At 40.9% G+C, this 72,089-nt stretch overlaps 1 long non-coding RNA gene across 1 annotated transcript; it reads left to right on the top strand.

Annotated features, from left to right (window-relative positions):
• Positions 1-61,863: 61,863 nt before the first annotated feature.
• Positions 61,864-71,652, top strand: LOC121147442. Its single transcript, XR_005882385.1, has 3 exons — positions 61,864-61,925; positions 70,643-70,646; positions 71,639-71,652. It is a non-coding gene; the product is annotated as an uncharacterized LOC121147442 (long non-coding RNA).
• Positions 71,653-72,089: the final 437 nt, after the last annotated feature.

The raw sequence follows: 72,089 nt of genomic DNA, 5'->3' as shown, positions 1-72,089 counted from the left end.
AGGTGGAGAGGTGTAACCCCTGTATCTGTAAAACTGTATCATGGAGAACAATATAAATACATAACAAAAAAGAAAATGTTAATTCAAAACAGATTATGGTAATCACACTGTTAGTTAAAAATGGTAATAATAAGAAAGCATCTGTTTTATAATGATAAACATTTAGGTTAATTGTTTAAATATAGAAACAATTTTTAAATATATTAAATCTTAACCAGTAATACAGATGTTAGCTTTAATTATATTACCAATAGTACCTATCTGATAGAATTGTAACAGAAAGGTAAGAACCCTTGTCTTTTGTATGAAAATCTTTGTTCCCCCAGAAAGTTTCTATAGAGTATTTGCTATTGAGTAACATTGTGGGGCTTTCTTGCCTGTTTACTGTGAATGGATTTACTTTGAGCTATTTTTTACAAGCAATGGAAAATTCATTTGCCCTAATATTTTGCATAGAAAATTTCTCAGTGATGTGCAAGAATGGGCACAGATGCATGGAGATGGTGATGCCCTCAGCCCTCCAGGAGAAAGGTTGTGCTTTGGAGATGGCTTGGTACTGTTGGGCTATGACGTCAGCTGGGAACATCCTCTTCCATTATCCCAGTACAGGCTAATAGCATTGTCTCTGTGTGAGCCAAGATTTGGTAAAGTTTGGAAACTTGTAGTAAATCCATAGCTCACTTCACTTTTTTAAAGGGTTGGGGCTCAGCACAATAGCCTAGTGGCTAAAGTCCTCACCTTGCCTCTTGCATGTCCCGGGATCCGATTTGAGTGACATTTAGGGTTTCAGCTGCTCCACTTCCCTTCCAGTTCCTTGCTTGTGGCCAGGGAATGCATTAGAGAATGACCCAAAGGTCTTGGGAACCTGCACCTACGTGGAAAACCCAAAAGAAGCTCCTGACTTCAGATCAGCTCAGCTTGGCCATTGCGGCCACCTGAGGGGTAATCCAGCAGATGGAAGATCTTTCTCTCTATCTCTTTCTCTCTGTAAATCTGACTTTCCAATAAAAATAAATAAATCTTTTTAAAAAATCATCCACTGGAACAAAGTGGCACTTATCCCAGATTCAACATATACAAATGAATGTGATATATCTCATTCATAAATTGATTAATAAAAAAATTATTATCTCAACAGATACAACATGAGGTAAGCTAACATATTGTTAAAATTACTTTTACTTAGATTTTTCTGTTTATTTTTAAAACAAAGAGAGATAGAGATCTCCTATCTACAGGTTCATGCACCAAATATTCACAACAACCAGGGCTGGGAGAAGTGAAAGCCATGATCTGGGACCCAGTTTGTGTCTGCAGAGGCTGGCAGGGACTACTCGAGGCATCACCTGTGACCCCCAGGGTGTGCATTCACATACCCTGGAATTAGAGGCAGAACCAGGAGTCAAATCCAGGCATTCAAATGAGATGTGGGTGTCCCTAACGGCATCTTAACCACTATCCCAAATGCCCATCCCACCTACTTAATTTTCAATGTGGCTCCTAGGAACACAAAATTATATGTATAACTCATCTCTGTAGCTCATATGTTCTCATCTTTGTGCTAATCTTGTGCTATTCAGTGCAGTGCAGGATGGCAGGAAAATATGAATGAGAACATGCTTTGAAACTAGATCAGGAAAGAAACATTTATGAGGCACACCTAGCATGTTTATTAATACCACTGCGAAAAGCAATTATAAATGAAGAACTCTGTGTGTTTTTAATTTATTCTCATGGTTCACTCTCTATTAAACAAATTTAATACCACTTAGTGAAACCCTAGTTATTACTTTTGTAAATTCCTCCTCTGAGGACTATTGCTGACAGATGGACATTTCTATTCCAAGGAGCCAACAATTGCAAAAAAAAAAAAAAAAAAAAAAAAAAAGGATTCTGAAGAAAACATGATGACATTACAAATACATATTTTACTTAGAAGTCCCAAAGTATAGAAGATATTTAAAGGCTGACTTGTTCAAATCCTTATTTTCAGGGAAACTGAATAACTCATTAGTCAAGACAGATGATTAAGCTTCCTATTTTAAAGATCTCTAAACATTTTTTTGGAAAGGAAAGAACTAATGTTCAGCATCTTTATTTCATCTAAAGACATCAGAAACTCCCCAGAGTGCTTATCTTCCTTCTCCTGGGTGCCTCGCTGTGTGATAGCATTTTTCTCCACTCACAGATTCAACCCACAATTTCCTCCGTGGGCAATCTCTTGTTCTTGCACCTGTTTCCCGACCTTTACTCCGCTCCATTTAAATCACTAAGTGACCAATTACTGTTTAGTTGACCCTCAGCCTTTGAACTCAATTATAACCCATTCAAATTTATTCTGAATACCAGTGATACCCCTCCCCCCCCCCAAAAAAAGGTAGAATCGGTGTTTTGTGGCTTCAATTTTCCAAAAGGATTTGTCAGGCAGTTAAGTAAGCTCTGAATGTGCTATGCCAAAATAAATACATGCGTAGCCTTTTCATGTTCCCATCCACTACTCTCATGTAGACAACATGATTCTTTTTCCAGAAAGGGGCATAGTGAACTAGTAACATAGGATGCCCTGAAACCTCTAAACTATCTACTTTCCACTCTTGATGTATAGTCCACCTATCACCAGTCCCACGAATAGTTACCAAGTTTATCACTGCAAATGAGAAAGTGGATAGATGAAGAGAGAAAGAGTAGACAGATGGAGAAAGAGAGAAAGAGATGAGAGGACATAGGGGCAGAGGGAGATGGGGAGGGAGGAAAGCAGTAAAGAAGGGAAGGAAGGCCAACGAAACTTTTACTCAACAGGTAATAAACACCAAAAAAATAATTTTTGGAAGAAAATGGTAAAGACTCATCACAAATACTAAAAAAAATATGTAGCTAATTTTGACTATTTATTGCATGCCAGATGCTGTTCCTACTGCTCAAAAGGTACTCATTTAAATTCCTAACAACTCTGCATCAGAGATAGTATTATTAACCCCACTGCCCTCAGTAAGAAGAAAAATCCAAAACTGAATTAGCAAAATCACCTTCCTGTGGTCAGGATACTGGTAAAAAGCTGAACTAAGACCAAACTCAAATATGTCTGCAGAGACTAGGTGCTATCCTGCAGCTCTTAAGGATGAATTCCAGAGTGTACTGGAAGTGTCTTCTTCAGCACATATTTTTTCTTAGAGTGTTAATAAGTCATTCCCTTGTTATTAATGAGGAAAATGGAATCTCTACTTTTGTGTGATGAGTAGTTTAAGAACAAGAATCCCAGCTATAACCTGCTCTGTGTGGGTTTATCAATCAGGTTATTCAAATTCAGAATTGAGCATTGCCTATGTAACAGGCACCAGGAGTGTAAATTGAGCAAGACAATCCCTGACATTAACACCTTACAGTTTGAAGTGGCTCATGTTGTCAGTGCTATGAACCTTGCACAATAAGAACACCCAGGAGGGGAAAATAAAACATGTGATATTAGAAAAGAAATGAAAATTTGATAATGACTAAAGATGGCTTTTTCAATTTTCAAAGTGTATATAAAATAATATACTGCCTACAAAATAATTCACTTAACTGGAGATATAAATAAGCTTGAGAACCACAACACTGAAAACACAACACAGCTAACGCACTCTTTTGAAGCACAGATGGCTAATGCATATACATATAACACATTTACTCATAGAGATACATAAATATATTCACATTGTACAGTCACTTCACATACAAAATTTCTGTTAAATTATCATCATGTTACTGAGTTGGAACTTCCAGTGGTATTTCTTAGAGTTAGAGTTTAGAGAATCCTATCTTAGTAGGAAACATGAAAATAACAATGGGAGTGTAAGGACAGGCATTGGGTACAGCAGCTAAGTCCCCATTGGCAACACCCTATCCCATGTCAGAGTGCTTGGCTCAAGCCTGGCTGCTCTGCTTCCTAGACGGCTTCCTGCTGATGTACCTGGGAGGCAGCAGATGGTGGCTCGTCACCCACGTGCAATACTTGGACTGAATTCTGGTTCCTTTCTTTCACTTGGCCTGCTTCTGGCTGTTGCGGGCTTCGAGAAATCAATCAGAAAATGGTTCATTCAATTCTCTTTCTCTCTATCTCTCTCTCAAAATAAAAATAAATACATATTCAAATTAAAAAGACTGATTACCAAAAAAAAAATTTTTTTTGACAAACTTTTTATAACAAACAAGAAGAGCCAGCTGCAGGGTCGCAGGTAAAGCAGCTACCTATAACACCAGCGTCCCAGATGGTGACCACTTCCTGTCCTCACTGTTCCACTTCTGATCCAGCTCCTGGGCCTGAGAAAAGCAGCAGAAGACAGGCCAAGGGTTCAGGCCCCTGACACGCACATGAGAGACTCAGGAGAAAATCCTAGCTCTTGACTTCAGTCGGTTTAGTCCTGGCCACAGTGACCATATGGGAAACCAGTAGACAGAGGCTCTCTCACTGCCTCTAATGCTCCTTCTGTAACTCTGACTTTCAAATAAAAAGGAAAAAAAAAGCAATGGATAGTAATAATTTTTCCTTTTCCTCTTTTTTCTCTTTGTTTAGTTAATGAGGAGTTTTGGGGTTCCTGGCCATAAGTTGCCAAGGAAACATGACAGCAGTAGAGACAACATCATTTGGCCCCTAGCTCATCTCACTACACAGAAGCCAGAACACTGTTCACATCTGATTGGTTTTCTACAGTGGATCTGCCTGGATCAATTTATATTTTCTATTAAAAATGAGACATTTGTATATGTTCTCTACTTGTATCAGTTACTCAACATGTAATAGATGTTGTCTGGGAAAAAAAGTTTGGTTCAGCCATTTGTACTCTTAACCATTTTTTGGGAAGTCAGTTAACTTCTAATACAGTGATAATCTATCAGTAAAAGTTCAAAGGTTTAACTCTAAGACGAAGTTAAACAATGTTAATTCTTCCCATGAACAACAATTATGTCATTATTTATTTCTTTTTAAAGAATTCTATCAGACTCAAAAATACAACATGATTTAACAGTGTGCTTCTATAAACATGGATAAAGGGTCCAGCATGATAGCCTAGTGGCTAAATCCTTGCCTTGCATGCACTGGGATGTGATATGGGTATTGGTTCTAATCCTGGCTGCTCCACTTCCCATCCAGCTCCTTGCTTGTGGCCTGAGAAAGCAGTAAAGGACAGCCCAAAGCCCTTGGGCTTTAACCTGTGTGGGAGATCTGGAAGAGACTCCTGGCTCCTGGCTTCGGATAGGCTTAGCTCCAACCATTGTGACTGCTTAGGCAGTGAAGCAGCAGATGGAAGATATTTCTCTCTGTCTCCCTCTCTATAAATCTGCCTTTCCAATAAAATAAATAAATAAATTCTTTAAGAAAAGAAAATTTATGTGGCTTAGTCATTAAATTTTCTCAGATAATCATTGTAATTTACAAAAGTCCAAGTTATCTTTTAAAACAATCATACAAGTTAACACACTTTGTATATCTGACATACATTAGGAAATGGAACTTTCATTTTATATTTTCCTGTTCCTTTAATGGGATTTAAAATATAGTTGGAATGATGTACTTAGGAAGAGGATCTAAATTTTGAATCACAATAAAATTTGATGGAGAACAAATCCTAAAGTATCCAGTTTATCATTGGACTCTAACTTAATACAACAGAAATATAATACAAGATGTATTTTCCTATATCATCAATGCCTGTGACTACAAGACTTACTATCAGCAGAAAGAAAACATCATTGAAATCTGTATCCCAGTGTTGGAGAGGTGCTACTGTGGTCCAGTATCTTTAACCTTTCTTTCGGGAAGCTATCCTTCATCCTCTGTACAGTTCAGCTCTGCAGTGAACCCACAGTTCAGGCCAGGCTAAAAGAATATTTCATGCTCCCATCCACAGTCATAAATTCCAACAGACACATGACCCAAGTTGAAACTAACAAAATCATATCATTTAACTGGTGATTTCATTTTACAGAAATTGCCCATAATGCAAAAATCTAAGTCTTTTCAAGCTGATAAATGGACACATTTTTATCCTCCTAGGGAGAAATTGCTTTAGAAAGCAACTAAAGCAACACAAAGGAGAACAATATTGAGACAGACAAAAATGGTATTCTACTAACCAAACTGGAGTACCTTCATCCACTCATGTCTGAAGCCCCCTGCACCACAAACTCATCATCATAGGCTCCATAATTCATATTTTCATTCAGGTAAATACAGAGCAGGAGAAACATACTTGATCCTCCTATAGCACACAATTCAAGAGAACTCATGAGCTGAAAGCCTCCTCTTAACATTCCTGGGAGACAGCACGTAATGGTCCAAGTACTTGAGTTCTTCATATCCACATGGGACACCCAGATAGAGTTCTTACTCATGTCTTTATAACTGGCCCAGCTGCACCTGTCATGGACATTTGAGAAGTAGCCAATGGATGAAATATTCTTCTCTCTTTCTCTAGCTTCCCCCCCCCCACCCTTTTTCTCCCTCTCTTTGTCACTTTGCCTTTCAAATAAATAAGTCAGTTGACAAAACTATTGGGGAAAAAAATGTTTGGGGTTTTGAGGGAGAAAATCACATGCAGTATATATTCTAGGTTTTCCTGGAAGCAGATGCTATGAAAGGTTAAGACATTCAAAAATCCCACTAGAAGAAACTAGTAGGTGAAAATGGCTTGGGCGCTGAACTTCTCTCTGAATGTGGAGTTCTTAGCTCCTTGAGTGAGAATCTACATCCTTGTTTGTGTGCGATGATCAACATGCTTGATTTCATTACTGTAGCCTCAATGGGCATAGGACGAGTAGGGACAAAACAGGGTTTTCGGGATAGCTGTTAATAAAGCTGATGATATGTGAAGTGCTGGTACTGTGGCAGACAGGTAAAGCCGCAGCCTGCAATGCTGACATCCTATGCAGGCTCTGGTTGGTGTCCCAGCTGTTCTACTTCCAATCCAGTTCCCTGCTAACGCATGGGAAAAGTGCTGAAATACAGCCAAAATATTTGGACCCCTTTCACCCACATGGGAGATCCAGATGAAGCTCCTGGCTTCAGTCTGATCCAGTCTTGGTCATGGCAGCCATCTGGGCGGCGAGCCAGTAGATGGTATTCTGACATCCAAATAAATAAACAATTGAAACTCCTGTGTGAGAGAAGATGGGAAGGGAGGCAAGCAAAGCCTGGCCTGTGATGTGATGTAAGTTGACCGTAAGAAATGGAGAAAGGGAAGGAAAATTAGAAGGAAGCATCTTAGATTACTAAGAGGTGTAAGTAAGTTTCATTAGGACCAATGGGAGACCCCAAATCCCAAGCTGATCCGAATCTCCTAGAAACAGCCCTGCCTTAGTTAGCATCCCTGCCACAATCAGTCATAAGCTGGAGGCAGCTCGTGGAAAGCATGGTCTGGGCTCAAATGCAATTTGAATTTCAAAAGGCAGCAGCTGCGGCCTTTGGTCAATTACATGCCCCCATAGTTGGAGATCTTGCAAGCATGCTGTAGTGGTTGACAGTGATATTGAGATCCTTTGACAAAGAAGGTACAATTAAGGTGACAGAAACAGCTGAATTGGGTGTGAAGTAATTAACATTGAAGCAGACTCAGCATGGCAGGAACTAAGCCAACTTTTTTCAGTAATTCCAAAAACAATAAACTTAATTTCAAATGTGTTCTTAGTCCTGGATACTATTAGGGTAATGTGTTGCAAAATTTAGAGGCTTTGCTCAAATTTCTAAAATAAAATCTGAGTAGTTATCTTCCCCTCACCTTTCCATTACTCTGGATTGTGCTTGTTTATCTTTCCAGAGTAAACTTTATCACAGAAACATAGGAAACCAGGCTAATAATTATGTTGCCATGATCCCAGGTTCAAACTTGTATATCATCTACGATCTATTTTGAATTCCCCAATATCAAAGTACAAATTAGCTATTTCTTCTTCTATGTGGCATTTTCATTCACGGACAAATTTTAAGATTCAAGATCTGGATTGGGTGCCTAATAAACCTAACAGTATGTATCTAAATGACAAAAAATAAAACAGTACAACATTTGAGAAAGAACAGCGAAGGAACTGGTATCATTGGATGTTCTCCAATTTCTTACAATTAATAACTCCTGTAAAAATTATACCCTACAGCCAAGTACACAGACTCTTAACACGATTTCCTTGAACTCTAGACTTTCATCACTCTTTATGCTTTACTCACTTTATCCTAATGGACTCACCAGTGCTTACTATTTCATGCCACCGTCAGACCATCTAATAGGTGTGGTGCTTTCTCAGCTGTATGCGCTATTGAGAAGGCAGTTTATCACTGTCTCTTTAAATTCAGCTTTAAAGTTGAGTTCCAGCAATTTGATTCTGCCACTTTAAGACCATTTTTAAAATGAAAAGAAGTAAAAATAGCTCAGAGAAACATAGTCTGTAAGCAGGAAAGAGAAAAGCCACAGAAATCATGTTTCTTAGCATGGGAAACTATCTTTAAAGGCTAGCAACCACATGGTCCAGATGTTGAGATTTGGCTTTAAATTTTCAGTAGCTAGACATTATGAGCTAGACAACAGTTAAAGGGCCCTGCTTTGCAAACAGGAAGCTTGGTTCAAATCTCCATGCATGTATCTGCTAATCTTGAATACAGAAATGAGAATGGTGGTATTATCCATTTCATGAAAAGGTTCATGAAGAGTGAGTGAGAAAATCTCCTGATTTCAGGAACTTGGCATGATTTTTGGCACATAATGAATAATCCTTAAATATTAGTAAGCAGTAGCTTACTCAATTGCCAGTTCTACCACTACTATTTCCAAACAATGAGTTCCATGTCTCTGATTGAATTATTAATCCCCTAGATTATTCCTACTTGAACCAATCTGGCTAGCATCTCTGATGACTTGGTCTTACTTATTCAACTACAAGTTCAATCATAATAGTAGTGAGTTAAGGCTATCTTGTATATTCCATCTATCTTTAATATTACCACAGACTACGATATAAAGGTATTCACCATTTAATATGACATCATGATACAGTGATCTATACCAAATGTCAATATACATCAAATCACAATTTGAGACAAACTTGACTAAATTCTTTAGATACATTCATATCTCTATATTCTTTCAATTACACATTTCAGTCCAAAAAAAGGATCAACATAATTTGGTTTTAAAAACTCAAAGTCCCAGAACTCTTATCAGTCTTTTTTAAAGATTTATTTATTTTTATTAGAAAAACAGATGTACAAAGAGAAGGGAAGACAGAGAGAATGATCTTCCATCCAATGTTTCACTCCCCAAGTGGCTGCAACAGCCAGACCTAAGCCTGTTCCAAGTCAGGAGCCAGGAGCTTCTTCCAAGTCTCCCATGCAGGTGCAGAGTCCCAAGACTTTTGGTTACCCTCTACTGCTTTCCCAGGCCACAAGGAAGTTGAATGGGAAGTGAAGCAGCCAATATTAGCACAGGAACCCACCTATATGACATCCCAGTGCATGCAAGGTGAAGATTTAGCCACTTAGGCTATCATGCCGGACCCAATTCTTACCAGTCTTTAAGGAATAAGAAGCATATTTGCAAATTGATATAACATGCCACAAATATTATTTTTCCAAAATATTTAATATGAGATAAATCCTGCACACAAATATTTAAGCAATCAAATAATTTTGACATGTATCATCATAGATACATACAGAATGTATAAACATTTTTTTTATCATCTTTTCCACTATTGCCTGGTTCTATATCAGAGTCTTTAGCCAGTGGAGATCTAGACTTACCAACTCTGTGATCTAAAGCAAGGGTGAGTTTCCTCATTTACAGCAAGGAAATAACAGACTCTCTATTCATAGGTATCTTACCAGAATGGAGTAAATTAATATTCTCAGCAAAATACCTGAGAAGGAAACATGTTAGCATCCATCATCATCTTCCAAATACCATAATAACTCACATCTATATAACATATTAGCATGGTCTAGGATCTTAGGATCTTTTTAACAGGTGAGACAGAAGAAATAAGTTTAAAAAAACTTCACCTGTTAAAATTTCATAAAAGTCTCAATCAATATAAGACTCTTCTCTGTGAGGTATGAAAGGACACTGGAATCTTAGATCTTTCAAAGACTAAGAGTGAACTGGAGGGATGCATGTTCACTATTGTTTTGCAGACAACAACAAGGCAGCAAGCACATTCCGCTGTTTTTCACTGTAGTGATCTCAGTTGAATCAGGCTTATACCTGAGAGCGGTGTTTCTCAAAGTGTGGTTTCTGGAGCAGCTTCAGCATGTAAGAAATACAATTCTCAGAACTCAACCCCAGACCTACTGGATTAGAAATTCTGTGATTGAGTCTACTCACTCTGCTTCAAGCTAAAGTCTAGGAATTTCTGGCTTACAATATAGTCATAAAGATAGAGAAATGAACAAGAAAATACAACCCTCTGTGATAAATACCCTGTACAATGGGGCTAGTTCTAAGAAGTTTCAATATAGTTGAGGGACACTTTAACCCAAGCCATTGTCAGAGGTGAGTCAGACAAATCTTCAAGTATGAGGAGGGCTCAATCAGACAAAAGATGAATAAAGGACTGAGTCATATTCTGGCCCTGCACCAAATACAGAACACAGTGAAAGCTCTACCGAAAATAATTATAGCTAACATTTCTTCAGAATCTATTTGTACTAAATCTCCTGTCTGCGTTATTACATTTAATACTCACAATACCCATATAATAAAAGCACTGCTAACCTCCCAAATTTGTTGCAAGGAAGCTGAGGTTCTGAAAGTGAATACTTAGGGTAGGATGACAGAGAAAATATGATTAAGAGAGCACAAAGAGGGGTTGGCGTCAATAAATGGGAAAACAACTCCCCTTGCCTCCAGGAGAGAAGAAACTAAATTCAGAGTGTAAAGATTCATAGATTTTTGTCAATGTCATCCATTGAGTAATATGCACTAGAGATGTCCAGTCTGTAAGAATTCATTAGATGAACTATTAGATTATACTGTCAAATTACATTTGGAATATTGAAACATAATTACCTCCTTATCTGTCTGTGTTCCCCAATAGATATTGGAATTCCCTCACCTCTAGATCTTAGTCATGGTCTAAACATGTAACAGTGGCTCAATTATTGTTTATGAAGTTTGTTAATAAGTGAATGAATGATTCATGGAACTAATTTGTGTGGTTTATTTATAGGAATAGAGGAGAGAAATTATGTAACCAGTTGTGCATGTTTCTAACTTTTAAGAAAAATCTTACTATATTTCAGGGCCTTGTGAGCATCATTTATTCTTTTTTTAAAGATTTATTTTTATTATTTTTTCATTGGAAAGGTGATATACAGAGAGGACAGACAGAGAGGAAGATCTTCCGTCCAATGATTCACTCCCCAAGTGAGCGCAACAGCCGATGCTATGCCGATCCGAAGCCAGGAGCCTCTTCCGGGTCTCCCACGCGGGTGCAGGGTCCCAAAGCTTTGGGCCGTCCTCGACTGCTTTCCCAGGCCACAGGCAGGGAGCTGGAAGGGAAGCGGGGCTGCCGGGATTAGAACCGGCGCCCATATGGGATCCCGGGCGTGCAAGGCGAGGACCTTAACCACTTGCGCCACCACACCGGGCCCAGAGCATCATTTATTCTTAAGGAATCCCCTTTTAGTGCTGGTTCAGATCCCCGAAAAAGAAAGTTAGTATGTGAATACAACTATGCTTATCATTCTAATAGCCATTCTACCTCTCAGCCATGTTGGACACTCAACAGGTTCTAGAATAGCTGGTTACTTTATCCCCAGAACCAGGAATGCAGGCCGTAACCTAGGCAAGACCACCCTCACAGCACTACAATGGGTTCACCTGTGAGCATGTGCTCTATTTAGAAACTGCATTCTAATGGAGTTGAACAATGTCTTCTGTTTCCTATCCACTTACAAGTGGTTTCTAAGACTTTTTTTAAAGATTTATTTTACTTTTATTGGAAAAGTCAGATATACAGAGAGGAGAAGAGACAGAGCAGAAGATCTTCCATCTGATAATTCACTCCTGAAGCAGCCACAATGGCCAGAACTGAGCCAATCCAAAGCCTGGAGCCTGGAGCCTCCTCCGGGTCTCCCAAATGGGTGCAGGGTCCCAGAGCTTTGGGCCATCCTCAACAGCTTTCCCAGGCCACAAACAGGAAGCAGGATGGGAAGCAGGGTTTCTGGGGCACAAATCAGTGCCTATATGAGATCCCGGCACATGCAAGGTGAGGACTTTAGCCACTAGGATACCGTGCTGGACCCTCTAAGATTTTTTAAACTAGTGATCTTTCATGAGGCTCTACTTACCATTTGTGAATTCACCCTTGGTTTCCAGTACACTCAAGACAGGACTTGCTAGTCTACCCCAGTGGCTTCTAGTCACTGGCCTTTTCCAAACCCCACATCTCTATAGCCAAGACTTTTTGTCTGGAGTTTTATCCTATAACATTCCCCTCTTCCTGGGAAAAATGACAAAAAGTTATTCACACAACACAGTGATGTACTGGCTCATTTTCCATTGCTTTAAAACAAAATTCTTGAGACTGGATAATGTGTAAAGAGATTTGTTTGGTTCCCAATTTTTAAGCTCGAAAGTCCAGAATATGGCAGTTCCATTGGTTGTCATCCCTCTTCAAGGACTTTGTGGTAGACGGTGTCATGATAGGAACATATGAACCAAGAGATTTCAAGAGAGACAGGAAGCCAGAGATAGGGGAGAGGCTGGTCCTGCTGCTTTACAACAATCCCTCTTTCAGGAATCCATGGGTGTCCCATGTGAACCATGTTAATTCCTTCCAAGGACAGCATTGCCAGTGATCTACTTACCCTATACAAAACCACACCTCTTAAAGATTCCACCATTTCCTGACATTGCAACACTGAGGACCAAGCTTCCAACACATGAATTCTTGGAGTACATACTATGTGGGGTTCACACTGTATGCAAGCCATGGTGGATGCAAATGATCCCAAGTGGGATATGTAATACACGCACTTGGTATATAAATGCCACATTTTATTAGTCTTTTATCTATGCAATGGTCATGCATATGACCCACAATAGATACTCAATAGGCATAGCCAAATATAAGATTTTTTAAAAACTTGTCTTAAAACATAGAAAAATTTCAGATGGCCTTATCATTTCTAGAACCAATCCTTTTCTCTGAATATACTATAGCTTTTATGCCAGTAAACCATCACAAACCCCAAACTTAAACTGCACAGCCTGACTCCATTGCATATAAACAGACTATTAATCATTTCAAACCACTAACTCCCTGTAGCACCATATTATACACACAGGGCACATTCAATAAATGTTGCTAGAGTTTATGATTAATAGCATGAACACTAAAGGCACATAGTAGTCAATAAATACTTGTTAAATAACTTGATTTAACACCAAATTGAGAGCACATACCAAACAAAACACAACTGAGGAATATTTTTTAATCTAGAGTTATTTCCTCAATGTATGTGTTGGCATTTCTAAATCACTATCTAAGAGGTTGTTTCCTTTTCCGACCATGCAGAATAAAAAAAGAAAGAAAGAAAATGCCTACTGGAACTGGTTTTGTGGTACAGTGGGTTAAGCCACCACTTCTGACTCCTGCATCCCATATCAGAATGCTGCCTCAAGTCCTAGCTACTTTATTACCAATCTAGCTCCCTGCCGATGCCCCTGAGAGGCAGCAGATAATGGCTTAAGTCCTTGAGTCCCTGCCATACGTGACAGTCCCGGATGGCAGTTGAAAGTCCTGGCTTCTATCTGGCACAGGTCTAGCTGTTGTGACTATTTGGGGAGTAAACTAATGAATGAAGGTTCTCTCTGTTGCATATACCTTTTTCTCTCTTTCTCTCTCTCTCTCTCTCTCTCTCTCTCTCTCTCTCTCTCTCTTCCTTTCAAGTAAATACAATAAATCTCAAATACTTTTGTATCTTTTCTAGTGCTTGTAGCCATCATTTAGCAAAACAAGATCAGTCTGTATCTTCAATGCTAGCATCCTAAATGAATAATGGTTCAAGTCCTGGCTGCTCCAATTCCAACCCAGCTCCCTGCTAATGAGTCTGATAAAGCAGTAGAGATGACCCAAGTACCTCCTGCCAACAATGTGGGAGAGAGAGTTCCAGTTTCCTGGCTTCCGGCTAGGCCTTTAGTCTCAGCCATCGGATCATCAGATTTGGCAGATACAAAATAAACTCATTTCCATCATTTAACCTACTCATAAATTGAATTACCTTGATAACCACTTGGTATTTAGTTTTTTGTATGCTTGATGTGAATTTCAAGCTTATCAATCCTGATAAACAGTCTTTTAATGAAAATGAAATAATGTCTTATAAGAAAGTAGTCCTTGATATCAGAGGAAAATCCACAAAATTTCAAATCATCTCTAGGTGTCCCGTTTTCTGATTTATTTTCTCTCATACCCATTCTTAGGGCCTCTCTTGTTCAGTGGTGTCAACTTACATCCATGATAATAAATAAGGCAACATTTCTCTTTTAAAAAGACTAAGGAACCAATCAAGAACTTACAACTGTTCTGCTGTCAGTCATTTTTGTAGGTCTGTATCTCCTAACCTACTGCTTTCAATACAGGTGTTTTAAATCACTAAAACATTCTGAATGTTTGTACATTTGTGCCAAGTACTGCACTAGCTACTGGAATAAAGGTCTGAGAGACTATCAGAGGATATGAATGATAAAAGACTATTACAATAACCATATAATAAATGATTGGCAGGAGGCTGCATTTCACGTGAGAGACAGTGAATCAGGGAAGCCTTGAGCAATAACTTTCTACAGTGTAGTAACTTGGATCACTTACATGTAAAGTTAATTTTTCATCTTTAGCATGTTTTTCCAAGCATTATTTCTTTTTTTTTTAAAAAGATTTATTTTTTATTTGAAAGGCGGATATACAGAGAGGAGGAGAGACAGAGAGGAAGATCTTCCGTCCAATGATTCACTCCCCAAGTGAGTGCAACGGCCAATACTATGCCAATCCAAAGCCAGGAGCCTGGAGACTCTTCCGGGTCTCCCATGCAGGTGCAGGGTCCCAAAGCTTTGGGCCGTCCTAGACTGCTTTCCCAGGCCACAAGCAGGGAGCTGGAAGGGAAGAGGGGCCGCCGGGATTAGAACTGGCGCCCATATGGGATCCCGGGTGTGCAAGATGAGGACCTTAACCACTGCGCCACCGCGCCGGGCCCCATTATTTCTTTTATAGATTTATTTACTTACTTGAAAGGCAGTTACATAGAAAGAGGAAAGACATAAACACACAGTGAGAGAGAGTGTATGTCTTCCATCCACTGTTAATTCCCCAAATGGCCACAACAGCCACAACTGGACCAGGAACCAGGAAATCCATGCTAGTCTCCTACACGAGTGGCAGGAGTCCAAGTACCTGGGGCATCGTCTGCTGCTGCTTCTGACATAAGCAGGGAGCTGAATCACGAGTGAGGCAACCAGAACTCGAATCAGCACCAGGTGCAATGCTAGCATCACAGGTAGCTTAACCAGCTGTGGCACAATGTTGGCTGGCCTCTATTTTTGCAGATATTATAATACAGTATCAAACAATAGCTTATTCAGAACCAGGTGGTAAACATGTATTTTGGATTACAAGGGACTAGTTCTCCTGCTGTTAAAATTTGCAGATTAACCCCAGGAACGTCTTCTGATGACCCTACATTAACCTACCAAGCCAGGGAATGATGGGACCCACAAATAACTGATAAAAACTACACTAAAGTAGCATTTTAAAATCTAACTGGTAAGTATTCGAAGTCTACTGCTGGATCAAATCATTCTATGTGTGTGCATTTAATTAAATTGTTCAAAGAATTTCCAGTTTTCAGCGTCACTTCACCAGTTCCAAATGTCCTTTTTAAATTTATTTCTCGGTAGCAACATTACCAAGTACATAGCTCATTCTCTCATTGCTTTGGGTGTATGCTTGTATTCACATTTATTTCCTTATGCTTATTAGCATTGAATTACATATTTTCTACAAGGTATTTTGTTTTCTTTAAAGGGTTATTTTATTCTTATTGGAAAGTATTTCTAATTATTCAAATTTAAAGGGAAATATAACAAGGCAAGCCTTTGTAACTCACTTACCTCAACCTATCAAAATAACTATTAATAATTTTTATAATTTGATAGTTAAATATTATACTGATTTTCTATATTTTTATTTTTAGTTCTGTGCATGATTAAAATTGTAAGTTTTTAAACAGTACAGAACTAAGCAAAAACGAAAGTTGGCTTTAGTTTTATCTTTAAAAAATTAACATTCCTATGTAATAATTGAATGAACAATTGTATTTGTTTCAAATTTTGACAAACTCCTCTAAATACTTCCATCTTTTAGGTATAGTTATCTTCTATTCATTATTACCAATGATCAACTCAGGAACCTTAATATAACATGCAGAAAATAGAAAGAGTAGAATTTGGATTTGTTCTTTCTATGATTTAAGATAAACAGATAAATTGTCTCCTTTCATATGTAAAAAGTGAAGTGGAAGAATAAAAACAATGGGCTTTAGTTTGCCTTTCATCTTTTCTATAATTACAATCATTTATTCTTAGAATTCATTGTCTATTAGACCTTGGACTAGGATATGAAAGTGAATAAATTATACATGATCCCTCCTCTCAGGAATTCCTAGTCCAGTAGAAGAGAAAAACCCATACAGATAATTATTGTCATTTTGATAAGGATAAAAGCTGCTATTTAATGAATGTCAAGCACATGCCAGGTTCTGTGCTAAGTGTTCTGCGTATATTACTGCATGTTTTCCCACAATATCAAAAATATATATAACTAAAAGAAACACTATTCTTACCTAGATGTAACAAATGAGGGTATGAAACCCAGACAGTCTGAGTTCCTTGACCACAATCACAAGCTCAGCAGGCACAAAGAAAGAAGCTGAGATTCTAAACCTTCGTGGAGGACATCAACGCCAGTGACCTGAACAACTAAGTTAACTGCTTTCAAAGGGACGATTACCAGTTCAGGGAGCTGTGAGCCATGAATGAAAACAATGAGGGAGCAGAGGAGGTCACACCTCCTTGTCTGCTTGGGACAGTCTTGTGCACACATTAATCTAGCCACGATTTTAATAGTACACCTTCCACCCTCCCAAGGTGTCAGCAGGAATGACCTCTTCATGGAGAGGGTCTTGACTGATGTTACAACTTGAAAGTAAGAGTCTGCCAATCAGAGCACTGATGGTTCAGGGAGGCTGATGACTGCTCCACACAGAGTCGAAGTGCAAATGCAGTGAGATATGGAGTCAAGTGCAGCAAGAAAGGAAAGTCCTCGCCTTGCACTGGTTAAGATCCCACATGGGCACCTAGCACCAGCCGTTGCAGCGGCCTGGGGAGTAAATGGAACCAGTAAATGGAAGATCTTCCTCTCTGCCTCTCCTCCTCTCTGGATATCCAACTTTCCAATAAAATAAATAAATAAACAAATCTTGAAAGGGTCCTGCAGCAGAATGCCCATGGGCAGAGCTCATCCCATCACTAACTGGCTAAAGATATTCCCCTCACCATAGCCAGAGTGAGCTTGCTAAAACACACATGAGATCATGGCTCCTCAGATGAAATCTCTTCAGAAGCTTTCTAGCACTCAGGGAGTTAACTGAATCCTCAGTTGTGGCTCACAAGGGGACCTGGTTTTGCTCACCCCTCTGTCCATGTCATGTGCCACCATCAGCAACACCCACCCTCATGAACACTGCACTGCAGCCTCACTCTTTCCTCTCGGGCCAATCACGCATGATTTCCTGGGAGAGACTTTCTTGCCTAAGCAGCCCTCACAACCCTGGCACAACTATGTTAATCATCACATGACCCTGATTGCTTCCCTCGCAACTTCAACCTGTCAGTGAACTTTTTTTTAACACCATTAGTGTATTTATCAGGCATTTGCTCTGACATTAAAATGCCAGCCTCCGCCCTGCCCAAATCATCTTGCAGGAGGAAGAATTTGGGCAGTGTTCAGCCATGGGGTTGGGGCAAAGGCAGCTCCCAGCAGTATAGCAGCTGAGGGGGATGCCCCAGCCAGGCTGGACCCAATGCTGAGGAATCAGACCAAAGTCACTGCTGCTAGGCAGTGACCGAGTCCTAGGCTTTGGGCGGCTCTGCCTGCTGGCCGCCTAGCAGCAAGCTCTGGGGTTTTCACGATATGTAATTGCTGCCTAGGGACATCCATAGATAAGGTCAGTGTGAGTGTAGGTGGGGGATGAATTCTGTGTGATTCCCAGCAATGGGGTCACAAAACTTTCTGGCAAGTGTGGGGACTGAGACCTAGTGGTTTGGAGGGGAGAGCCCATAAGCTCTGTTTGGGCCAGACTGATCACCCCCACATGGGAATCCTGAGACAGGTTGTTAGCGTAGAGCATCACTGACTGCCACACACCAGTCCACACAAAAGCTATTGCTGGGAGCTTGTTTGGCAGGGCTAGGAACTAGTACATGACTAAAAGGTGGAACAGTGGACGGGTCACACCTGGCAGGGTCAAGACACTAACCAGCACACAAGAGAACCAGGTCCTGGGGTAGATTCTGTGGAGGAAGTGTGAGCCAAACCCTGTGTAAATGTAAGTACACTGGTTAGCTTGCAAGCTGGGGTGCTGATGGGCTGAACTAGGTGTGACCATGGAACCTGCCATCACTTATGGGTAAAGGAACCGACAACAGTGTGGGTCGGTCAAGGCAGCAGCACCTGAATGTGCATCCTAAAATAGGATGTGGGGTGGGCTGAGCTGTAACTGGAAGGGGACAGACCAGGCAGGGCCGAGCAAACCTCAACTCACAAGGAAGAACAGAAATCAGGATAGAGCACAGGTTACGCTGAACTAGGCTCTTATACCAACTGGTCTGCATGAACCAGAGATACTAGGCCACAGCATCGAAGGCAAAGGTTGAGACAGGTGAGGGGCTAAGCAAACTGGGTCAGAGCACCCACTGGCATATGCGTAATCTAGGTCTGGGAATAGGCCCGGTTGGGGAGCTATGAGAGTACACCCTTGCTGGGTTGGGATTCCCACAGGAAAGTGCAGAGGCTAGAGTGGGGACTGTGTTCTGGCCTGGATATGGCTTCAATCTCCCTTGGCACTAGTGTGAACTGGGGCTATGTACACCAAGCCAGGCTAGATGCCAGCACCATCTGGTGCTCTGAAGAGCCTGAGTAGATGCAGGATGAACTAGGCTAGGTCTCTGCCCCTACTAAGCCATGTGTGAGCAGTGTCTGGGTATGGACAAGCCTTGGCTGGGCTGAAACATCCAACAGTAAGGACTGGAATGGATTGAAGGCCAGCAAGGAAAGGCCACACTTCCTACCAGGACAGGAGGTGTACTAAGTAGGGCTGGCCCAAGGACCCACCACTATGTGCAAGGGAGAGGTTCTGATGGAGAAGCCTGGGCAACTTTAGCCACTGGGCCCTCTTTAGACACAGTTCCTGCAGGTGAGCACAAGAACCACAATAGGGAACAAAGCAAAGCAGGCCAGAGAAAGATACCCACCAGCATACATTTGGCATAGGTTGGGACAGGCCAGGCTGAACCAGTTCATTTCACCTGCTGGCGAATCCGAGCACCAGAACAGAGTGTGGGTTGGGCCAGGTTCGGTCGCAACACAAACCAGTGCACATTACAGAAAGCCTGTACTGGCCAGCACACACCAGAATGAAGTCTGGGATCACCTCAGATAAAGTTTCTTTGGAGATCCCTCCAACTGAACTGCTGATCTCAATAACCCAACCATGAAGAGACTATGTCAGCCAGTGGATTCTGAATAGATTTCATCGTGCTTGGAACGGCAAGAATGGCAGCAATTCAGAACTGTTGAACTATCAAAACTGCTTGAACAGGGCCCTCAGAGCATGCCCCACATCGGAGACCTGGGATGAGTGGGAGTCTGGATGGGGCTTCTCCCTTTGTTTCTCCTCTGGCCCCCAGATACAGGGGGGGGGAAATGATGATATTAGTGTGAAAACAATGGTCTTATCCATTTTCTTGTAGCCGTTGGCCCTTTGTACCCTAATCAACTAATAAATAAATACATAAATACATAACACCAGCCTTTGAGGACAAGCACTTGGTCTGTCAAAGCCACAGCTAAATTGCTTCCACCAGCAAAGAAATCTACAGCATATAGGCATTCTATAGATTTTAATTGAATGAATGAAGTATTAGAGCTCATACTAAATGCATCACATCTCTAAAATAACTTGCATTTTTAAAGATAAAAGCAGAGGGCGAGCCTTAACTCATGGGAATGATTGTCTACTGTTACATGAGCAGGCAGTGGATGAGCAAGGCAAATTTGCTTTTGAGTGACAGGACATTTCTTATACTTTCACTCCTTTGACATCAACTAAGGATCTAATTATAGAAATAAGAAAAAAAAAAAAACCACCAGGAATAAGTAAGTTGTCACAGTGCCTATATCCTTCACTGGGGTGCCTGGTTCAAGTCCCAGCTACTCTGCTTTTGATCCAGCTTCCTACTGATCCACACCCTAACAAGGAAACAGATGCTACCTCAAGTGCTTGGATCTCTGCCTTCCCCATGGAAAACTCAGACTGGAGGCTGGCTCCAGCCTGGCCCAGCCCTCACTCTCGCAAGTAATTGGAGAGTGAGCTGAAGAACACGCTCTTTTCCTCCTTTTCAAATATAATGAAAAATATCTTTCAAAAAATTTAAAAATGGAGACCCGGCATGGTAGCCTAGCAGCTAAAGTTCTCACCTAGCACACAGCAGGATCCCGTATAGGCACCAGTTCGTGTCCCAGCAGCCCTGCTTCCCATCCAGCTCCCTGCTTGTGGCCTGGGAAGGCAGTCAAGGACGGCCCAAAGCCTTGGGACCCTGCGCCTGCGTGGGAGACCTGGAAGAACTTCCTAGCTCCTGGTTCCTGACTTCAGATCGGCTCAGCTCCGGCCATTGCAATCACTATGGGACTGAATCAGTGGATGGAAGATCATCCTCTCTGTCTCTCCTCCTCTCTGTATATCTGACTTTTCAATAAAATAAATACATGAATCTTTTTAAAAAGTTTTAAAATGGCTACATCTGAGACTTCTATGAAAGTAATACAAAAACTCAAACTAACTTGTTTCCATTTTACATTATAAACTATAATGCTTTGTTAACATCATTGGGTCTGCTGAGTTAAATCATAAAGGACATAATTATATGTAATGTATTATAAAGTGCAATATTTTAAACACTCACCAAATAATTTTTCAAGCCCTACTGGCAGATGTGCAGACCAAAAGGTGTAAAGTTTTAAGAGTATATGATACACAAGAGGGTATATGAACTGCAACTGGGAGCCTTAACAAGTGAGAACAGCCTGCTAAGATAATGAAAACTGGAAAATCTGGGCAAACAGGAATTACACTAGAAGGCAAAACGCATTAAGAAAAGCATAAGATTTTGCTTTAATGAATGTTAATTCTTTCCCCAGGCTTTGTTGTTATTTGCTAATGTACCTTATGACAATTTAAAACTAAAGTTTATTTTCTCATTAGCTTCGCTTGTTTCCACTGGCAGGCATCAATTTCCTTCTTTCCGTGGTGGTCTCTTTAGAAATATGAAGGAATAAATGAACATGGTAGTTACATTCCCCCTTATGGTACTTACATATACATTAACAACACAATAAAAGTCAAAATACCTTAGGGTACAGTATATATGATCTGCAGAAGCAATTATGGGAAAAAAGACATTCTGAGATGATGACATTCTGAGAATTTTCTGCATATTATACATTGCTATGAAAAAAAAATAGGTGGGACAAGTTAAAACAAAATAATTTAAAGAGCTAACTTGAATGGCCTTCCTATTCTTGAAATATGGGATCATAAATCTAAATAGCAGAAAATCATGACTGAGTGTCTGTCATGACACTGCGTTTAGTATCTAAGGATACAAAGAATTTAGTATTTACATTAAGGAAAAAGAAAGGAATTAAATGCAGGTATGTGAAAGCGCCACATGTATAAAACTCAGCGAATGGAGGCAGTGGCTGCTGCAGCTATAATGTGCGTCCTAAGGCAGCCTGGAGTGAAGCATCAGGGGGAAGTGCAGAAAGTGCTTCATATAAACTAGATACTCTGGAGACCTTCCAAAAAAAAAGTAAGGCTGTTATTCATTGCAAATGTGGCATGCTACAGAGGAGTGGGAACAATGTGAGGCTGCCTATAATTCTTGGTGAGTACTGAGTACAGTAGCCTCAATCCCTGGGAAGGAAGGTTCCAGATAATTCATTAGCGGGCAGTATCAGAGGATTCCATTGGCAGGCAAAGGATTTCATCCCATGGGGAAAAGACAACCTAATTTCTGTCAGAGAATGGATAAATGAACCATTTCAAGGAAATTACCTAAAAGTAGAATAGAAGATACACTGGAAAAGTAAAAAAAAAAAAAAAAAAAAAAAAAAAAAAAAAAAAAAACCTGAGAGAACCACAAAGCAGTTATGAGGCTGTTGTAACAGTCATAGAAAGGAAGTGCCTCTAAGAGTCTGAAGATGTCTTAGAACAGCCCCTCAGGTGACACTCAGCTCCTGGGATGACATCGGACTTACAGTCCCACCCTCCTCTCCAGGCACATTTCTTCAAGTTGTAGGTCCTTCATTTTGCCTTGGCTTAGTTCCTCACACTCTGTCCTATTCCCTACTATGAAAGACTCCTCTCCTCGGGCTGGCAGCAGGCTCTCAACTGGGACCACCCCGTGGGAAGCTACTTCGCATACCCTACCCGGCCTCCTTCACCACTCCATGTGATCCTCATATTTAGGAAATCAGTCCCGGGCCAGAACATCTGAGAGGATGAATCAGGAAAGAAGAATGATAACTAATCTGAAACAAAGGCAACGGAGAGATAGAGAGAAGCTTGAAGAGAGTCTCAAGGAACCTCTTGTGAAGAAACAGCAGACTAAGCCCATGTTCAGGGTCAGGAGGAGGAAGTATAAACAGTTACAGAGACAGGAAGGTGTTCACGGGAAAAAAAAATCAACACTTAGAGATGCACTAGGAGCAGCAAAGTGCTCAAAAAGAATCAGCACTAAAGATCTTCTTTTTCTTTTTTTTCCCAAATAGGGCTTAATTTCCCAAAACATCACTTGTTAGTTTAACATCCTAGGTAGAGTTTAAATTGCTCCCCAACAGATAAAAGTCTGTTTTCCCTTTAAAATGTTTGTGCAGCCTCAGACAGTCATGAAGTGAGAACAAGTCAAATTCTGCCTTTTGTTTAGGTGTGTAACAAGAATTTAGCACCATATTTTAGTGGCCACTACATACCTGGGAGTTAGCTAAGGTTTTACAATGATCTACTTCCCTGCTTCATAATAGAATGGGTGATATTTTGTTTTGTTTTGTTTTGTTTTGTTTTGTTTTGTTTTGTTTTGTTTTGTTTTGCTTTTTTAACAGAAAAGATAGCTCAAAGATATTTAAAATGTCCCCAGTCACATCACTGGAAATTGGTGGACTCTTCATTTCTATCCAGCTCTGCCTGCATGCAAAGGCCACCCTGTCCCTGTAACTGTTTGCCTTTCCCTAAAAACCATCCCCTCTGCTCCCAAAATTTGAAAAATTTGTAAATATCCAATTTAAATATGTTTGAATGGTGTTACGTTTGTTAAGATTTATTTATCTGAAAGCCAAGGCTTCAGAAACAGAGAGACACAGAGACAAAGTAAAGAGAGCTCACTGCAAACTGTCACTCTAAATTGTCCCCAACAGCTAGGGCTGAACCAAGCCAAATCCAGGAGTGGCAGGGATTCAAGTACTTAAAGGATTATCTGTTGCTTCACAGGTACATGAGCAGGCAGCTAGACTTGAAGGAGCCCCAGACTTCCAAGCAGTAGTGTAACCTGCTTGCCACTATACCAAGCCCTCATTGTGGTTTTAAAGTACCAAATTAAAATGGTGGATGATGCTACAATGGCAACTATTTTATTAGCCTGAATTCACCTGTTGCAAATGATTCTAAATATATTGTATTAAAATTACATAGTTTACTAGACTTTCAGAGATACAGTTTAAATATTTGAACTAGTTTATCAAAATTTTTATGAACAATAAAATGTTGCTTTACCATTCAATTTAGTACATATTTTATTATATCTGCTATAAATTATTCTCTCAATAAAATGAGAGTACAGGGGCAGGGGCAGGTATCTAGCCTGGCAATTAGGAAGCCCTCTCAGAGTACCTGGGTTTGATATCTGCTTCTCAAAAAAAAAAATCCAGAAGTCAATTTTATCATTTTAAAGTATCTTTGCTTGGCCTGCATTCCAGCCCCAGTGGCTCACAGGGCCCAGGGGGATGCAGGAAGCCCATGGGCGCCTGTGGGGAGGAGTGCTGTGGCTATAGTACCTGTGGGGATGTGGGGTCCTGGGTAGGGAGAGGGGAGATCCCCAGGTCAGCACACTGCCCTGTTGTGCTGGTGAACCAGACCTGCAGAACCTCAGTGAGCCAGGATCTTGGGTGTGGAGGAATAAGGCACCAGGCCAGCCCATGCACCAGGAGCTTGGGATTCTGGTGGGTGAGGAGAGCTTTGGATCAGCATACCATTCACTGGGCTTCCAAAGACTGGGCAAATAACCCATACACTCCTGGGCACAAGGACTGTGGACTGAATAGGGAAAGGAGCATGGGAATATGGGGTAGGGAGGACCACCATGGGAGTATTTTGCAAGTGAGCAATAACTCCCGAGGGACTCCCAACGACAAGGCCACTGTACTTGCAGGTAAGCAAGGGAACTGAGACCTGGGGGTTTAAAGAGGAGAGACAGGAAAACCTTTATGGGTCAGACCAATGTACCAGCCCACAGGGGAGACCTAAGCAGGGCTTGTTAGCATGGAACACTGCTGACCACCACACTCCAGCCCACATGAAAGCTAGGGCTGGAGGCCTGTCTGGCAGGGCTAGATCCCAGTACCTGATGGTGAAGATCAGAACAGGGGATGGGTCACAGTAGGCTGGGCCATGACACTAAGCAGTGCACAAAAGAATCAGGTCCAGGGATAGATTCTGTGGGGGATATGTGGGCCTAATTCTGTGGAATTAAGAGTCCTGCTGGTTATCTTACGAGTTGGGGGTGGCAATGGGTTGAATTAAGCAAAACAGTAGAACCCATTGACACTCATGGGTGCTAGGGTTGGGAACAGGCTGGGCAGGTCCAGGCTGAAGCACTTGCATGGGCATCCTCAAACAGGGTGTGGAACGGGCCAACCACAACACCCACCAGCCCATACAAACACCAGGATGGAGGGAGCAGCCTAAGCCGGGTAAGGACCTTGCACCTAATTGCATAAGTGAGATCTAAGTCTGGGAGTGGGAGTGGGCCTAATAGTGGAACTTGGGAAGCTGTCCTGGTGGGCCACAGCTTGCTGTGAGCACATGGTCAAGACATGGGTGTTGGTCAGGCTGGGCAAGGGAGTTCCATCCACTGGCAAGTGTATGGGTTGGTTTTGGAATGGGGCAGACTAGGCAGAGCCAAGCAAACTTTATCACATCAACAAGTGCAGAAACCAGGTTGGAGTGCAGGTTACGCCAGCCAGATTATCACACCTACTAGTTTACAGGTGCTAGGGATGGGATCAGACAGAGCAGGGCCAGATAGTAGCACCCACCAGTGAGAGTTGGCACTGAAGGGTTCAGTCAAAGTTAGGCCAGGCTGCAGCATCTAAAGATGAAGGCCAAGACAAGTGAAGGGCCATGCCAAGCCGGGACAGAACAACCACTGGCACATTTGAGATCTGTAGGTGGGAATAGGCCTGGTTCGGGAGCTAATGGGATGCCCTGGCTGGATGCTAAGTCCCATTGGTGAGTGCAAGGCCAGAGTTGGGGCTGCTATCTGGTCTGGACATGTTTGCAGTGTCCTTCGGCATAAGTGTGGACTGGGTCTGGGATGTGCCAAACTGGGCTGGACTCCAGCAACCACTGGTGCTCATAAGAACCAGAATGGGTTTAGCAAGCACTAGGCTAGGTCTCTGATCTGGCAGAGCCATGCATGAGCTGTGCCTGGGCATGGATCAGGCTTGGCTAGGCTGTAGCACCCAACAACAAGAGCTGGAACGGGTGACAGCCAGTCAGAAAAAGCCACTGTTCCTGATAGGACAGGAGCTGTACTATATAGGGCTGGCCTATAGACCCACAGGTGCGCACGACAGCTGGCATGGAGAGAGGTTCTGATGGAGGAGCTTGGGGAACTCCTCTGTCAGGACACAGTCCTTGCAGGTGAGCACAAGAACCAAGACAGGGAGCAGCATTGACCAGGCTAGGATACAGTATCCACAGGCATACATTTGGCTCAGGTCTGGATCAAGCGAGGTTTGACCAGTTTATACCATCCACTGGCAAATCTGAGAACCAGAATGGAGTATGGGTCTTGCCAGGTCAGGCCTCAATACCAGCCGGTCCACATTAGGGCCTGGACTGGGTGTTGGCTGGGCTAGGCTAGTCTGTAGCCCCATCCAGCATGAGCTGGAATTGGGGGCAGGCCGGGATGGGCTAGGATACAGCACCCACTGGCAAATGTAAAGGTGAGGCAGGCCACGCCAGACTGGGCCTCTGTGCCCTACCAACATGGGAGAGGTGGGAGTGAGCCCAGTGGGGGGGAGGGATGGCACTGTGAAGGCACCACTGCTGGGCCACTACTCCCACTGGTGAGTGTGAAAGCTGGGATTGGGGGCAGAACAGCCGGACAGGGCTACAATACCTGGTGACCTACATGTTAACTGGATCAAGGAAAAGCCAGGCTATTTTGACTGCATGCATAAGCCAAAGTTGGTACGGATAGGCAGGGCTTTGCAGCAGCACCAGCTGGCAGAGTCTGGCATGGGGAGCAAATTCTATAAGGTTAAACAGCAGAACAACCAGGAGAGTATAAGATCCGGGAGTGGGAGTGGGGCCATCAGGGAAATCTGGGTCCCTCCCTCTTGGGTTGCCCCTCCCACAGATGAGCAAGAGAACCAGGACTAGGAGCAGGCATGGCTAGACAGGTGGCGACACCCAGTGGTACCAATGTGGACTGGATAGTGGGGCTGGTTGGGCTGAACCCTATAGGCTTCAACATCCATTGACACGTATGAGAGCTGAATAGGATGTGGGACAGACTGGACCAGTCTGTTGCACATACTGACTGGCAAGCATGGGAACCAGGGCAGGGGGTGGGCCTTGCGGGGGATTACCGCAGGTTGCTCTGACTAGGTTGCAGCTCCCACAAACTTGCATGAGGCCAAATGTGTGGTGGGCATGGTTGGGCTAGATTCCAACACCCATTGGTTTGCATGGAAGACAAGGCTGGAGACAGAACTGACCCAGCAATTGCAACTACCAGTGTATGTGTAAGCTGATTTGGGCGACAGACTGTGCCAGGCCCTGTATTGACAAACACAAGAATCAGTTCTGGGATGGCCTCAGATGAGGATTCTTTAGTGATTTTCTACCAACTGAACTGCTGGACTCTGAACCCCAACCATGGAAGAAATTGCAGGTTCCATGTCTGACCATGGAATGCATGTGTCAGAGCTGGGCCTTTTCATATGTGGGGGATGCTGGATGTGTGAATTCCCAAGTGCAAGGGTCTGGCGGGGCCCATGCCACCTGGCCTGGTTCCTTAGACCTGCTTGCATGGAGGGTGACAGGTTCGTGAGGCCCGGAGGCAGAGGGTCAAGTGGGGCCTAGATCGCCTAGCCTGGCTCTTTAGACTCACCTGTGTTGTGGGTGCCACGTCATTGAGTCCCAGGCAGGGAGGGGTCCAGTGGGGTCCAGGTCAGGGCTTTGGGCTTGCAGGAGGCTTTGGGATGAGCATAGGTGGGGAATGCAGGGATCTGAGGTCTCACATCCAGGACTGGTTGCCTGACCACGGAGTACATATGTCAGAACTGGGCCTTCTCAGTGGAAAACACAGAGCAGTGGACAGTGAGCAATGATGCACACGGATGCTATGTTAGCCCATTGGAGCCTGAAAAGAACATCTTGTACCATAACAGAGGAAGCAGGGCAGAGCAAATTGGACAACATCTCCCATCCCAGTGGTAACAGCAAGTATCTGGGTAAATGGAGACTCTAAGATCAACTATGTCAGCCAATGAACATTGGAAGGATTTCTTTATCCTTGGATCAGTGAGATCAACAGGATTTCAGAGCTATAAAAACCACTCTAGCAGATCCCTCAGAACATGCTTCACATCAGCGACCCTGTGTTGACATCAGGTGGCTGTTTCACACCCCTGGATATTGGTGTGGTTGGGAGGCTAGGTGTGGCATCTCCCCTTATCCCTCTTCTACCCCCAGATACAGGACGAAGAAAAAAATTTTTGGAAACAATGGTCTTACCCACTTTTCCCTAACTGTGAATCCCTCCCACCCTGTCAACTATGTAAACGTCACCAATATTTTTTAAAATATGGCACATTGAGAACAGACATACAATAGTCAGCAACCAAAACGACTCCTAATGATTCCCTGATGTTCACAGCTTTGTGCAGTCACCACCTACGTGGTACCAGCCCTGGTCTTGTGACCAATAGAATACTGGCAGAAGTGGTCATATATATCACTCTCCAGATTTATTACTAAAGACACTGTTGCTTTTTCTTGCTGTCCCACTCTCTCATCACTAACTTTGGGAGAAGTCAGCTGCTATGTTATGAATGATCCCATGGATAGCTCACATAGAAAGGAACTTTTGTTGACAGTCAGAGAAAAACTGGAGCCTCTTGCCAGCAAGTAAGCCATCTTGGGAGCAGATTGTCCCATCCCCATCAAAACATCAGGTGACTGCAGCTGGTCAACGGCTTGTTCATCAATTCATGAAAGTCCCTGAGCTAAATGCACATTATTGTCACTACAAGATCCTGATCCTCAGAAGCTGGGCATGATGGTATTTGTTTTCAATCACTAATTTGGGAGTGATGTGTTACACAGTAATAGATAACTAGCATGTGAGATGATCTTTTAAATTCAATGAAATAGAATAAAGGAGAATTTATTTAATGAGACGTTTTAAAGTACTTTTCCATCCCTGTCAACACTGGAGAGAAATACTCATCATCTCAACTCTAAGAAAGGTACTTTAATGGGATAATCAGAAAGTGTAACATAGGACCAATTTAGCTGGGCATGTAAAGTGAACTTAAAGATGACCGTAGTATGGATGCCACGATGATCAGTGCTCCTACTTCCAAGGATTGAGGAGCAACAAGTGGTAGGGGGATTGAAACCAACCTCTAAGCAGTGGTTTAAAAGCAAGTGTCAGATACATCAAGTTCCACTTAACTAGCCTTTTCCCCTTAGCTTAATGTGTTCTTGACTTTGCCTAGATTGAGGGGATGGTACAACGAGGCCTACAAGACTCTAATCACCAGACTCATAAAGTAATTTGCTTCTCCACGAGAAAACACCTCCACTAGATCTCACTTCAGAGGAATTCCAAGATTGGAGCAGAATGTAATTATCACCTACACGTAAGACCCAAGACCAACCAAAGTCCATCTGGCCATTACACAGTTCCCTTAAGAATATGATATCATGGATCAATCAAAGGTAATCTAGAATAATAAAGCTGATTGGATCTGTACTCTTTGACACTGAATGAGAAATGAACACTTAACAGATATCTAGATTATGTTGAAGTTTTCCAACTAGAGCTGTTTTAAGTTCTGTATATGTGACCTTTATTTGTTATATCAAAGCAATCCAATACAAAGTAATTGAAATATAATTTAAATAATGATTCAGAAAAATTATATTAATCCAAATGTCTATTGGCTCACATATGTAAACAAAGTTGCTATGGACAGCTGCTTTAAATTTGTTCTTGAAAAATCAGATAAAGATTTTTTCATAACTGCTAACATATATTTGTGCCTGGATTTGCTGGCCAAGAAAGCAAGAAATTCAGATAAAGGTATAATATTCATTATGTTCTGTGTGTACTTTTACCAGAAACATTTTCTTTTAATTCAGTGATCTTAAAGTATTGCTTCAAAAGGTAAGAAATAAGTAAATAGAAAAGAAAAATAAAGAGCTATAGGGAATAAAACATTATTGATAAACAAAATTAAGGAAAATAACTTTTGACTAAAAATGATACTGTGTATGAACTTTTTGTTCTAATGTTGAATGACTGGATTACTCTGAATTGGAAAAGAAAACCTAGGAGAAATCGCTGAGGAAATACTGTAGAAAGTTTGTGGATGTTGAATGGTGTGCGAGATTAGGCTGATGGAGATTAGAAGGAAACCAGAGTCGGCAGCCTTTAGTTCTCATTTCCCCAGGTGGAGAGCATGGCTTCTGTTTTCTGTCCTACCCCGTGATTCCTCCAACACCTATCCTCCTCACACAAACCCTTGATTTTAACAAATCAATCTGATTTATCTGAGCCAGAATACAACAAATCCGTTCCCAAATAATGCAACTCCTTCCACATTAAATTCCCCAGACAAGCCCACCTGTGGTCCTCCGGAAAATGCAAGACCTTTCAAGAATATATCAAACCAGGCCCAGCAGCGTGGCCTAGCAGCTAAAGTCCTCGCCTTGAACGCCCAGGATCCCATATAGGCACTGGTTCTAATCCTGGCAGCTCCACTTCCTATCCAGCTCCCTGCTTGTGGTCTGGGAAAGCAGTCAAGGATGGCCCAAAGCCTTGGGACCCTGCACCCACGTGGGATACTAGGAAGAAGTTCCTGGATCCTGGCTTCGGATCAGCATAGCATTGGTTGTTGTGGTCACTTGGGGAATGAATCATCAGACGGAAGATCTTCCTCTCTGTCTCTCCTCCTCTCTGTATATCTGACTTTCCAATAAATAAATAAACCTTTTTTTTTTTTTTAAAAAAGGACATATCAAACCTCTTCTCTGAGGCTTCACCACCTGCTAGATCCCTAAACCAGGACCCCAGGGCACCCTAAACCACTGGTATGTTGAAAAATCTAAGCCAGAGCCAATGCTATATCCTTGTCCAGCACCAAGCAGCTAGGAAAGATGAAACCTATACTCACCCAAATGTCAAAGTTTTGTCATTGTTGATCTCTCAGAGGAAAATGTGGAGGTCACCTGGGTACCTTGGAAAGCCCCCTAGGCAGCTTCCGTCTGCCTTAGATACATCTTTCCCAGGTTGCAATCCACTGCAGCAGTTGTCAGCCTCTAGCTGTCCTGACTGTTGTGGAAGGAGTTGTTGCTGCTTAAGTGAAATCCCATCAAGTTTTAGAAAGGACACATTGTCAAGAAGGAAGGAAGGAAGGAAGGAAGGAAGGAAGGAAGGAAGGAAGGAAGGAAGGAAGGAAAGGAAAGGAAGAAGGGAAGAAGGGAAGAAGGAAGGGAGGAAGGGAGGAAGGGAGGGAGGAAGGAAGGAAGGGATGAAGGGATGAAGGAAAGGAAGGAGAGAGGGAAGGAAAGAGGGAGGGAGGGAGAAAGAAAGAAAATAAGCTTCCTCATGCTTTCACTGTCGTGACTCTTTTCTCTACCATGAAAAAAGAGAGAGGGAAAATTGCTGTGCTTGTTAAGAGAAACAGCTCATTCCTCAGAGTCCTTCCACACTGTAAGACTAAGGAATCACATTTTATTAATATCTACAATATTCTTACACAAATCCTCTTCACACAAACTATCTTTATACAGAAAGCATATTCATAGTCCATGGAATATAGCCCAATACTAGAATCTATGATTTAAACAATGAGGAAGTGGCTGTGCGTCATCACTATTTGTAAAGACCACGGCTTCTGTCTCATGTGTCAAGATGCAGATTCCATCATCCCACCGTATTTCTTCTATGTGTTAAATAGCATTGACTAAGGTTGTCTGGGCATTTTTGTTTTTGTTTTTAGCATTGAAAGACTTCTGAAGAGAGAATCTCCATACATGAATAATAATATTCAATACAGATTTTTTTAAATGCTTTCCTTCTTCCTATTTGGTACATTACAGTATTTTTCTTTTTTTTTTTTTTATGGAAGATTATCTGAGCCTGCCACTTGCTTCCTCAGCACAATTGAACACATAATTACTATGTAAATGTAGGCTTCCACATGCTTCCAGAGGAACACAGACTACTTGGTATTGGAGATTTTCAAAGCATTAATCATTTGGAATATAGTACACTTGGCATAATCTGCAAAATAAAGATAATTCTTATCTCCCTTACAGGGTTTAGTGTAAGGATTAATTGCTTAATTTTGGTTAAGCAATGTGAACATAAAAAGCATTACATAAATGAAGGTGAGTTCTAATATTATTAAAGCAGAAATTATTGAACCATATTTCAGAGAAACACAAAGAAATCTTTTCTGTTTATTATTATTCCATTATCATTATTACATGTTCATTGTTATCCCATTATCTAGTAATTTCTAGATTAAAAAATGTAAGACAATAAGTAAACTTTTTTGTCAAAGCCTCATATTACATGTGTCTTCTGTCACAAAGTAGTACTGAGCATATTACTATCACTAAAATCTGTGATTTCTGGGACAGATACTTGGTCTGCCCCCAAAATTATTGGAGCATCCATGTCCCACGTCCCAGTACCTGGGATGAAAATCCAGCCCCACTCCTGACTCAAGGAACTGGGCTTCTGCGTTCCCCACTTAAATTTATAGCTCCAGCTCCAGGCTGTCCTTATGGCCAATTACAGCCAAAGCCAGTATGTGGGAGCTCTCCTGCTTACTTTCTTTTTGCCTCTCAAATTTTTAAAAAGAAATATTTGTTTAAACTAAAGTAAAACTCACATATAATATTGGTACTTTTAAGTCAAGTCCTAAGAGAAATGGAAGGGTGTAAGTGTCCCATTTTAATTAAGGAATCAAGTGCCACAGCCTGTACCCATATACATTCCTGGCTATATAAAACAAACAAACATTATTTATTGATGAAAAGTCAAAATTCTGCAAGAAGAGAAGAAAGAACAAACATAAAAACAGGTCCTACTTATTAAATATTTCAGTGAGACTCCATTTTCTACAGCACATAGATTCACTGACATAATACAAAGCCTTCATCATATGCCTATTGCCTAACAGTCAATACTCAATCTTAACGCAATAACTTATAAATAATTATTTATTGTATATCTACTTCACATCAGTTTGTTAAGTCTAGAGGAAGACAAAAGGAGAGAGAACTGAGTAAAATAATAATATATATTGTCTTGTTGGTATAGGCAAATTGCTCTGCTGTTTTTGGAGTCCCAGAAGTCATTAGTGCCTTTAGTCATTGGTGGGGATATTTGTGCAGCTAAGCACCAAGATTTTTATGCCACATATTAGTAACCTCCAGAGAACACATGCTACAGAAAAAATACTAAAAAACCACATAGCCGGGATAATTCTGCTGATAATTGTCCTTTTATTTGCTTGTAATTATAATAATGTAAAATGTATAAAAACATAATTATAATTATTAAAAAAAATTGTGCTGGGTTCAACAGGATGATTCTTTTGCTGGTCTCACAAGGAATTAGTCTATGGCTATAGGAATAAACAGGCTTAACTAGGCTGGGTGGACTAAGATGGCCTCCATTTTGCAACAGGTGTTTGCATTTTCAAGAGACCTTTACATGGATTCTAAAGGATTCCAAGAGGACAAGAACAAAAGCTTCAGGCCTCTTGAGGCCTAAATATGGAAACACCATAAAATCATTTAAACCACATTCCAGTGGATGAGGTTCATAAATGTATCCAGATTTAAATGGGAATTGGTGGGATGGATGGGCGAGAACAGACTCTATCGCATGTGAGAATAGGATTGGGAGAAACTGTTTTTGCTGTCTTTACAAATGGCCATCCATCCTAAGCTCCATGCAGCTATTTTACCTATGTTCAGTGCATTATTTATCTTTATACCAAAAAAATATGATGAGAATCTTCAGTTATTCTGCACAAATGCAGAAAGTCTGAATCATTTTTTCCATTTTGCATTATTTTACTATATTCTAACACACCAAGATACTTCAATCAAATTCACTGTTTCGTATTAATCACTTTAAAATTAGAAACTAGGCTAATAAATAGAGCTTTGTAAAAAAAAAAAGAAATGTAATGCTAATTACATATCATTTAATTTTCCCATCTGTAGTCCAGAATCAAAATACTCTCAGAGCCTGGGTCTACTTCTACTGGGATAAAAGGCTAATATTCATGGTTATTATTGGCTGCTAGACCTTGACTGACTGAACTGATTGAGGCTTCAGTGTCAAGACCCCAGGTCAAGGAAACATAAAAAGAAAATGGTTGGTCCTTCTTGTGATCTAAATAAACTTTTTTTTCCAGTCAAATCTCTTCACACATTAATAGGCAATGAATCCAATTTAAGCAGCTAGCAACTGGCTTTCTTAAATGAAAGGTTACAATTAAAATAAAAGCTATTGGTAGGTGTGACCTGGAGTAAAGCTAGCATTTTCTACTTTTAGTTTAACTATGCATTTGCATACTTGGTATGTATATGAAATGAGTCATGATTTCAATGTATTTTTGACAATAGGTTGCAACAAAACTTATTGCCACTACTCTAAAAAGGTGTGATGCCAGCAAAGTAGCCACAGCTCAATTATTTCATAAGGTAGCCCCACTGGCTCCTAACACTAAAAAAGACCAGCTCTTCACAAGACCATCTTGCTTTTGCTGCTACCTTAGCAATAGAGAGGCAAAGCTCATTGGACTGCATCCTTCCAAAATCCAATTTGGAAAGCGAGGTTCCCAATAGTGAGTAGCTTAGTTAATAGTATTTATTTGGCTATAATCCTACTGAGCTGAGCCAATTCAACTCGTATTAGAAAGAAAAGCTTCTTAAAATCAGTAGCAATTAGCCAATGCAACATTATCTAATAATCATTTTGCGTTTTCTATCATGTCAGAAAATCGCCAAACTTGGTGATTAGATTTATACCAATTGCTTGCCCAGAGGTGGTAATCATAATATCTTGCATAAAGTTCATTTAGAAAAAGAAAACTGAAATCTATTTTCCTTTTTTAAACCTTTAAAGATGAAGTAACCCCATAGAAAACTGTAAGGAATGTTCTATTCAGGTAGCATACTTGAAGAATTCATCACTATTGGGTCATCTAAAAAGAAACTGGGTTTTATACTTCTGACAAATTTGGTCACTTCAAGCAAAATGAGACCCCCAGTATAAATCTAAAGGGCTCCAGGGGCTGGAGTACCACAGGTAAGATGTCGCCTGAAATGACCATACTAAAGTCCTTGGGTTAAAGTCCTTGCTGTACCTCTGGTTCCAACTTTTCTGGCAAGCACCAGATAATGATGGCTCAACTAGCTGGAGTCCTGTCACCCACATCAGAGACCTACCTGGTCATGGCTTCAGTCTAATACCAAAATCCTTTCCATTTTATTAATTTAACTTTTACCAGTTTTATGTCTTTACTAAATGCAGCAGGAGGATTTAAGTCAGAGTCATAGAGGAAAAAAAGAAATCTTCCATCTGCTGGTTCACTCCTCAAACGGTCACAATGGCCAGGGCTGGGTAAGATAAAAGCCAGGAACCAGGAACTCCATCCAGGTCTCCCGTGTAAGTGCGGGGGTCCAAGCAGTTGGGCCATCTTTTGCTGCCTTCCCAGATGCATTAGCAGTGAGCTGGATAGGAAGTCAGCAAACAGGTCTCAAACTGAAATGCAGGCAGCCACCTAACATGTCATGCCACAATACCAGACATTTTTTTAATCCTAACACAATTGAGACAGAAAATTATTTTAAAAGTTACAGTTAGAGGTAAGAACTGTAACATCAATAGAAATAATAGGTGTAAGCCTAGAGAATCAAGAGATAAGAAAACTGTCAAAATTTTGACAGCATAGCAAATATCCAAAAGCTTTGTGTAGTGTAAGTGCCAGTTTAGCTTTTACTGGTGGCATTTTTAGTTGCATTTATAAAAGAGCACAGTGGAACACATACTATCACTGATTATCTTCACAAACACAATATTCACCAAAAGGCGCGCACTAAAATAAAAGTATATGTTGAATTATGCCACTGATATATTGTCTGAAATCATGCAGAACAGATGCACAATGTCAGGCATCGCTGATATCAGCACCTTAGAAAGGAAATTAGTCATTCAAATGAGTATACAAGGGTGTGATGCTTCTAAATTACTAATAATGTGTAATCTTTGATCTGGGTGACAATTTGACATGGTGAAAATTCATCATAAAGCTGTGCACTTCTATTTACTTGTTTTTGTTTATGTATGCTATAATTCAATAAATGCTTGTCCAGAAGACACGTCTGAATAATAGCAATCTAATTAGACATTTTATCTCTGTGGTCACCTCATTATAGAGTATAAAATTGTAATTTGTATAAGATTGTAATTTGTGTTACATTAGGTCCTCCAAGCTGTCGAGACTAGATAAAACAAACAAGAAATTTATTTGGGGGGGATGGAGCAAGCATTGTGGTGCTGCCTACTTGTCATCCGTGGGGGCTTGGTTCATTCTCCAGCTGCTCCACTTTTGAGTCAGCTCCCTGCTAATAGACCTGGGTAAGCAGCAGAAGATGACCCAAGTGCTTGGGCCCCTGAACTCACGTAGAACAGAAGGAAGATCTCTCTGCGTTTGCCTCTCCCACTCTGTTAATTTTGCCTTTTAAATAGATAAATATTTTTGTAATAAACTGTATTGGGGAAAATGCCTATGTGAAAGCAATTTAGGAAGAGACAAGTGAAATAGAGAGCCATCAGTCCAAGCCTGGCTTGCAGGGCAGAGGAAAGCAAGGCTGCGTGGATGCATGCTACACTCCAGTGAAGTCTAAGGAAGGTTTCTGTCGTGCCACTGGAGTGCCTCGTGCCTCTGAGGAGTGGCCTGTCTTGGCACCCACACCCACTCAGCTCTTGGCAAATGAGGCAAAGGATTTCAAACAGGGCATCTTGTTTCTTGGGTCAGTCATGTTCCCCGTGTTTGGGAGCTAGCAAGGCACAGTTCTATAACTGCCAAGGTGTATCAACATAGTATTTCCTTTTTGCTGTTAAAGCAGAATGTCCTAGATGCTCCCCAGTTTTCTCCAAGTGTTGGGGGGCTTAGCACTCCAGGCCATGCTTCTGCTGTTGTTCCCCAGGACCCTGACCCTGCAGACCCTGCATGACTGCTATCACCAGAGCCAAGCCTTGGGTGCACAGCTGCCACGTGGGGACACCCAGGTGCTTCCTTTGCTGTATGACGGATGCTAACTGCATCATTCTGAACCGGGACCTATCTGTGCTTCTGGACTATGGCCAGTGGCTCAGAGCCCCGAGCATCCATCACAGGTGACCAGAAAGGTGGAGCTCACAAGGCCGGCCTGGAGGGAGCATGTGTGGATTGACTGAGCATATACCTGCAGCGTGTAGACCAAAACAAATATGTGACCCACACCCTCTCTCCCACTGCGAGTCCATCCTGAGGAGCTAGACCCTTGGCTTATATCCTGTGTGAACAGGATGGATCCAAGACCCAAGGCACAGAGCTTGTGGAGACCAGATCCTGCAGGGATAGAACCTTTAAGAATTGGGTGTTTGTGGGCCCAGCGGCATGGCCTAGCAGCTAAAGTCCTCGCCTTGAACGCACCGGGATCCCATATGGGCACCAGTTCTAATCCTGGCAGTTCCACTTCCCATCAAGCTCCCTGCTTGTGGCCTGGGAAAGCAATCGAGGATGGCCCAAGGCCTTGGGACCCTGCACCCACGTGGGAGACCAGGGAGAGGTTCCTGGTTCCCGGCTTCGGATCGGCATAGCACTGGCCATTGCACTCACTTGGGGAATGAATCATTGGACGGAAGACCTTCCTCTCTGTCTCTCCTCCTCTCTGTATATCTGACTTCGTAATGAAAAATAAATAAATCTTTAAAAAAAAAAGAATTGGGTGTTTGTGATGGTGCCTTCTGAAGAGGACCAGAGGGATAATGTACCAGGAAAGGCATGGGGAGCTATCCAAAGTCCTCACCTTGAGGTGGGGAAGAAAAAGGAGCTATGCCCGGGCTGACGCAGTGCCAGCTCTGATGTGACTCTCTCATGCACAGAATGGCTACCAAATTAGCTAAATGTCCACAGAGTGTGTGTGGACCCAGGCCTGAGAGGGAATCCTGAGACCCGCAAAGGAAGAAGAAATTCAAAATAAGAATTAAAATCTAGTAAGGCAGTTTAACATACAGATTCCTGAGTGGGATAGATGGGTGCTCTGGACACCTACCTGCATGCACACATATACGCATGTGTACACAGAGACACACACACACACACACACCAGTGAGATTTGAGGGCAGCAGAGGAGGCCAGGCTGTGTTTGCACATCCACAGGGAGCCCTGCAGAAGCTTGTGTCTTAACACAGTATTTCTATGCTGCTCTGAGGGGTCAGCCCCTAGCATGTCCTTTTGGCTTATCAGCTAGACTTCACACAGTACCTGCACTTGGTGACCAGGAGTGGCACCAATTCAGCTGACAGGTGATCAGCATCCTTCTGAGAGAGAGAAGTCAAAACACAGGGTTGAGAGTCAAGATGGCCTGACTGGGGTTTCTTGGTGTACTCTTAGGTAGGTAGGTCCGGCAAGTGAATGTCAATATGCATTCCCAATATCATAATGTAAGGAGACAGAGAGACTGACCCAGTCCTGTCTATCATGAGTTATCATGAGTCCCTTCACACGCTGACTCCTATCTACTTCCTGTTAACTTTCTTCTCTCTATCTCTCTCTCTCTCCATGTGTGTGTGTTCGTGTTTGTGTGTTCCTTTCAAGTAAATTAAGGTTTAAAGAGGAAAAAAATCTAGATATTCTTGTTTTTTCATATTCTTGCATAAAGGGGGCTTTAGGAAGCAAAGGTCATAACCGTGAAGACAATTCTGGAGCAGATGGGTAAATTTCTATGGTTGGAATGAGTTCCCCAAAGTTTGCATGTTGGGAATATAATGGCCAAGGCCACAGTGCTGAGAGATGATGTGGGCATGAAAGGATTAAGGTTGTGATTGCAGGGATGATGCCAGTAATGGGTTTCTGATAAGAGAATGAGTTCAGCCAACTTTCCTCTCACTGCATTAGTCATCCTTTCCTTATTTAAGACATCTGAGAAAGGAAGATTGATCTTGGCTTACAGTTTTTTACGTTCATGCCCCAGGATCTGGTAGCCCCATTGGCTCACACATGTGATAAGGCTGGAGAATGGGGTCCTCTGGTGAACCGGGAGGCAGAGAGATGGGAGATACTCTCTTCACGTGTAACCAATCCCCTCCCAAAACCTGTCTTCCAAAGGTAAGCACCACTGCTACTCCTATCCCCTGCCACAGTCTGGGAACCTCCACTAGGCCTAACTCTGGGACTGCATAATTAGAGCAAGTGTCTACCCTCAATTCATCCATTAACCTGAGATTCAGGAGTTTAAACATCTGCATGAGGAACAAGCATTTAATACAACAGCTAAGATACCAAGCTGGGGAGCTGGCATTGTAGCACAGTGGATTAAGTCACCATCTGCCACAAATAGGCTCCCAAAAAGCATGCAAATGTCTAAGCCTAAAAGTCATGACTTAATACTATCTAAGAGGGTGCAGCCTTGGCTCATGGGTATATTTAGGAGGCAGGCCTTTAGGGAGATCCTTAAGGCTCTGAGGGTATTCCCTTGAAAGGTAATTCTCATGAGAGACTCGCTGATAAAGTTTGAAGAGCCCTAACCCTTTCCCTCTCTCTGTCCCAGTCTCTTTTTCTGCTTCCCAGCCATCTGTCCACTGCAAGTCTCTATCTTCTATTGTGTTTATCAGAATCCAGAATATTGGGGCCACCCATTCCTGAACCTGACTCCAAAGCCATAAGCTAAGTAAACATTTTCTCTTTATAAAGCTCATTTTCTCAGGTATTTTATTACAATAATAAAAAGATAACTGAAGTGCCAACTTCTTCTATAGCTTACTAAATAAGGTAGCAGCCACTTTTGACCAAGTTGAATAATATTTTTTTTTCATTTTCACTCCCAAACAACTCATTGATAAATCCAGGTGTATTCTCTTGCCCAGATAGGATAGCCCACTTCCAACCAAACTTCTCTCTGACCAGAACTTTGGTAGCCTTTTCAACTTGGTTTCCTTGATACTCACAACTTTCATGGGGTGTATGAAACCCTGTGGTTGCCCTGAAGTCTGTGTTGTGTAGGGAGAGAAATTGTTATGCCTTCTGAGGCCTGAGAACTCTAAGGCAAGGTAGTGGACATTCACAGGTGCACCCAGTGCACTCTCAGTAGGGAAGCTTTGTGGCATTCAGAACTTCATTTCAAGTGTAGCAACTTTTTCTCTATCATACTGTTGAAGTCTATAACAAAGGAACATTTGAATTTTTTTTTAAGTTTTCTTTTGTTCATTGTCCAAATGTACTTATGGTAAAATTCTCTCTTTTGGGGATATAATGCTGAGAGTTCTGACAAATAAATGCTCACACTGCAATAACCATAATTAACATATTTATCAGATACTGGCATTGTGGCGCAGTGGGTTAAGTCACCACTTGTGACTAGTGGCCATATCAGAGTGATCTTAGTGTCAGTTATAGTTCCAGCTTCTTGCTAACACATCTGGGGAAAAAAAATTGAAGAAGTACAAGTACATTAGCCCTTGCCACCCGAATGGAGTTCCTAACTCCTAACTTTGTCCTGGCAAAGCCCTGAACATTGTGACCATTTGAGGAGTGAACCAACGAATGAGAGCCTCTCTCTTTCATCTCTCCATTTTCTGTTGCTCTTTCAAATAAATAAGCCCTTTTCACATACAAAAAGGTATTTATCCATTCACTCACCCTTAAAATTTCTTCATGAGACATGTTGAAAGCAATCTCTCATAGCCGTGTTATGGTGCAATGGGTTAAGCAACCACCTGCAACACCAGCATCCTATATGGGCACAGATTCAGGTCCTGGCTGTTCCACTTCCAATCCAGCTTCCTGCAAAGGCCTGGGAAGTGAGAGGACAGTGGTTCAAGTGTTTGGATTCTGCTACCCACATGAGAGACCTGGAAGAAACTCCTGGCTTCCGGATCTTTTTGGTTATCTGAGGAGTGAAACAGCTTGTGGAAGATCTCTCTCTCTCTTTCTTTCTCTGTATGTGTGTGTGTGTGTGTGTGTGTCTTCCTCTCTCTCTCTTTATAACTCTGACTTTCAAATAATAAACCTTTAAAAATTAAAACATAAAAACTCGAGTCAATCTGTCACTCCAGTTCCTAGCAACAACTGATGTCTTTATGGCCTTATTATATTTCCTTTTCCCAAACAAAAATGGAATCATATGTTATGTAACCTGTGAGTGTCCATGCATTTCGCATTAACTCATATCTGTGTGCACCTCGATTCTTTCTTTGTTACAGTAACATCACATTGCATGGATATACTGCAATTTTTCTTCTACCCTCCGATGACAGCATTGGGGTTTTCTCCTACTTGGAGTAGTTATGGAAAAGTCACCACAAATATTTGCATATTTTTGTATAGGCTAAAATTTTTCTTGCTCTTGACTAAGTAACTAGAAGTGGAATTGCTGATTCATGTTAAAGTGCTTGTTAATGTTAAAGAAACTTCAAAAGTGGCAGAACCATTTTTGTAACTCCCCGTAATGTGTGAGAGTTCCAGTTGTTATAATAGTTTTTTGTTTGTTGATTTTAGTTTTAGTCTTATTAATAGTGTATAGCACCATCCTTTTTTTATTTAACTTACATTTTATTAATAACTAATGATGTGGAGCACCCTTATGTTGATTTAATCGTGTTCATATAATCTGCTTTGGTGAAGTAACTGACCAAATACTTTTAAATAGTATATATCTTAATTTATGGGAGAAAAACAGTGTTCTGGCCTTTTATGTTCAAGAATTTCCTGAATCTCAGCGTTCATTTTGAAGAAAATAAACATAAAAATTATTAAGGAAGAGTCTCCATCTTTACTCAAAATGTAAACCCAAGTGGCAATTCATACAAATTACTCTCAAGGTAGCTTGCAAAGATGAATAATAAAAGATATTTAGGGGCTAGAGTTGTAGGGCAGTGGGTTATGCCGCTGCCTAGAACAACCACATCCCATAAGGGAACTAATTCTAGTCCTGGCTGTTTCAATTCCAATCCAGCTCTCTGCTAATGTGCCTGGGAAAGCAGCAGCAAATGTGGAAGGCCTGGAAGAAGTTCTAAGCTCCTAGCCTTGGACAGGTGAGGCCCCCATTGTTGTTGTCATTTAGGGAGTGAACCAGTAAATGGATAATTTCTTCCTGTTTCTCTGCTCCTCTCTCTCTGTAACTCTGTCTTTCAAATCGGTAAAGAAAATTAAACACAAAATTTTGAACCACTCATATAGCACAAGTAGTAAACAGGCAGATTGCACACTAACTGTAATCATGCTAGGATGGCTGATATTAACCTGCCTAACAGCGTATCTCAAAATGTAAATGTTCCTAGAAAAATAAATTCCACATCTAATGTATTATAAATTGTGGGGGCCTCAGCTGTGGACCACCCACCCAGGTAATATGGTCCAGAATAGCATTCTCAATAGTGAAGTACTGAGACAGTTATAGTGAACTTGCACATTAACTAATAATCAAGCTCAAGCTTATATGGAAAGGGTCCAGGGGAACAAGCCTCAGGGTAGTAACAGTATTTCTACTGGATATAAGCATCTATTACATATTGTAAGCCTATATCGGTACAACTGTCACATACTTTGCCAAGTGGCATTGAGAAGCCTACCACAACTTATGTAACCCACCCACCTCTTAGAATTGCTTATTCCAAGAATATCACAAGTTTATCACAAGATGGGTATGGGCCGGGATAGGCAGGGGGAGGAAGTGACCAAGCTACTGAAAAGCACCCAAATTACCAGAAGAGGTTGAAGGGGAGGGAAATACCTGGAGGGTCTCAATCTTCTTGACAACTACATGGGTGTGCAGGAGTCTCAAGGTCCTGTCCAAACAACAGAAGGGACTCAAGGCTTACACCAAACCAAGGCGGGGGTCTCGAGTCTCTAGACATGAACTGAGCCAAGACCCATCCTGGCACTTGGTTGCCCACAATAAGGAACTTAAAGAACATAAATATACATATATATGTATAATTATATATACATGTATAAATACATGTATACACATATGTATGTATGCATGTAAATGTGTATATTTGTACATATGTGTTTATATGTGTATTTGTATGTATGCATATATACGTGTATATATGCCCACATATATGTTTGCACAAATATACATAACAGCACATACATATGTTCAAGACAGTTTTGTTTATGATATAAAAATGTTAAACATACCCCAACTGTGCAACAATATGGAATAACTGAAATAAAATTCAGTATGTCCACACAAAGGAGTATTATGTAGTCATTTAAAACAATGTTTTGGCCTAGTGCGCTCCACAGGTAAGTCCTGACCTTGCAAGTGCTGGGATCCCATATGGGTACCGTTTCATATCCCAGCTGCTCCACATCCCATTCAGCTCTCTGCCTATGGCCTGGGAAAGCAAGGGATGTTGTGTATGTGTTATATATAAATACATACACACACAGAGGATTAAGTGTAATAATCACAGTTTCTACTTTGTATTTTTCTGATTTTCTGTAATGAGTATTGCTTTACTAATAATTGGGAGGAAGGACCAAAAGCAAAGCATCACAAAGAAATAAAAACATCATAATTAATTATTAACAGTGAAGGATGAATCATCAAGAAAAAGTTAAAATGTGTTCAAGTGTACTTAAGAATTCAGAGTGGCATAAAATATTAAACCATTAGACAGAATTGAGTAAGTTGCAGCCGTGCAGAGGCAACTTCATTCCTCAGCGACGTCAGCTAAAGGAGACAGTGTGTGCTTGTGTGTATATGCCTGCGTGTTTGTGCCATGTATGTGTGTTTCACTGGTGCTGCCTGGGCTTTTCCACTTAGTCATGGACAAGTCTTGACCCAGGGGGCAACATTCTGGTTCATCCCAAATCCTGTGTCAGCATCGCTAAAATATCCTTGTTCCAATTTTGTTACAAGCCTCGAGTTCACAGAGGAAGTCACGCTTCAGCAGTTTCTCTCAGTGGAGATTCAAAGAGACCTACTTTTACAGTCTAGTTACAGAAAGCATATGAACCTGTTAGCCACAAAGCTCTCATCCCAGAGGCACGCAAGTTCAAAACAGAAAATTTCAGACTTCAAGCTGTGACTTTCCTAGCTCATAGGACTGTGCGGATTTCGTTTCAATTAAAGCTAGAAAGGTGACGCCAAAGGATTTTATCTGGTTTTAATAGTCTCAGCGTACTGGCAATCAGAGCCCAGGACAACAAGGATTTTCCTAAACACAAAGTATTCTCCGTGTCATTCAAAAACGCGGTGCTTTTCAAGGAATCTCAAGCAAGGTCACGGCAAGCTGAAACTACAAAGACTCCAGTAGTTTAAAAGAATATGGAATGCCTGTCAATCAGATCAGAAACACCACCCACGCTCCAAGACAGAGAAGCAACAGGATGGACAAACAAACTACTCCGGGAGTGTTCCAGCTCTCTCTATTGTATCCCTGGAAGGCGCTCCTGCTGCTTCCTGGTGTTGTGTTCATGAACAGCAGGAGTGAATTCCATCAGGAGTGTTAAAAGATTTTCATTACAATCGAGGAGCACAAAAGGCAAGTCTCTTTGAGAGTTATTAAAGAATGGAGAAAAAAATTAGGAGTCTCAGTAAAATTGTTACATTCATATTCCATGCAAAATGCCAATGGAAACCAAATCAGTTTCTGACTCCTCCAGAACAAACAAAAGGAATGCTCTGTTGTTCCATTTGCCCTTGAGCAGTTGTTAAATAAAATGACAGAGTAAGGTCTGCTAACACACATGCATGGTCGACTTCTAGCAGAATGCGTAGAGTTTGTGACAGTAATAGTCACACTATAGCATGTTTCAAAAGTATCCAAACTCTTTGAGCCTGTCAGTCATCCTTAAGAGTAACTTTTCTTTGCATTTCACTTTTAGATTTTAAAATATGTTAGTTCATTTTGCCTTCAGTGACAACCAAATCCAAGATAATGATCACTACCCCTAAGTCAAAGAAAGCCAATATATTGGGTTTAGTGAGCTTTCCTAAAGTTACGCATGCTTCACAGGCATAATTACTCTGTTGTATTTGCTCTAAATCTTTTGTTCATTTTAGAAATGTTACACATGGAGCTGAGATCCTGTTTTAGCCCTCACTGTTTTAAGTTCTCCCTACATCCTCAAAACAAATCACTGTCATACCGGGAGTAGGTAACTTTCACTACATTTCTGTGCTTAACATATATATGCATCAACATGTATTAGCACTGTGGCCATCATTCTGCACCTGCTTTTCTTACTGTCCACATTGGATAGCCATTTGGAATAATATAAATCCAGCACAACAAGTCAAACACTGAGTATTCTAAAAAGCTAAAACTCCTCTGGTTTGTCAGAGAAGTCAGCTCACAGAGCCAAAGAGTGTCATGGATGGACAGGCAGGTGGATACAAAAGCTTACCCAAGGAGGCTCCCAGAAGCAGACACTTCTGTGGACTCCAATATCCAAGAAGCAAAATCTGAATTACGCTCATAATTGGTAATTTGCTGGAGGCTCACCGTGGATAAACCTATGAATTAAAGATCCCAAAAGTGTCCCAGTCTTGGAGAAGCTTCTCATGCATTCATGAGCTCTACCTCCAGGAACTCTGTCACAAAGTTTTCATGGAAAAGATGGTGGGAAAACCTGTTCCTTTTCCAGTAAGAGAAAAAAAAAGAGAAAAATAAACATTTTAAGATATAGCATTTTATATTTTTAAGAAGGCCTGCCTGTGATAGAAGCTATTTTGCCATACTCAAACTTACCAGTTTTTTAAGCATCTAAACAACTTGTGAGCAAATAATACACTCTAGCCTACCACATAGGGAAAGGGAAAGAACCAGCATCTTTTAGCTGTTTTGTCCCATCTATGATGACAATGGACTGAGCACTTATGAATTTCACAAACCATAGCTATGGGCTGATAACACATCAATACCAAATGAGGTCTATAGAAGCATGCCACCACACACAGACACACATCTTATCACATCAATAGAGGTCCATTTACCAGTGTTTATTTCCCATGTTATGTCTAGCTTTCAACAGAAAATACAAGGAATACTAAAAGACAAAACACACACCCTGAAGAGATTGAACATGTATCAGAACCAGACTCAGACATGGCTTGGACATCGGAATTATCAAACTAGAAATTTAAAACAACCATGACAAATGTACCAAGAGCTCTAAAGGCAAAAGTAGACAACATACAAGAACAGATGGATAATGTAAACAGAGAGATGGAAATTCAAAGAATCCAAAAGAAATGCTAGAGATATAAAAAATCATTGCAAATAGAAAATACAAATGCATTCAATAGGCTGAGAAAAGACTCTCTGAGGCTGAGGATATGTCAATAGAAACTGAAAAATGAAAAAAGCAAAAAGAAAAAAAAATAAAACCAAAGCAGAATATTCAAGAACTGTGGGACAACTTCAGAAAGTATAATACAAAATGAGAAAAACAGAAGGAAATCATGCAATATTTTCAACAACTAAAAATTTCCTCACACTAATGTGACACCAAACCACCCATCCAGAAGCTCAGTGGCACCAGGTAAGATTTCACCTCTCCCAGGAAGCCATATTCAAATAAGTAGGAGGAGTGGGGGAGGGAGCAAAGAGGAAAATATCTTGCCACCACAGAAATACAAAGGTAAGACTTATAGCTCACTTCCTAGAAGCCATACAAAGAAGGAATAAAAAGTTAAACTAATCAGAGGGGTAGAAAAACCACCAACATGGATCCTGTGTCCCACAAAACTATCATTCAAAAATAAATGAAATACAAAGACTTTCTCAGACAATCATTGGAACAACTTGCTCCAGTAGACCTATCTTGCAAGAAATGTTAAAAAAAAAAACTCCAAAGAGAAGGAAAAATAAAGGAAAAGGATTAGAGAAAAGGTAAGTGAAGATAGATTAAAAACTTATTTCTTTTCTTATTTATTTTTATTAAAAAGGCAGATATACAGAGAGGACAGACCGAAAGAACTATCAGCTGGTTCACTCCCCAGGAGTCACAATAATCAGAGCTAAGATTATCCAAAGCCTGGAGCCAGGAGCTAGGAGCTTCTTCCAGGTCTCCCACACAGATGCAGGCCAGCCTGCACTGCTTTCTCCCGCCACAAGCAGGGAGCTAAATGGGAAGTGGAGCAGCCAGGACACAAATATGGAATGTTGACACATGCAAGGCAAGAATTTAGCCACTAGACTATCACATCAGGCCCCAAACTGATTTTTATTCTTAATTTATTTCATAAATAATACATTACTCAAAACACTAATAGTAATGGAGTTATTAAATGATTATAGCTTATATACAAGTAAAACAAATGACAGCAATGATAACAAAGTTCTAAAGGGAAAATTCAGAAACACTTGCTTATTAGCATTATAGGTTATTTGAAAGCAAACTTTGAAATGTAAATGTATATTGTAAACTTGAGAAACCAATAAAAATCAGTAAAAACATGGTAGCAAACCCAATTTAGTAGATATCATGGGTACAAATTACCATGCATTTCAGCAATATTATGATAAGTTATATGAGTATTACATTACCCAATATTGTCAACAAAACTTCTTTAAAACTAAAATGTAAGGACTGATACTGTAGCCACCATCTGCATTGCTGGAATCCTATATGGGTGCCAGTTTGAGTTCCCACTTGCCCCGGCTAATTCACCTGGGATAGCAACAGAGGATGGTCCAAGTACTTGGGCCCCTATGCTCACATAGGAGACCTGAAAAAGCTCCTTACTCCTGATTTTGGACTAGCCCAGTTTCAGCCAGTGTACCCATTTGGGTAGTAAACTAGTAGATGGAAGATTCTTTCTATCTGTCTCTTTCTTTCTTATTCTCTCCCCATCCCACCCCATCACTCTGCCTTTCAAATAAATAAATCTTTTAAAAATAAAATAAAATTCCAATGGAGGTCACTGTTGTGGTACCCATATTAAATCCCTGATTCAAGTCCCAGCTGCTCCATTTCCACTCCAGCTCTGAAAATACACCAAATGCTTTGACCCCTGCCATATTGAGAGGGATCTGGGTGGAGCTCTTCTAGCCTCCTGGCTTCACCCTGCCCCAGCTTCAGCCTGCTGTGGCCATTTCAGGAGTTATCCAGTGAAGGGAAGAAGTCTCTCTCTCTGTCTCTCTCTCTCTCTCCCTTTCTCCCTCTCCCCACTCCTTCTGTCTTCCAAATATATAAATCTGTAAAATAAAGTATTCCTGTGAACCTCCTTGCACTAGTCTCCCCAAATCATGTGAATGGGCTTGCTGAATCCCGAGGTGTTGAGGGATGTCTTTGACTCTGCTTGACTTTACCACATTATTCCCCAGTGCTGTTATTCCAGTTTGCATTCCCACCAGAAGTTCTTGGTCTGACATTTGCTATTGTGCCCCATCCTCACCAATGCTTCTTACCACCAACCTTTGAAATATTGAGGTACAAAATGATAAATCTGATTTTTAAGACTTTTTTAAATTTACTTCAAAAGCAGAATTACAAAGAGATGGAAAAGCAGAGGGAAATATTTTCCAACTTCTGGTTCATTGCAAAAATGGCCACAATAGCCAGCACTGAGCCAGGACAAAACCAGAATCGCAGAGCTTCAGAATGGATTGCAGCAGTCCATATACTTAGGCTGTCTTCCGCTGCATTCACAGGTACATCTCCTGGGAGCTAGGTCACAAGTGGAGCAGCCAGGACGTGAGCTGACATTCATGTGAGATGCTAGCATCGTAGGTAGCAGCTTAACTCGCTATACCACAATGCCAGCCCATCTCTGTCTCATACATCTTCCCTCAACTGTTAATGTGCTTGATCAGCTTTACTTGCTTTTCTATGAATTGTCTGTTAATATCTTTGCTCATTTTCCTTACTTTATGTCTTTTTCTCAGTAGTGTTTAAGAATCCTTTACATATTGTAGCTAATAAACCTTTTTTGGTCCAGTGTATTATAAATATCTTCTCTCTCATTCTGGAACTCATCTGTTCGTTTATTTGTGATGCATGTTAAATTTTTATAGCAGAAACTTCTTTATAAGTAGAAGCAAGTTATTTGCAAGGGCATGCTACATAAACCAGGTCTGTGAACTACCTTTCTGTGTATACTGCTTTTTTTAACAATTATTTAAATTTTTGTTTATAGACAGTATATGTGCATATACAATCAAAATACCCAAATAATAAATTGTAAATATTCCTCCTTCCATTATTCTCTTAAAATACTCAGTTATTCCTACCCTGATTCAAAATAAACTACATATAAACATTTATAAACATGTTTTTGCAAAAGGTGATAATATATTACATTATTTTACTCCTTATATATGTTCTCAGAGATGCACATTTTTAGTAAGTCTAGATTATCTGTACAGCACAAACTGCCTACAATTTCACATGCATGGGACAAAACAATAGCCTGGTAAGTAAGAATATATGACCTCTGAAATATGAAGAAATTTGAGTCATACCTCCTCTAATTCTTAGCAGCAAGTTTGCTATGTGGCTCAGTTTCTCCTTTCATAAAATGAAAATAATAACTGTTCCTGCTTAATGAAGTTGTTGAAAGTATGTAAATAGCTTAATATAATACTTGGCACATGACAAACACTAAAATAAGAAAAAATAGCTCCTATTATTCTCACAAAAAACTTTTCATCAGCATCCTACTTCACTTACTTTCAAATGTTTCTGTTACAAACAAGGCTTTTATGAGTAACTTTGTATATGCACATTCTGTACAAATATAAGCATATCTTAGGATCAACACTTAAGAAATCTATAGCAAGATCAAAAGCTATATTAATTTCTCATTTAGCTAGATATTGTTGTCATCCTCTAAGGAGTTTACACCAATTCAAACCCCTTCAGTAAAGTATGACCCCATGTCTTGCTAACTATAAGTTGTTACAAAATAATTCAACCTTGCCAACTTAAAATTTAGAAAGTAGTATATTATGATTTTTTTGTTTGCCTTTCTCTTATTAGGAATAAATTGCATTCATGTGTTTGACTCAGGTTTCTTTTGTTAATGGTAATATATTCTTCACTTAATTGAGGACCTCAGAACTGTCATCACAAGAACCTGACTCCTGCCAACAATGACAGAAGCTTGAAAGAGGATGAGAAAGAAACACAGCTTGGCTGACCCTCTGAACGCAGTGTCATGATGAACCCTCAGCTGGAGGACCGAGCTGGGTTGCAGCAGGATTCCTAATCCACAGAAAACTGTGAGATCCTAATTATGTGCTGTTTTAAGCCTCTAAATTCATGGTCATTTGTTGTAGCCACAAGAGAAAAACAATGTCCTAAGTCAAACCCTGAATGTTACAACAACAAACCATAAATGTCTGTTACAGAGGAGGTTGTGCTGAGGGAAACATCAGCACAGTTTAGTTTAATTCCCTCTTTGAACTGACAGTGCTACGAGTAGGAAATGCCAACATACACCCCCTCCCAAGCCCTCCAAAGCTCAAAACTTCAAAAGGATTCTTTCATGCCACATCCAGCAAAAAGCTTAAGCTGAATGTCATTCACCAGCCTTCATCTTCAGTCTAAATCAAAATATTTCATAGGTGAAAAACTCTGTTTTTAAAAAAATGTATTCCATTATCTTATAACTGAAAAATGAAGAGGAGAGTTATTTTAGAATAAGAGAAATGCCTTATTTATTTCCATCTCCTCCACCTCAGTTACACCTAAGGTATAAATTTCAGGACTTTTTTATAGTCAAAAATACTATTAAATAGCCTTCCTATAGTTACAGCTATTATACCATTTTTACCAGCTTCTGAGAATTTCACATAATACAGCTATTTAAACGCTTACAATCCAGCAGATGGGTTCAGCTTTGACATTTACTATTTCAGTCTTACAGCAAACTGTTCTGTCTCTTTCAAACAGAACATTAAGAAATTGACTTGCAAAATGAAACGTTGGCTGACCAAGTCCTGTTCACCCATATATTTCTTGAATTCAAAAGCATTCTTTCAAGCCTGGTGCAATAACCCAGTGGCTATATCCTTGACTTGCATGCACCAGGATCCCATATGGACACCAGTTCATGTTCCAGCTGCTCCACTTCCCATCCAGCAACTTGCCTGTGGCCTGAAAAAGCAGTGCGGAATGGCCCAAAGCCTTGGGACCCTGCACCCATGGGGAAACCAGGAATAGGCTCCTGGTTCCTGGTTCCTGGTTCCTGGCTTTGAATCAGCTCAGCTCCAGCCATTCTGGCCACTTGGGGAATGAACCAGGGGTTGGAAGATCTTTCTCTCTGTATCTTTTTCTCTCTGCAAAATCTGACTCTCCAATAAAAAATGAATAAGTCCTTTTAAAAGTATTCTTTCCATTACATGATATTTTCTGTTGTCTTCTTCCATGTGTTTGGATATAAATCTAAACTTTTAATATTCCTGATATGCAAAATATCATACCCAAAGTCAGGCTGTTGAGATATTGAGATGGGTAGGCCAGGGTTTCCTGGAGAGGATGGAAATTTATAAAGTCGTAAAGCCTGAAATGAACTTCTCCCACTGAGAATCCAGGAGAAGTACCCACCACACATTAGAGACAAGAAAGGCCAGACTGCCAATTATACAAATAAATGGAGCTCATTTGCACTCTACAAATAAATTACATCATCATTCACTTTTTAAATTTCTATGTCCCACATCATTATTCCCAAAACTTCCAGAAGGCTAGCATACCACAGCCTTATGCGAATTACTCGCAGTCCTGTAGTGAATTATTAAATACAATGAAATATATATTCTGGTGATGAGTCAGTGAGGAAAACAGGGCCTACACCAAATCATCTTGCCTTTGACCATCATGCTATAATAATGGCACGAATATGAAGAGCTAACATTTGTAGACATGCTATGTGCAGAACACGGTACGTACACAGTCATTCAAACTGCCTTTATTTAATCTCAGCTGAGGCAAGGATACATTTATGTAAAAAGGGCTTAATGAAAATTATCTCTAGTAGGAGAGGGAGAAATGAAGTGGGATCAGAATGTTAAGGGGGGCCAAGTGAATGTGTGCGTATAGCAGAAAGAAAGTATCTCAACCCCAAGGAGTTGCTGTGCAAAGAAATCCACAGAGTGAGGTGAAATTCAGATGTCTGACGCCTGGAGATCAGGAGGTGGAGTATTTATAGTATACAGGACTGGTCACTGGTTAAATGCGTGGGAGAAGGGAGGTACCTAAACTCCCAGATACTTTGAGGTCTTGAATGGAAAGCAGTTTCTGGCAACCAATGGAAGTTGACCAAAAAAAAAATTGGAAAAGAACCTTAAAAGATAAGAAAAGATTTATTATGATATTCTCACAATAAACCCATGTAGTAGCTGCCAGTTTCATACCCATTTAACTGATGAAGGGACTGAAATACAAAAAAAAAAAATCAATAACATGTTCAAGACCTTGACACTGGTAAATGACATAGCCTGGATTTGAAACCAGACCACATCTAGATTCGAGTCTCAGTTCCTCTTCCAAACCAGCTGCCTGCTAATGTGCACTCTGAGCGGGAACAGATATTGGATGGCTAAAGTACTTGGGTACCTGCCAACCATGTAGGAACCTCGGATGGAATTCCAGTGTTCTGGCTTTGGCCTTACCCAGCCCTGGCTTTTGCAGGGAGTGAACCCATAAACAGAGATCTCTGTCTCTGTCTATCTGTCTGCATTTCAACAAAAATAAATCAGTGGAATTTGTTACAAGAAGGAAAGGCATTATGGTGCAGCAAGGTTAGGTTGCCACCTGGTTACACCCACATCCCATATCAAGTTGTCTGGTATCAAGTCCCCCTCCACTTTTGATCCAGCCTCCTGCTAATACACGTAGGAAACAGCAGATGATGTGGCCCAAGAACCTGTGCTCCTGTTTATATGCGAGACTCCAGTGGAATTTCTGGCTTCTGACTTCAGACTGGCCCGGCCCTGACCATTGGGAGCATGGGGGGAGTTTTTTAAATAAAATTTAAAAAGATCTTTTAAAAATAAATGAATAAATTAAATGAAACACCTCTAAAAATACTGTTAATTAAAAAGCTGTCTGTAATCCAAGCTATTTTGATAGGAAAGCTTAACTGATAGAAACCTCTCTTACTGTTCTTTGTAATGATGCATTGGGTTTAATGCCCCTGTTATATAAGTTGAAAACCCTTTCAATCCAGCCCCTGTTAATGCACCTAGGAAACAGCAGATGATGGTTCATTGCTTCAGGCTCTACCATCCATGTGGGAGATTCCAATGGAGTTCCTGGCTACTTGCTTCTGCCTGATCTTGCCCTGGCTTTTGCAAGTTCATGGGGAATCAGCCAGTAAGTGAAAGATCTCTCTCTGTCTCTAGCTCTGCCTTCCAAATAAACAATCTTTAAAAAAAAAAAGATTGATTAATTTGAAAATCAAAGTTACAGAGAAAGAGAGATTCTCCATCCGTTGGTTCCCTCCCCAGACAGTCCCGACAACTGGGAATAGGTAAGGCCAAACCACAGGCTTCATTCATTGTCCCATGTGGATGACAGGGCCAAAGCATTTGAAGTATCTGTTACTGCTTTCCCAGACCATTGGCAGAGTTGAATCACAAGGGAGCAACCAGGACTTGAATCAGCATCCATAGGGAATGGCAATATAATAGACAATGGTTTTACTGGCTATGCCACAATACCAACCCCTAAACAACCTTTTTTAAAAAAAAACTCCTTCTCCATCAAGACCCATTAAATCTTCTATTAGATTTTCTCTCATTTGAATATTGCAGATATTAAACTTCTGAAGTGTTTGCTATCTGTTTCAACAACAAGGAAAATTGAAATGTGCAGATTCTCCCCAATTAGCAACAAACAGAAAGGATGGGTAAGCTATAACCTTCATTTTATATTAGCTACATAGCTGGGTAATGATACATTAGAAAAAATAAACCTCAGCTGCCAGACATGCAATATAAATCAAATTCAAAGCCTGAGATGTGACTGAAGACATTAATCGCACAGATCTGGAGGGTAGGGCCAGGAGGGATGGCATAGAAACACAAGTCCTGAAGCAAGCTATCGCCGTTACAGGAAACCCAAAGGATGCATGTTAGAGGAGTGAAGCAAGAACAGACATTAAATTCAAGGTGAATCCTATGCAAAAGAATGGTGGATATATTGACCCCAAAGAGCTTATGGGCATAACGCTCCCCCAAATAAGTGATTTTAAAATGGGTGACATTGGGCCCGGCGCGGTGGCGCAAGTGGTTAAGGTCCTCGCCTTGCACGTCCGGGATCCCATATGGGCGCCGGTTCTAATCCCGGCAGCCCCGCTTCCCTTCCAGCTCCCTGCCTGTGGCCTGGGAAAGCAGTTGAGGACGGCCCAAGGCTTTGGGACCCTGCACCCACGTGGGAGACCCGGAAGAGGCTCCTGGCTTTGGACCGGCATAGTATCGGCCCGTTGCGCTCACTTGGGGAGTGAATCATCGGACGGAAGATCTTCCTCTCTGTCTCTCCTCTCTGTATATCTGCCTTTCCAATGAAAAAAATAATAAAAATAAATCTTTAAAAAAAAAAATGGGTGACATTTTCCCATTTGCACAGAAGTGGATATGTGATAGAGATCACATTTAACAACCAGGACCAGCATGTGGCATGCCAGTTAAGATGCTGGCTGGAATGTCCACTTCTATACTGAGGTACCCAGACTCAAATTCCATCTGCCCTTCCCAGCCCAACCTCCAGCTAATGCACATCCTGGAAGGCAGTAGATGAAGGCTCCCTCACGGGAGACACAAATGAAGCTCGCCCAGCTCCTGGCTTCAGCCTTGCCCTTCCCTGGTTACCATGAGCATCTGGGGAGTAAAGCAGTAGATGCAAAACAATCTCTCTGTGTGTCTCTCATGGTCTCTGTATCTTTCCTGTCTTTCTGCTGTTAATCTTTGGTTCTCTTCAATTAGGGTATTAGCCATCAGGTTTAAGTGTTATCTCATAAGTTAATGTGGCTGATTTGTAAGTGCAGGTTTTGTCTTCAACATTGATTCAACCCTCCTTCAAAGGTGTCACCCATTTTTAAATCACTTATTTGGGGGAGCATTATGCCCATAAGCTCTTTGGGGTCAATATATTCACCATTCTTTCGCTTAGGATTCACCTTGAATTTAATGTCTGTTCTTGCTTCAATTTTAGCCAAATTCATGTTGTCCTAACCAAGACTCCTTTTAAGCCTTTGTCTCATCCTCCTGATTGCATCAAACTAGATTTTATAGCAATTTAGAATGACCTTATTTTGGTGCAAAGAAAAAGTTTTTAATCCATGTAGTTTCTTCATAATATGCATGTCCATGAACTTTTTGAAGGCCCCTCATATGTCTTCTCTGTGGATACCACTTAGCAAATTTAAAATTCAGCAATCAATACTCTGCATGCATGTTGATTTATTGAGTGAATCAGAAAAATGTAAAATCATGGCAGGGGAAAGATATACAAAACCCTCCAAGTAATGGTCAACTTGCGAAGGAAATAAAGGAATTGAGGAATTCACTATATTTGTGATATATATACATATATAAACTTTAAAATTTTTAAAATCTTACATTTTTTAAATTAGGTAGTAAATAGAATTATTGTTGCATTTACCTATGGTCCTGGAAATAGCAGTAATCAAAGATCTCCCCACACTGAGCCTTTGACAGTCCAGAACACAGCTTACAGAAGACAGCCTCCAGTTCCCATGTGAATTATCTAAGATTCACAGAAGTGTCCACAGGCCAGGTTCAGACTCACCAAATTTCTATACTCTGCTTTATTAATTCCCAGCTGAACTTCTTGTCTCCACTCATCAGTCAGAATAAAATATTTGTTGGCCAAACTTGGCAGGCTCTCCTTCTTCCAGAACCTTCAACTTGGTCAGCATATAATTCCTCTCCTACAGGAATTCTGTGACTATGCAGACTTTGGGGTTAAATGTTTTCTGGTCTACTCTCTGAGCTGACAGACCTTTCAGCCTACTTCCTCAAGCTTAGCTATTCCTACATTTGTTACACCTCTCTTTATAAAAGAAAATATCTTTTTGCCTAATTTTTGAGATGCTTGCTAGCAGATGTGCGATCAAAATGTTCTCTGTTGCAATAGTTCCCCTCCCTCTATTGCAATACTGATTTCCTCACTTTGCAATAATCTTGAGCAAAATCTCTCTGTACTAAGTCCACATTATTTATCTTAATATATATATATTAAGAGTATATACTTTTTTGAATTTCAAAACATTTTACTTTTTTCAGGATTTAATTCATTGGAAAGACAGAGTGACAGAGGAAGAGAGACACAGAGAGAAATCTTCCATCATCTGGTTTGCTTTCCAAAGGACCACAACAGCCAGGGCTAGGCAGTCCAAAGCCAGAAGTCTAGACCTCTATCAGACTCTCCCACATAGGTGACAGGGACATAAATACACAGGTCATCTTCTGCTACTTTCCCAGGATCATTAGCAAGAAGCTGGATGGAAAGCAAAGCACGCAGAACTTGCATCAGTGCTCCAACATGATATGCCATGCTTGCAGGCAAGGTCATTTTTAAGATTTATTTTGTATATGTTTGAAAGATAAAGTTGCAGTGAGGAAGAGAGAGCTAGAGCTTCTATCTGCTGTTTCACTTCCCATGTGGTTACGATTGACGGAGCTGAGCCAGCCTGAAGCCAGGAACCTAGGCTTCTTCCACATCTCCCACAGAGAAGCAGGGACACCATGGCAGGCGGGGGAAGAGGAGAGGAGGGAGCAACTCATCACAGTTCTCCCACACCAGCAAGCTGGCCAGAGATTGCCATGCAGCCATTGGGGCTGAGAATGGGGGCTTGGGACAGGGGAGGGCTGGAACCAGCAGAGCATGTGGGTACCTAGGAGCCACCTCTAGGCAGGTGGAGTGAACCTGAGGATTTCCCCATGTGTTTGGTCCTGGGCAAGGTGAAGGGAGAACCCAGATCAGCATGCTGCCCTGGTGCACTGGTGGATCAGGTCAGGAGGACCTCAATAGGCCTGGACCTTGGATGTATAGAGGGGTAAAGCACCAGGTCAGCACATGTGCCAGGAGCTTGGGACTCTGGTGGGAGGCCATAGCTGTAGATCAGCATACCACCCACTGTGCTTCTGATGGCTGAGCTAGAGAACCCATACATTCTAAGCCACAAAGGTTATGGACTATTTAGGGAGAGGAGGGAAGGAATATGGGGTAGAAAGGACTGTTGTGGGAGTATCTTGTAAGTGAGGAATGATTTCTGAGGGACTCCCAATGACAAGGCCACTGTACTTGCACGTTTACTTGTACATAAGCAACCTGATGGTTTGGAAGGGAGAGACAGGAATACCTTTATGGGTCAGGAATACCTTTATGGGTCAGACCAATGTACCTTGCTTAGGCTGGGCAAGGTAATTCCACCTGTTTCCATCTGTTGGCAAGTGTATGGGTTGGTTTTGGAAGGGGGCAAACTAGGCAGTCCACAGAGGAGACCTGAGCTGGGCTTGTTAGCATGGAACATTGCTGACCACCACACTCCAGCCTATTTGAAAACTAGGGTTGGGGGCCTGTCTGGCAGGGCTAGATCCCAGTACATGACAGTGACTATTGGAACAAGTGACGGGGTCACGTTAGCTGGGCCATGACACTAAGCAGCACATAAGAGAATCAGGTCCAGGGATAGATTCTGTGGGAGATATGTGGGTCTAATCATGTGGATTACAAGTCCTGCTGGTTAACTTAATAGTTGGGGTAGTGATGGGCTGAGCTAGGTCTAACCACGTAACCTGCCGACAGTCATGGGTACTCAGGTTGGGAACAGGCTGGGCAGGTCCAGGCTGTAGCATTCACATGGGCACCCTAAAACAGAGTGTGGTGTGGAACGAGCCACAACACCCACTAGCTCATACAAAGATTGTGACAGAGAGGGCAGAGTATGCCAGGCAAGGGCCAAGCACCTGCTAGCATGCATGACATGTGGTTCTGGGAGTGTGTCAAGTGGGGGAATTGGGGAAACTTCTTTAGTGGGTCTGAGCTCTCACTGGCACGTGGTTCAGGCTTGGGTGTTGCTCAGGCTGGGCAAGGTAATTCCACCTGTTTCCATCTGTTGGCAAATGTTTGGGTTGGTTTTGGAAGGGGGCAGACTAGGCAGGGCCAAGCAAACTTTAGCACACTGGCAAGTGCAGAAAACAGGCTGGAGTGCAGGTCATGCCAGGCTAGGTTATCACACTTACTGGTATGCATGAGCCAGGGATGGGAGCAGACTGAGCAGGGCCAGGTTGCAGAACCCACCAGCGAGAGTTGGGCCAGCCAGGTCAAGCCAGGCTGCAGCATCCAAAGGCAAAGGCCAAGACCAGGTGAGGGGCTAAGCCAAGCTGGGTCAGAGCAATCACTGGCATGCACAAGATCTACAGCTGGGAATAGGCCTGTTTGGGGAGATAAGAGGAAGCCCCAACCAGGTTGGGTTCCCACTGGTGAGCGTGAGGGCCAGAGTGGAGCCAGTGATAAGGCATGAACACGATTGCAGTGCCGGTCGACACAAGTGTGGACTGGGTCTGGAGCACACAAGACTGGGCTGAACTCTAGAACCCAGTGGAGCTTGTAAGAACCAGGATGGGTGTATAATGGACTAGGCTAGGTCTCTGCCCCGGCAGAGCCACGCATGAGCTGTGCCTGGGTGTGGATCAGACTTGGCTAGGCTGTAGCACCCAACAACAAGAACTGGAATGGGTGACAGCCAGTCAGAAAAAGCTACTGTTCCTGATAGGACAGGAGGTGTACTGAGTAGGGTTGGCCCATGGACTCATGGGTATGTGCAAGATCTGGCATGAAGAGAGGCTTTCAGAGAGGAGCTTGGGGAATTCCTCTGTCAGAACACAGTCCCTGCAGGTGAACATAAGAACTAAGACAGAGAGCAGCCCTAACCAGGCTAGGTTATGATACCCAATGGCATACATTTGGCTCAGGTCTGAAGCAAGTCAGACTGGGCCAGGTCATATCAATCGCTGGCAAATTTGAGAACCAGAATGGTGTGTGGGTCATGCCAGCTGGAGTGGCAACACAAGCCAGTCCACATTAGGGCCAGAACTAAAGCCTGGCTGGGCTGGACTGGGCTGTAACTCCAACCAGGGTAAGCTGGAACTGGAGTGGGCTGGGCCAAGCCAGGCTACAGCACCCACTGGCAAATGCTGAGGTGAGGCAGGCCATGCCAGACTGGGCCACAGTGTGCAGCTAGCACACAATAGAACCAAAGAGAGGTGGGAATGAACCCAGTAGGAGGGGCTGCAGGGCCCCTCGCTGCTGGACCACCACTCCCACTGGTGAGTGTGAAAGCTGGGATTGGGGACAAACCAGGCAGGGCAGGGCTACAACACCTGTTGGCCTGCATGTATGCTGGATCAGGGGAAAGTCAGGCTGATCTGACTGTTCTTACTGGTACATGCATAAGCCAGAGTGAATGTGGGTGGACCATGTTTTGCCGCAATACCCATGATCTAGTTTAAAGTCACAGCTGGTGTCTCCCTAATCCCAGGTACTGCTGGATCCTGGAATGGGAGAAAGGCTAAACAGACAGTGGTACAGCCACACCTGGGAGCCATGGCTTTGGAGACCATGGCAGAAGCATTGTATGGGACTGAAAGTTGCTGGAGGGAGTGGTGTAAGTGACGACAAATGGGACTGAACAGGCACTGAATAGGATCAGTAAAGTTGATCTGTAAAATTGTAAATGACACAGCTTAAAAATCAGCCTCAAAGATAAGAATCTGCTAACCTGAATTGCAATGGCCAAGGACAAAAGAAGAAGCACAGACATAAAGATAGAGATGACTGACACTTCCCCTGCAAAGAAACAAAAAACTATGTCAATCTCAGAGTTAACTGAGGAAGACATCAAGAGGCTGTCAAATAAATATTTTTTAAAAAATCATTATAAAGGTCCTTAACAGCAATGAGAAGCACAGACAGGAATTCAAGGAATTTAAGAAACACCTTACAAAGGAAAAGAGCAACAGTGAAGAAAAATGGAAGCTGAATTATTAGAAATGAAAACAGAAATTAGGATATTAAAAAATCAATGGCAAGCCTCAATAATGGAATAAATGACACAAAAGAAGAAGACACCTGCTGCAATAATATTGAAAAATCAAAAAGCTGGAAGAGGAACTGAGTAAAATCAAGACCAGCATTCAAGAATTAAGGAACACCATCAAAAGGTGAACATTAGCGATATCTGTTGCCTAGTTCATCAATAAAGATAATGCAGACACATCTCACCAACAAAGATATGCAGAAACTGAAAGTGAAAAGATAGAAAAGGATACTCCAGGCTTTTGGAAAGAAAAAATGAGATGGTACTTTCTTGTATCAGAAATACAGACTTTGACATGAAAAGCATTAAAAGAAATGAAAAATACCACAAAATGATCATAGAATCCATTCAGCAAGAAAGAATCATTGTAATAGATTTATGTATATACACCTAACACCAGGGCATCTAACAACATGAAGCAAATATTAATGGATTTAAAGAGAGAAATAGATTTCAATACAGTAATAGTGGGGGACCTTAATACTCCATTAACCTCAATGGACAAATAAATGAGAGAGAAACACAGCTAGCAACACTCAGTCAGACAATAGAACAAATGCACCTAATTGATATCTACACAATCTTTCATCTTCCATCACAGAATACACTTTTGTTTTCATCTAGACAATCTCCAGGCTAGAAATGGAATCAGTAATTAAATGCCTTCCAATAGAGAAAAGCCCAGACTAGATGGTTTCATTGCTGAATTCTACCCAACATTTCAAGAAGTTACCCCAATCCATCATAAACTATTTAAAATAGAAAAAGAGGCAACCCTTCCTATCTCATCCCGTGAAGCCAACATCACCTTAGTACCAAAGCGATACAGAAACACAACAGAGAAAGAGAACTACAGACCAATATCCCTAATGAACATAAATGTAAAAATCCTCAACAAAATACTAGCAACAGAATCCAACAACACATCAGACAGGTCATTCACCTGGACAGGGATCGCTTAACATATTCAAATAAAAAAATAATACACCTCACCAAGAAAATATGATCACCTCATAGATACAGAGAAGGCATTTGATAAAATCCATCATGACTTCAGCTAAAAACCCTCACAGAAGGAACATTCTACAACACAACCAAAGTAATATACAAAAACCCAATGCAAGGATTATGTTGAATAAGGAAAGACCAGAAGCTTTTTCATTAATATCTGGAACTAGACAAGGTTGTCTACTTTCACCACTGCTGTTCAACATAGTATTAGAAGTCCTCACTAGAGCTATTAGGCAAGGAAGATAAATTCATGGAATTCAAATTGGAAATAAGGAATTAAAATTAACCCTGTTCACAGTTGACATGATTATATACATGGAAGAACCAAAAGCTCAATAAAGGGAATATTAGAACTCATCAGGGAGTTTGGCAGGGTAACAGGGTACAAAATCAACGAACATGAACCGATGGCACTAGTATACACAAACAAATCCATGACTGAGAAAGAAGTTTTAAATACAATCCCATTTTTTTAAAAAAGAAAAGAACCTTAAATATACGTATGTAAGTAAACAAGTATGTACATATATTCTCATAGATGGATTGCATAATGGGGACTAACATACTGGGATTTGAAGATACATTGCAGTTTTCATCTCTACTCCCAAATAAAAGGAGGACTCTAAATAAAACTGTTAAATATAACTTCATAATAGGATACCAGAATTTCTACCATTGCCTAGACTTACAATGCCATGATACAGTTAAATAGCAGAATGTTGGGCTTTTCGCTGTTGCTGAAGGACTATACTATTGTAATACTATGAAGGAAACAGTCGGGGGGTAAAGAATAGAGAGAAAGAAAGGGGAGTGACAAAAACCTTATACCTATTATACTGTATCATGGAAAATAACATATATTATATATAACATATACATATAACTGTATCATGGAAAACATATATATAATATATAACAAATATATATTTTTAAGCTAGCCAATCTCTGATTTCCAGGACTTTCTAACTATGTCATTAAACATAGGTGGCAGAAAAGGCAAAGTGCATACCTCTCACTGTGACATACTTGCTTCCATATTTTCTAAAAGCGGTGGAAAAACAGTATCAAAACCATCAATAAGAGAATGAAGCTGCTCTTACAACAAAATGTGCACATGAAAGAACTCTAACTCCCAAACACCAGATGTAGCTTCTGCTTCTTTTATGTCACTGCATCCACTTTAGATGGCCTGAGAAGCAAAGAAAATTATTTCAAAAATGTAAATCATCCACCAAAGAAGTCTTTGATTGCTCGGCTTCCGATGGAGCTATGAACGGACTTTGTAAAAGCCACAGCAGGAAACTGAATGGCTGAATCAATCAACCCAACATAATCTGGACAATACAAGGTTCTAAAATACAGAGAAAAACTGGTAGCTGATCTAAGACTTAAGCAACTATTTAAGAAATAAAAACTGTTTTGCAGATGTTTGTCAATTACTTTCCTATTCCATTTCCCCTGACCATGGAAGTCATAAAACAGGATCTAATTACATTTCACAGAAGCAATTCTTATTTTTAAATCTGCCCTTAATATAAAGCAGCCAACAGAGGAAATTATATTTAATAAGACATCTGCTTCTAAATGAATATACACCCCACTTTTATTCTAAAATAATTTTAATTAGGCTTGTTATTGAAACATGAAGGTGATGTCATTTGGAATTTCCTGTACCAGAGAATTACGTTAGCAGACAAAATAAAGATATCAGAATTTTTTTAAGATTTATTTGTTTTTATTGGAAAGGCAGATATACAGAGAGGAGGAGAGACAGAGAGGCAGATCTGTCCGATGGTTCACTGCCCAAGCAGTCGCAACAGCTGGAGCTGTGCCTGTCTGAAGCCAGGAGCTAGGAGCTTATTCCAGGTCTCCCACGCAGATGCAGGGTTCCAAAGCTTTGGGCCATCCTTGACTGCTTTCCCAGGCCACAGGCAGGGAGCTGGATGGGAAGCAGGGCTGCTGGGATTAGAACTGGCACCCATATGGGTTAACTGGCGCTTAACCACTACACTATCATGCCAGGCCCAAGGTATCAGAATATTTATCAGAATATTTTTGTGTTGCAAGATTTTGCTTTAAAATGTGACAGGTTTGAATGGATATTCCAACATTAGCATGTTCCAGGAGAATTTAACTTTTTTCCATTCTTGAAATTATGCCAATTTAACTAAAATAAGTTTTTATTTTATACTTACCCATTTCCTTATTTTTAACCCATTCATTTTCTCCAGAGCTAACTATTTTAGTTATATATACATTAAATGAACTTTCTTTGCCTTCTTCCCATTTCATTTAATGTATATATAACTATGTTTTCCCTTGTTTTCCCTTATCCCTCCCTCTTCCTGTATCTTGTTCTTTTTCATTCTAACTTCCCAACCAGAAGATCCATAATTGTCCAAAACTAAGAATTGAGTGTTAGTTACTTCACATATAAAAAAAGCCCTACTCTAGGAAAAGGCTTCTAATTCTTTTTATTATTATACAAATAGTTACATGGAGTTGTAAGGAGTAGGTGTTGTGCACAGTGATTAAGCTGCTACTGGGGACACCCACATCCAATATCAGACTGCTAGAGTTCAAATCCTGGCTGTGCTTCCTGTTCAGCTTCCTGTTAATATGCTCCTGATAGGCAGCAAATAATGGGTCCAATAGTTGTGTCCCATTTACCCCTGTGGGAGACCCACATGGAGTTTCTGACCTGGCTTTAGTCATGCCCAACCCCAGTTATTATGGCCATTTAGACAGAATATCATCAAAACAGATGATCTCTCTCTGCATTGGTTTTTCAAGTAAACAAATATTTTCATAAAACTTACTAAAAGACTTACTAAAAAAGGTTGATATGTTGACCCTAGCTGTGACACATAACAAACTGGTCCAGAAGACTCTCCCCAGCAGCTAGCTCAATACTTAAGGAGATTTACTTGTTCTTTGCTGAGCAAACATTTAGTCTACAACAATGGATAAAGAGATTTTATGGTGTGAATTGCTAGAAACAGGTGCCTAAGATTGCTGTTGTCTTACAATTTTAAGAAAGCAAGAAATTCAAATTAACCCCATTAAGCCATCTGTTAGAAACTAATCTGACAAGCAAAGCTAAGTACGTTTTGTTCAGCTCCGGGTTGCTTGATTCCTCTAAGTTCTTGGCATTTAGAGTTATTTCCCTTCGTTATTTTAAAGTCAAGTAGAAGTAAATCATGTTGTGTTAGTAATTCTAAAAGAAAAAGCACAGGAAAGAAGAACAGGATTGAAAAAGAAGACATAGAGATAGAAATACTGCTATTTATTAGAAATCAAACTTCTATGAGAATTTTAGATTTTATTTCATAATACCATTAAGTATTTCAAAGCATATTTCAAAAAAGGGCATATTTTACATGAATTAATGTTGATGTTGCTTAATCACTAAAACATACTAACATATAAGACATTTTATTTGCTGAAATAAACATATCTGCCTACTTTAGTTGTAGGGGGACAGAGCATGTAGGGTGTGTGTGTGTGTGTGTGTGTGTGTGTGTGTGTGTGTGTAGCCCCCTATGCCTAACATAGTAGGGGATTATGAACAGCAAGTTCATTTTTCTCAATGCTGCTCGAAACTGGATTTCACTTCAGTTAGTCCAACAACGCAAATTTTCTTTGTAGAATCTAAGTGTTCTTTTATGTCAATACCCCACACACCACATTCTTCCCTTTACATGCCATAGTCTCCTTTGAGTTAAATGCTCTGCTTTTGTGGATTTGCGGTTCATGGGATGAATGGAGGTGGGGGAAGAGACAAAGACAGTAACAGCTCCTGACATCCCCAACGACCATGTCTTATTCCAACAATGAGAAATTTATTGTTAACTGATTTGCCTTCTCCAGCAACCATCATTTGGACAAAAGAAATGACCAGAAACATCTACAGACTACAAAGAGCTAGCTCCATAGACTTTGGGACTAAGCTTTAGCCTACCGTATCATATCCCTCGCTGTTAAACCAATTCGCCCCCGTCAGAAAGAAAACATGTTCCTGAAGCTTTAAATATGGAGCCCAGGAGAATAATATCCAAGCACTATAACACCCAAATTTGTGCCTAAATGAAAAAATCAAAGTCAGAAAATTTCTGCCCATCTATCAAATATTTGAGTATCTTCAATTCCTTGCTGAACTGATTTTTTCCCCATGTTATTTAAATGTTATTTTTTTTGTGTCAGGCATGCAACTTTCAGTTTTCTAAAGACCTCATTCTGGGATTTAGACGGAATTCCAGAAAGACTTGTAACCATTGCAGCAGGGGTTACAATGTGCACATGCCCATGGCAATTCATTCCTTTGACTAAGCTGTCAAAACACTCAAATTGTGTCCCTGTCATTCTTTCCCTCTTTCACTCTCTCACCAGCAGGGGCCCCCCACATGGAATCTTTTTCTAAAGAGAAGACATTGTTAAATGAGCAAGCTGTAGGTTTCTAAAAAGGATTTCCAATCTTCTTTGTGTTGATTGTCATGTTTATTTCTTTCTTTGCAGAATCCTTGCTGATTTCTTTTTGGTTTCATTTAGTGGAAAAGCCTACACTTAAGGTCAGTTAACACTTGACAAAGTGGTTCTAATGTATGCTTTAAAAAAAAATCTGAGTAACTAGAGACTTTCACTTTGTTTCCACAATGAGGAAAGTAAGTAGTCTGCAGAATATGACTACTTTTTGTTGAAAGCAAAAAGATAGATTGTATCAGAGAATCGCCTTAAAACCTGCTGCTGTTGTTCTGAAATGTGTATGAGTGAACAAAAAGTAACAGAGTGCTGTGCCACAAATACCAACTAACGCTACAATTCATAAATAATAAAACAAATATTACTAAAGTAGAACATATTCCATAATAAATATTATCATCTACAGAAATTAAAATATAAAAAAATTATTAATCAGCACTAAGAACCAGACTGTATCTCTAGCTAGATTGCATTTAATTCTAATACATCAGGCATCCAATGAGGGCATAAATAGCTAAGTCTTGATATATCAGAAAAAAAAAAAACATTTTTTATCCTCTGGTAACAACTTAGTGAGGAAAAACAACTAGTAAACAACAGCAGTGTGAGAATAGATGGACATATGCACACTTACAGAACAACACCCAACTATGATGGACGGAACTAGAAATGTTGAAACAAAGGATGGGGTGGGGAATTCAATATTAAAGCACAAGAATTAAACAGAAGACAAATGTTGATGTGTGAACAATAGAAGAGGTAGTTTTCCAGAACAAGAAAGAAAAATTTACAAAAGCATAAAGTTGTGAGATTAGCAGTGTACCTTGGAGAAGACAAAAGTAACTACACAAGGTAGAAGGGGAAGGAGTGGGTATTCAAAAGTTGGCCTGCAAGAGACACAGAGACTACAATGGAATTTTTTAAAAGGCTTATTTATTTTTTACTTGAGAGTCAGAATTACAGAAAGAAGGAGAGATAAGCAGAGAGAGATCTGTTATCTTTTGGTTAATCCCCAAATGACTGCAAAGCCAGAGCTGAGCTAGTATGTGGCTGGGAGGCCAAGTACTTTCCAGGTATCCCATGTAGATGCAAGGGCCCAAACACATAGGCCATCGCTGCTGCTTTCTAGGCCATTAGCAGAGAGCTGGATCAAAAGTGAAACCGCTGGGACATAAACCAGAACCCACAGGATTAGCCTGACCCAACAATAAATTTTTAAACAGAATGGCTAAGGGATTTAGAAATAAAAACAATAATAGGTGTCCTTTATTAAATTTTCACTACCATATCACAAACAGATATATTTAATCTTATTTTACAGATAACTGATGCTCAAAGACTTTAACTCACCCAAGTTTATGTAGCACCGAAGAATCAATGCTACATTTGAGAATACTCTCTTTCCCATTCTACCTCTCCAGGTGGTGTAGTCATATGATTAAGAGCAGGTGTTTTGAAGGCCAGCTGACTGGGCTTTAATTCCCATCCACTTCACTTGTCTTATGGCTCTACACAAATTTTGTCTCATTTTATCATCTAGAAAATGGGAGTAATAAAATTTACTCTAAGGTAAACAAAAGTAAATGAGCTAATGCACCTTAAGCAGTTAGCACAACACTCAGTCTACAATTTAGCATTCCCCATTAGGATGACAGAGCAGACACTACACTTCAGCATATAGTAGTCAATCATTTCTTCTTTATGCGAATCACACAAGGTGAACATTATCTTCAATGTACAGATTTTTTTACAACTCAGAACTCAGAGAGTTAAGTGTCTTTCCAAAGACATAAAACTAAGTGGCAGAACCAATTCTGCTCCAAAGCCCCCTTTCTTTTTACACATACAAAAAAACATTGTACCAATCATTCACATACCATATTCCTGTATGGTATGTAAGTTTCCAAAAGAGAAAGAAATAAAACAAACAAACAAAAAAGGTAGTGTATGGTAGTGTATGTAAGAGGCTTGCGTAGAAATCTGAGAGTTTTCAAGAGTCAGAAGTGGTAGTGGTTGTGTGGAATAAGGGAAATCAGAGAAGAGAGATTGATACGATTGAATGCATACAATTGGACGGCAGAGTCATGACTGGAGAGAACTGTGAAGGACTTTTTCATTTGAATCACTGGATGTGAAAATCCAGAGGTTAAGAACAAAGTGCATAGATTCAAATTGGAAATTTCTGGAATAATGTTCATTGACCAAATGAACAGATAAATGATCATTTCCATTTAGGATGAATTAAATTAATGGGCACTATTCAACATCCAAAGGAGATGTCCAGTAGTCCTGAACAATTTGATTTAGACCTTTAGAGAGAAGTCTGTTCTAGAAAAAAAAGAGAACGCATGTAGGTAGCTGAGTCATTCTGATGCAAATGGAAATGTGAGAGATGAAAATAAAATACAAGATCACTGGTGGAACTGTGAAATTTGGGGAGAACTGTTTCACCACTCTCCTTAATTTGGGTGGAAAAGACATCCAGAATCTTCTTACACCCATAGAGATGTCTTACAGCAAACTTGCACGTAGAGGAATCACTTAAACGGTGTTCACGGTCTGTTTTTGTCATATCTTGTATCACACAGCGAAAGTTTCAGAGCAAGAACTGAGCATGTAGCCCCTTCCTCTCTCAAAGTCAGCTTCTTCCTGCTCCCCAATGTCTGAATCTGTGACCAGGAAAGGAAGTAAAACCAAAGGCTAAACATTTAGTATTCCATTATGAAGACCCTGGTATTTGGTAGTTTTATTTTTAATCAGTGAAAAAGTTGGGTCTTTACCTCGATCTTTGTCTCATCTATGTGTCCTATTTATCAATTGCTCTTATACATAGATTTTCTAAAATCCTTACCTCTGAAAAGCCAAAATTAGAGCTACAGGAAGAAGGAAAGAAGCCACATGAAGTACTCTGAGAATGTACGAGCACAGTCAGAAATATAAGAATAAAAATCATATTAAAAAGGTGGAATGTTTTATGGTGACAAATGTTGTGAAGACATCAGAGACACAAAAAAAATAGCCTATCGGTCCTGGAAATCAGAGCGCAAGTTCAATGGAGTTATTGGAGCACAGACCTCATATGATGATGAGATTTGTAGATGCATTGCATTCACAGCTTTAGTATTTATATGTACTTACAGCTATGACACATGGTAGTGTCTGCCCCCTCTTCCAACTGAATCTTAGCGTGCTCATGTGACTTGGTTTGGCCACTGAGACATTAGGAAACTTGATACAAGCAGAGACTTGAAAAGGTGCTTTCATGTGTTAGCCTTCCCTCTTACACAATTTCTACCGCCATAGGAAAATGCCCAGGCTAACCAGCTAGAAGTACGTGAAAGATAGCTTGTAGAAGCAAGTTGAGTTGCTAGCCAAAGTAATTCTGGATCAACCAGCCTAGATGCATTTCCAAACTGCTTGGCAACACTTAAGGCAGCCCAACCAGGATTGACAAGTACAAGGACTCCTTCCTGGAGAGGAATTATCTGTTATTAACACCTCCAGTGACTAAATTTTATGGTAGCTTATTACATAATAGTAACTGATGTAAAATAAGGAACATAAAGGCAAGCCACCTATAGCAGCCTCAGCTTAGAAATTCAATCAGCAAGATTTTCTTGCTTTTGTTTCTGCATCTCTAATTCTTGTATTCATAATTCACTTCTCCAAACCAGACCTCCTTACTGGCTTAACAACCATCATGGACTACTTTCTAGTCCCTTCATTCAACATTTCTTTCTATTCTTTCAGATTCAGTCTACATACAACATCCTGAATTTGTTGATTTGAAAGGACATGTCTGGACCTCTGCCTCTGCTTTCACCACACCTTCCATGAGAACAGCATATCAGAAAGGTAAAGGAGTTCTGGATAAGATCAAGGCTTGTGGGGTTTTTCTTCAAATATTAATTTGCTTATTTGAAAGAATTACAGCCTGCAGAGAGAGACAGAGAGAGAGAGAGATGGAAAAATAGAGAGAGAGAGATCTTCCATCCACTGATTTATTCTTCAAATGGGTTTGGCCAGGCTGAAGCTAGGAGCCAGAAACTCCATCCATGTCTCCTACACTGGTAGCATACGCCCAAATAGTTGGGCCATCTCCTATTGCTTTCCCAGGTTCATTAGCAGAGAGCTGCATCAGAAGGGCAGTAGTGAGAATGCAAACTAGCATTCAAAAGGGCTGTCAGCATAGCAGGCAGTGGCTTAATCCACTATATGACAATATGGACTGAACGTCTGGACTTTCAAGTAAACTTACCAAAATCTTAGGAGACAGAATTTATCATTTACTGAGGGGAGATGGAGGCTCAGGGGCTTTAAGCTCTGAAGCTAATGTGCAAAGGGAAAGAAACTAGAAGGAATGAAACAAGACAGGAAGGAAGAGGAGGGGAGGGCAAGCAGGTCAAGTTGAGTCAGATGAGGAATGAGACAGACAGCTCTTCTTCCCTGGGTTCCACCTGCTGGGTTTACACAGCTCCTTCACAGGTGAGCCCTTCCACCCCATTGCACCTTCCCCTCACATATCTGAAGTGAAGCTCTGCTCAGATCCTGAAATGTTCAATTAAGGTCCCAAAGGCACAGTTCAGGAGTAACAGCCTTAAAAACCCACAGACATGGTCCTTAATTCTCTTGACACAACCACCATCAGAACCTAAGGCAAGAAGTCTACTCTGAGCATGGTTGTCCTCCATAACAATAAGGGAGATGGTCCCTTTTGCTTAGTTCAATAAGCTTTAGTAAGCTTAGTTCCTGCCTTTCTCAAGGTTCTTGCAAACAATTTTATGAGTTAGATAATATAACATCTCCTTATCTAGTTTTTTCTAGGCTAAGCTGAAATCATATCTGGGGCTTGCCCTCTACAACATTTAAGAATATCCATACAGCATGTATCCTTTAGTCATTCACACTCTTATCTCCTAATTAGTTTTCCTTTTCCCAATTATATCTGCTGATGAGTTTGGTTAAAGACTCTGCCTGACCAACCAATATGGCCAGCGTTCTTTATACATCATGATAGGCCTAGTGTGTGATGCAGAAGGTTACTTTGATGTTTGGGACACCAGCATCCCATAGCAGTGCAGGTTTGAACACTGGCTGCTTTGCTTCTGATTAAGCACCCCTGCAAATACACTTGGGAAGGCAGCAAATGATGGACCAAATGCTTGTGTCCCTGCCACATATGTGGGGGAATCACTTGGAGTTCCTGCCTTCTGGCTTCAGCCTGGCCTAGACTTGATGATTGTGTTGTTTGGGGAATGAACCAGCAATGGAATCAATCTCTCTCTCTCTCTCTCTCTCTCTCTCTCTCTCTCTCCTTACCCCCCACCCCGGCCCCATAAGCCTCCTTACTTCCTCGGTTATTTCTTCTCTGGGCAACATTTTGACTGATCCAACCAAAAGGGACAGAGACAGGGAGAGAGGGAGGAAGAGAGAGTAGGAGAGAGTGAGAAAAAAAGAGAAAAAGAGAGAGAGAGAGGGAGAGGATTTCTCCTAATGCAGCATTTTGAGAATTCATGGCCTTGTCCCTGTTTTCTTTCCCCAGCTAATGAAAAAATATAAACATCATTAAACACTCTAGAGATACAGTTTGTTCACGTGACCCGCACCTAAGGAGTCACAGCTCTAACACTTCTTTTGTCTCCTCTCCTAGTCCACATGGAACTGTGAACAAGCGGTTCATCTGTCTCCAATAAAATCAATGTATCTGGAGTACTTTCTAACCCGTTCTCTGAACATTTAAACCTTTCATGTGGCCCCCTTTTCGGTTCTTCTGTCTGCAGTCAATCTTCCTACCTCCACCACTCAGTTGTAGCGAAACCATCCAAATGAATCAAAGTGTGTGGTTTACCTACTCCCAACTTATAAATCACAAAACATTCACTTGACCCCTGAAATTCACTTTCTGGTTATTCCATAATTTTTATTCCCTAGCTACATCAATACAATAAATAGCACTTGTAACTCTTCTTAAAATCTATCCATTCATTCAAAAAATAAACACACACTTCTCTTAGTAAGAATGGTCTTTCTCCTTTTCTTAAGAATCCACAAATAAGAATTTCTTGGAAAGTAAGTCCTCCTCATCTCTCTTCCCACATTTCATTTACTCCTTCACAGGGAAAAAAAAAAAATGAAGTACTTTGAAGAACACAAAGGACAGTGGCACTCCTAAAATGAGGCTAAGCAATAAACCCGTTACATGGTTGATGACACCTGCTCTTGCATCTCATCGTGCCAGCACACTCTGTTAACAAGCTCCCTTTGGCCATCACCATGGAGATTGACTACAGCCTCCTATGCCCACCTCCGCTTCTAGAGATTCTATGAACCTGCGTACCCATCAGAGTTAAAAATCCCCACACATTCCTGTTCCAGATGAGCTGGGTGAATCAAAGGTGTCTTT

This window comes from Ochotona curzoniae, unplaced genomic scaffold (assembly GCF_017591425.1).
Source record: "Ochotona curzoniae isolate NIBS_2020 unplaced genomic scaffold, NIBS_Ocur_1.0 scaffold_4506, whole genome shotgun sequence".
Classification (NCBI taxonomy): domain Eukaryota; kingdom Metazoa; phylum Chordata; class Mammalia; order Lagomorpha; family Ochotonidae; genus Ochotona; species Ochotona curzoniae.
The sequence above is the reverse complement of the archived record's forward strand: the minus strand, read 5'-3'. Positions and strand labels throughout refer to the sequence as shown.